At 37.1% G+C, this 69,734-nt stretch overlaps 1 protein-coding gene across 1 annotated transcript; it reads right to left on the bottom strand.

Moving 5' to 3' along the window:
- Nucleotides 1-28,142: 28,142 nt before the first annotated feature.
- On the bottom strand, nucleotides 28,143-48,952 carry LOC139722461 (uncharacterized). The gene is made up of 5 exons (XM_071633752.1): nucleotides 48,658-48,952; nucleotides 48,378-48,421; nucleotides 47,463-47,528; nucleotides 46,408-46,468; nucleotides 28,143-29,844 (listed from the first exon to the last, which is right to left on the bottom strand). The coding sequence occupies exons 1-5, from the start codon at nucleotides 48,736-48,738 to the stop codon at nucleotides 28,759-28,761; spliced, it is 1,338 nt and encodes a 445-aa protein (XP_071489853.1). The 5' UTR covers nucleotides 48,739-48,952; the 3' UTR covers nucleotides 28,143-28,758.
- Between the last annotated feature and the right edge of the window lie 20,782 nt (nucleotides 48,953-69,734).

The following is a 69,734-nucleotide window of genomic DNA, read 5'->3' as shown; positions in this document are numbered from 1 at the left end:
TAAGTACACTGGATCAATGGAAAATTGTGAGGTGATGGTATAATCAGCTCTCACGTTTAAATATTCAATTATTACTGTTCGAGAAATGTTTGGCAAAGATTAGAAACTCAACAATTTCATAACTTCCATAATTTTCATTTAATTTTGATCAAATTTTCACTGTATGCTTTTAAACATTTACTCGTTTCGACTGACTTTACAGACTAACCTTTAACTTGGCTGGGATTCCCCGCTAAGTCAATGTAAACATGGAGTGAGTTCACACCATCACTTTTTACGACTACTATTATACAGTCAGTGTTTCCCACGTTGAACGGAAGAGATGAATGTGATGTACAAAAAACAAATATATATAATATATTTATATACATATATATACATATATATAATTATATATATATATATATATATATATATATATATATGATATACTCGTCTGTATACCCTGAAGTATACCCACTTCCCTACGACGTTTGCAAAAACAACAAATACTCCTTCACCTGTAAGTAGCACCACTTGTAGTAATATATTTGTTGTTAGTTTGATCCACAATATGACACTCTTCTTATGATCTAATGCATATCAAGCCGGGCGCCATGTGGCAATATGTTCGTTGTCGCTTATGCCCCAGCTATTACATGTACTATTACTATTAGTTCTACTCTTACTCTTTCTATTACTATTACTATGACTATTACTATTACTATTACTACTAGTACCAGTACAATTATTATTACTACGAGTATACTATTACTATTACTACTATGATACTACTATTATGTACTATTGCCACAGTCAATGTTCATATTGTTCGTACCGTTGAATTTCTATCGTTATACTAGTACTGTCGTTACTACAACGTAGGCCTATTATACAAGTGAACTAGAAGAGGTGGTGGCATTGCTATTCTGGTTTATTTACCAGTATAATCTGATTTCGTATTACAGCATGTTGCGCAGATTTTGGAACACCGTGGCCTATACTGAAAAAAAAAAAACTTATATGAAACACATCTGTCACTATAGGGCCTACTAATGTTTTTGTACTGTACTGCCGTCAGAAGGTCCGCATTCAACGACTTAACGTACATTTTATGTATTCATTTTGTTATGCTGTATATTTTTCCTTTTTTCTGTGATTCTGTAATTCACTTAATTTTTATTCTTTGATGTAAATGCCGTTTATTTGTTACCAATAAATACTACAAACTTATTAAAAAAGAATACATAGTAATTATGTTTGGAGTGAATTTCTCTATACATGTTCCTTCGAAGGTGTGGGTCTATTACGGATGTGACCGCATGGGGAGGGTGGTGGCCGGAGGAAGGGGGGGGGGGGGGGAGGGAGGAGGAAGCTTGGAGATCGGAGGGAAGATGTAGGGAGGTTCTGTGTGTGGTTGAGAGACCTGTTAAATCTAGGAATAGGTCCGCTTCCTGTAAGGTACCTGCTCCTCTTACTAGTATTTCAACTCTGGATAATACTTAACGTCTATTACTGGGTCAGCCTGAAATATTGCGCACAATGCAATCGTAAATTCTACAGGGGTGCATCCACAGAAAAATCGGCAACATGCCAGGAAAGTGTTTGGTCAGGAGAACAACTCTCGAGGGCAGGACAGACGTAACGAGCGCCTCAAAAGTAGATATATTTTCATCAAGAGGAATCAGCGTTCTCTCCGTTTAGGGGGACCATACGACCAGTGGGTTTCTCTCGAATACCCTCCATTTGATCTGCGTCCTTTCCAGCTACAACAGACTACACTCACCATTGGCGTGCAGTATCATCGCGGTGTCAGAGGTTCACGCAACCCCTGCCGCCAAAAAAACTGGCTCCACCAAATCACGTGCAGACGAGCTGGTATTTGAAAAAAGTAGGTCACTCTCGAAGGGGTGAACGTCTGGCGGAGCACACATAGCTCGCTGTCTGTGTCTGCTGTTGGACGTTGAGATGTTTTGAGTATATGATTATTGCATACTTATATGTCACGACTCATTCTCGAAAGCTCGGCCGAAAATGGGAAGCGGATGGGGTGGACGCCAGCTCTGCCACAAGGGTAAGATACCAACAGTGTAAGACAAACTCTTGGGACTATAAATCATTTTTACTTTCCCGTTTTAGTCTTAGTATGTACATTTATTTGTCTGAGCAGGGAGGTGGGTCTGAGTGGTACGGTAATCATTACTGGCGCAGAAGATGGCTCAAGTTTGATAGGAAAAAAAAGAAGAAAGAAAGTAATTCGAATCATTATTGATCCAGGACACAACACTTTGAGGCTGTTATCGTCCACAATGGTGTGGCAAAATTCGTAAGGGCACACATGTTTGCGTCGCTGTTGCGATATTATAAAACAATATCACCACATTGCAGCAAATTATCATTACCCACTGGGAGTAGACGATCCATTTACATTATTTAGTGTTTGAAATTCATGCCAAGGAAAAGAGCAGTTACGCCCGACAGATGTGACTTTTCTAGGTGAAATAAACGAATCCGGTAAACTTTAAAGTAATCTTTGAAGGTGAATTAAACCCTCATGATGTGCCGACTCCAACCTTTTGTTCAAAATCATGAACTATCGCTTCAATCTTCGTGATTTCAAAGTTTGGAAGGCTTCAAAGTGATTACATATAACTTCTTCTTTATGTGTGATTCATTCTATACCCCTCCTCCGATTTCATTTGAGAGAGAGAAAAAGGTACAAGCAAAGAGTGAGAGAATTACGAAATGTTTCTTCCCTATTATGTTTGTAATATCTTATTCCTATGATAAAGCATTGCCAGCAAGGCATACATTTTGGGATTCAGGGGTCAACATTTTCACTGCCCACTATCAATTTTTTTTTTTTTAAATTGGCGATATTCTAATGTATCAATCAATAACAATTCTTCTCAAAAATGCACCAGGCACAGATTTGACAATGGCTTAGTCCCTACAAACTTAAGCATTCTTGTGATATACAAAGTACTGTGACAAACAAATCTCATTTGAATGAATGTTATGGTGTCATCAATGTTCGTTTCACACGTGGACGTTGCTTCACACTGACATTATTTAGAAATGCATGCTAACATGAAGAAATACTATGTTGTCATAAAACTGCGTACTGAAGGCATCATCAAGTGAAATGTATGTTTTGTCGAAAAATGAAAATCGCTTTTATTTGAATTGAATTGAATCATCAGGGACCATTCGAGAAACGTCTTAAGTGTTGATTATTGCCAGTGTAAACTATTGTACACACGCAACACACGCAACAGCGTTTACATTTTGACCACCCTCATACTATAGGGTAACAAAAGCAGAGCTATGCTTGTTCGCCTCTTCATCATCAAATTCACTGAATTTAGCTAGAGTTTTCTTATCATTAGTAAAAGAAGGCAGTTCTAGTGACTAAGTAAATCGGACACTTACTTTTTATACAGCAATATGTACTCCTATACGGCTGCAAAAAAAAAAGTCGATAAAAGAATCAAAACAAGACTATCAGGTGAATAATTATGTTTACGTACAGATAGTTCTCAGTTGGTGTGAATAAACACCGCTCCATAACTGATCGATATCTTGTGATGTTATGGAAGAGAGAAAAGTGGCTAAAACTGAGATACGACGACAAAGACGTGGATTAAATTTTGAGTGTTATTTCTTTTGAGCAGACGGAGGAATATAATGGTCTCGTAACAAAAATTTTGACCAGGGCGATTTCAAAAGCATAACAACGGCAGGATGTAATGTACGGGGAAAATGCTTCGCCGTTCATTCGGCGTTGATATTTCAGCGGCCTGCCGCCCACCCAACGCAGAGCTTCAGGAAAGTGGTGCATTTTCAAGCGATATCAGCTTCTTTCAAACGAAAGCATGAACTACAATATCTTATTAATTCATCCTAATTCTGCGAGACCGAATTCGAGGGATCAGTTTTGATTAATTTGAAGAGGGAAAATGAAACATTCAATCAGTGATCTTACAAAGTATCAAGCATGTGTTTATCATTAAAAAAGAAACAGCTTCTACTTAAAAAAAAGGTGAGTCCAATTTCGTCAACAACATTATTTTTGAGATATCATTTTCTTTCCTGCATGAATATAAACATAGAGCATCGTGTAGGCTATGTACGAATGTAACAACACTGGCGAAAATTTAGGTCAATTCAATCATGTTAATGATTTTTCTTCAAATTATATAAAGATTCAAGAGGAACGATAGAACCTTATTATGAATGGCTTACAATGAATTATTCAAGATGAAGGACTAAATATGATAAATCGACATTTGTTGTGATAACTGCTGGCGCTATTGTCGGTGTTGTTGCCAGCTATGAGTTACCATGCGTAATCATAATACAAACATGTAGCAGTAGAACAACAAACTGCTTCATTCGATATCTTCGCAAAGGTACTCCACTTTGATATATCAGTATACGCACCATTTGTAACGTTGAAGTCATAATATGTATATGGTACAAACATGACTGTTGAATTGTAAGCATGGTAAGCGTATAGCAGTATTTTCTTACCTTCCAAAAAGTGCAGCTTTGTCCAAATTCGTCACATATTCACCTTGGTTATCGCTCACCAATGAAATCGTGAGAAATATGAGGCTACTGCGTTCGTTAACATCAAAAAGAGGTTGAAGTAGCTAGCTGTAGGAAAGTCGATTTTCTGAAATAGCTCTCACGACTTCGACTGCAGCTCGCGTCGAGTATGCGTCGTGACATGCCGGGGGTTTCGGCGACGTTTGGTAGCGCGTGGTAGCCAACTGTTGACGGACTGTGGCCGAAGCTGCAATAAGCACTCGCCGCTATCTGCTTTCTACAACCGACGGCGAGCAGACCGCACTGTTGCGAGGGGAATTTTGTTATTCACGGATTGTGCGAAAGGGTTGAAGTGTTGATGATCACACAGATGTATATCGTTGGCAACTATAATGTTCGTTTACAAGTTCACGCTTAAACGTATATGTAATGAACGTGAGCTATTTTAAATTCGTCTCTAACATTATATTTCTACCATTACATGGACGTTCTATATGGACGGTTATGGACGTTATAGTACATTTTGGTCAAAATCACACAATGATACAGTAGCCCAAATGTGAATTTTCCTCTTGCAAGATACATTGCTGAATGTAAGTTGATTTCTCATAATTGAATATGAATGAATGAATTAAAACAACTAAATAAGATAAAACAGAGATGAGGAAATACATCAAAGAGGTAACGGACATAATCATTGCACACATGCACTTGCACACGCACACTAGTAGCAAGACTTAGCATGATAATACATTTAATCTCAGGCTTTCATATCATCGTTTCCAGTATGTGTTTCCTTCGTCCAGTTAGTGTTTTGTATCGGGAGAGGAACGGTCGTCAGAAGTCCAAAATCACACCTAGCGATATTTTGGTTTGCTGGACGTTTTACCAGTGTTCTCTGTTCTTAAACATAATCTGGTTGTGCTTGAATTACCCCGTCAGGGCCTCAGTTCACGTAAGACTGTCAGTTGTATCCGCCATTTTGTATAGTCCGTGCCACAAGCATGGCGACATCGAGCACACACTATTTCAACGAGCCATAGTATGACTTTATTTAAAAACTGATCCAATATTACACCTAATTCTGCGTCCAAAGATCATTATATTATAGCCCTGAAGTCTCTGACGCTGGTTTATTCCCAGACTGGAGCAAGTATCTGTAGAAGTAAGACACTTATCTTCCCACTTCTTGTTTCGAACATTTTTCATTTCATTTCATTCATTTCGTTTCCAAAAACACTGAGACCTTATCATAGCACAGATAGTTACATAAAATTAGTATACAATATTCTAAAACAGGAGAATACTGTGAACTGATATACAATAGATGCTTTTATGATTGTACCGAATTAAAATTGATTGATAGCTTTGTATGTATTCTATTTTGAAGTTAGTAACTGTCAAAGTTTCTATCTAAATTTACAAACAATGACTCACATGATAACATGTTCCAAAGCATATATAGATTCCTTTAAAGCAGCTATACTTTGTGATGTATGAAAACAAGAGAAAATTAAAAACGCATCAAAACGCAATGAAACTTGCCAGTAATCAAAAACTGACTAGACATATTTTTTATTAAGCTGTGCTTCAAGATAATGTATATTTTAGTTTTTTTCTTCTTTCAGTTTGTAGTGAATTGGTCACGTTTTATCTAATTACACTATTGTTACTTCATTTCTCCATGTTCCCTTCATCATAAGCCAAATTCGGTATTGAGAGATTTTTGCCTGTTTGTTTGTTCGCTTTTTAGGCAAAGTAAAAATTTTGCACCTTTGGTGACAACATCCTCGCTCATGGTAGATTTGAGTGACTATTTGTTGCGAATTTGAATACAATGTTTGTATGCATATAAAGTGCCGTATGCCTAAATAGGAAATCCAAAATGTACTTACCAACAATAGCTGTGATATTTGTAAGTGATGAGATAAATGTAGATCCTCATAGTACTTTCATACATCGACGCTGACTGCCACGACAGTGTAATGGGTAGTTTAGTATGAATGGGTAGAACATCAAGGAACAGTATGAAGCCAGACCAGAGAGGGCAATGAAAAAATTTGCAGTCTTATGTCGCAAGCAGCATTGCGAGCTCCAGGGTTGCACAGAACACACGGGATCACCAGCGTTCAAATTTTAGAGCGGATCACCAACGAGAAACATGCCAGTGGTCCTGGCGGGATTTGCGCTGTCAGTCTGTACGACGGTAATCGCTCTATAGCGGCAGCACAACCTGCCGACGTTTCGTTATCGCTGTGTTGCCTGCCTGATCAGACCGACAAATGTATCATTCCTTATATGATGGCAGTCGACTGAATGCCTCCAAATGTGTTTAAAAATTCATTGATAGATAAAGCCTCAGTGCTTCTTCTTTTCTTTTACGAGTTCTTTCATCTTATGACGGAATCACGTCTATGGTTTGCGACTTTAGTAAAATGCCAAGCCTAATATTTTCAGTTGCTCGAAATGCTCAAGTCAGTTAGAAGCACGAAGAAAAGAGAGAAATACATTACCAGCGTCTTACCTTTTTGTAAAATGCTATAGGTATGCTTTTGTTAGAGCCAGATGGGCGTTGCTGACATTGAAGAGCACGGGAAGCATAGAGACATTCGTCACCGCGTACGGACAATAAAATGTTCATTCGTTCGACGTCCGTGGCCCGCTATCCCGTCGGTATGATAAATGAGTAAATATTTTCCGTGCACTGTCGTGCGGCGACTTCACACGAAAACGGTCACGGTAGTGCAGGTGCCTTGATTACTCGGCCACACAGCCGTTTTCGACCCAACAGTCGTTGACTCTGTCAGGAGAAAATAAGGCTGGTGTATTTATATATTTCTTCTGGTGGCTAATTGCACGTTTTGCAGGACTATACACTTTCAGCATTCCAGCACATTTATCTGGTTCAGTGAGCGAGGCAGGCGTTGTGCTTGTAGGACTCTCGGAGATTCGCCTTTCATTTCGCGCCAATGACAATGAACGCCTCTTCATTTACACTGGCGTGAAGACGAAAAGGTTGTGACCTCGTAATGACCTTGCTATGTCGTGTCCCAATTTTTCTTTGCGAAAACGATGCCTTCGTGCTTTGTTTTGTTTTTTGGCGTTGCTGTTAATAATTTTGTTGGTCACGTCATTCCTCTGCATTAGGGCATGTATGAAACATTGGAGAAGTTATGACCTTCACGATTATATAGACTACTTGAATGATGTGCGTAGCACGGTATTCACCGTATTACGAGGGCTTGGACGTTGTGTAATCGGTAATGCGCTGCCGGTGATACCGGAGCTGAGGTTGCCCATATCCGACATCCACTCATCATCGTCTATGTATAACCAGTGTCTCTTCAACAATTTCTGTTTGTTTGTTTGTTTGCTGTGACATCGAAACAGATAATGTGAAAAAAAGAAGTTGAATGAACGATGAAAATGCCTAGAGATGTTGTTGTTTGAAAACATCAGACCTGATTACCTAGCACTCCTATATCTTTGACCATTCAGTGCGTGCTCTTTAAAATAATTTAAAATCACAGAGGCCAAAATCTTCCAAAGAAAATAAGATTATAATCATTAAGAGTAATAGACAAAAATCAAGATTCTGTCATCCCTAGTTTCGCAGCAAGGGTGTTGGGAGGGGGCTGGGAGGGGGCTGGGTGGGGCTGGGAGGGGGCTGGGATGGGGTTAGGATGGGGCTGGGAAGGAGTTACCCCTTAGCCCTCAGGATCCTCCCTCCAGACAATGTGAAAAACAAAAGTTGCAGGGTGACATACATGGAAGGCTCTTCTTCCAAAGGTGCACTAACATTTCATTTCCTTTCATTTCATATCATTTCATTTCATTTCATTTCATTTCATTTCATTTCATTTCATTTCATTTCATTTCATTTCATTTCATTTCATTTCATTTCATTTCATTTTATGTCCTTTCCAACAAAAGTACAAAGTACAATAATTATGATGTTTTATATCATTTTCAGCAGCTGTTGGGCCAGTCTTCAATTGGCAAAACTTCGACTGCACGCAACTACAACTTTCTCTGCCATCAATCCCCTCTCTCTATCCTTTTTTTTAATCTCTCTCTCTCTCTCTCTCTCTCTCTCTCTGTATATCAGATAATCATTGTTATATTCATGTGTGATGTATCATCGGTGCATATGCTATAAAGCAGTGCCATAATATATGTTCCATCTGTATCTCTTTTTTCGCATATAGGTATCCTCAAGTTTTTTTCTTTTCTTTTCACTATACTGAAATGAATATTTCATGACAGAAGTCAATGTTTTGATTCCTTACCTGTGCGATATCTTTTGTTATTCCAAATCAATATCTATGCTGATTAATTTTGTATTCAGTATCCTATTCACCCCAGATATATGCGTTGATATGAGCTTACTGAACAATATGATGTCTGAGTTCGTTCATCTTCTTCTTTTCTTTTCCCGTGAATAGTCCCCTTGTCAGCATTGTCATGGTTTCAACTGTGGACCCTAGTATTGTTCAAGGTGAGGATTCAGCCTTTAAATTTTTTTGCCAGGTACTTAGAAACCACTCTATGAAATGTTACAGAGCATGCAATTCTAAAAGGTATTCAAAGTTTATTAGATGAAAATTGGTTTTGGAATGGCTGAGACATCCAAAAACACAGTAAAAGAAAACGATCCTCACAAAAGATGGGTCCCACCTTTTATCAGGATTGTTTTGTTTTGGATATCTCAGCTATTTCAAAACCAATTTTCACCAAACAGCCAAATAGACTTTGAATTCCTCTTTTTATCATGCTGTTTCAAATTTCATGAAATTTTTCTCATTATCTCGAAAAAATTATCATCAAAATTATCATCAAATTTGTTGGAAGCCTGAATTCCCACCCCAACCGAAACTGCACCATCCCTTTAACTTTCTGCCATTCAACATTAGCACATAGCGTCATACTAATTGAACCCTATGGAAGACTTGAATCTGCTGAAAACCCAGAAACCACATTTTGAAGATTCAGAGATGCGTCTTTTTTGTCATAAGTGTCTCTTTTCATCCTAATGGTAGTGTTCAATAAAAAGATCTCGTCCATTTGAGTGCGTTGTTGGTCATATGTTATTCTCTGTTTCGGTTGTTGGAAAAAATTTAAGTGACTCTTTAAATGGCATTTCTCAATGATTGAGCCTTCTGTTTCGGTCTCAAATTTGCAATTTTTTACCTTAATCTTTTTTTTTTAAATTAGGTCACAGTGAATGCATTTAGTTCAGAGTTCCCAATTTAATGATGACGAGATGATTATTCCTACAAAAAAAATCCTCTATGAATACTTTTGTGGACAGCTCTTCATAATAGCAACATTTGATATTTGGAAAATACGGTGTATGTTGCCTTGTAAAGTAACTTTGAAAGAGAGAGAAAGAGAGAGAGAGAGAGAGAGAGAGAAAGAAAGAGGAAGATTTATTCGACACACATATGGTAATTCAGTTAAGAAATTTAGAAAAAAATGAATATTTGACTATTCTGCTGGTGGTGAGTAAATACAAGGACTAAGAATTTCGAAATAATTATCATTATACGCATTGTGAATTATGGAATGCGAAAATGGGACCAAGGAGCTTCAAGAAGCTCATTAATAAGACCAACAGTTTCCACCAGCTCTCAGCATTATGTCCTCATTTTGTCTAAAATGTTTTAAAATCTGGTTTCCTTCTATTTTTTCTTTCTTCTTCTTATTCCCACAGGTACAAGTATTTGTCATGACTGATTGATGGCTGTGGTTTTTATTTCAAGAATTTTTTTTTTCATCGGATGCACCTTTAACAAATCATATAAGAATAATAGTAGTAGTAGTAGTAGTAGTAGTTATAGTAGTAGTAGTAGTAGGAGTAGTAGTAGTAATAGTAGTAGGAGTAGTAGTAGTAATAACAATAGTAGTAGTAGTAGTAGTAATAACAATAGTAGTAGTAGTAGTAGTAATAACAATAGTAGTAGTAGTAGTAGTAGTAGTAATAATAATGATACCAATACTAATAATGATATTTAATGATAATGATAATAACAATTTTTTTCTTTTCAATCTTCTTCTATTACGGTGTACATGTATGTATTTTCAGTCTTTTTGCTTGATGTAAAGCGCCTTGAGCATTTAATCAGAGTGGAGAATGGCGCTGTAGAAATTGTATGTATGTATGTATTATTATTATTATTAACAATAATGTCTTCTTTATCCAGGACAGCCTCTACAGTGTTGCCACTGCTCTACCAGAGGGCCCTGCCATTATTCTTTCCCTATCGTCATATAGATTGGATATACTGCTGACCGGATTCGAACCGAGCACCGGAATGGTACCACATATCCAAAGAGTCCGGATAAAGAAAAAAAAAATAGCGCGGATGGATGCGTTCCTCTCCAGATTCACTCGATGCTTATGAATAAGAAAGCAGCTCCGAGCAGCCACCCACACACAAAAAACAAACAAAAACAAAACAAAAACAAAACCAAACAATAAAAAGAAGGGGGGTCAGGGGCTGGGATGGATTTGAAAGAAATTAAGTGCGGGAAAAGTAACCTCGCCCACATTCACATACACACACACAAGCACACCCCATATAGACACACACACATACACACACACACACACACACACACACACACACACACACACGCACACACACACACACACACACACACACACACACACACACACACACATACACATACACACACCCAAAACAAAAACTACAGCTACAAAGAACAAAATTAATCTGTAGGCGCAGTGGGGTATGAATTGGCGTATATAGCTCCCCAACGTTTCAGGGCAAGTGACGATTTCATTTCAAGGAGTTCTAGCTAGAAGGTCTGAAGGTATCATGGCTACATCATGCAGCGTAGATGTTGGCACTCGGACGTTATCACACCAATCGCTATGTATACTTTACTGTGTTTGGGTGGTGGTCAGACCTTGCAGATTGCATATCATCATGCCAATAGAACATTCTGGTTCTTGTTTTCATTTCCACGTACGTCACAATCAGGTATCGAACATTACCCTCTCTGAAGTGATGTATTACAAGCTCCGACCATATTGGGTACAACACAATGCAGCTCAATGCTCCGATCATGGAAGTTTGCTCCATACTATGCTCCGAACATGCTCCTTTACTTTGGGGTATCATGCCGTTGATTGAAGCAGGATGTGAAAGTACGAACCTGGAGCATTTCGTGGAACTCGCGGAAAGACTCTGACACGCAACGTCTCTCCGTCGCCAGTTGCGTGTATTTTTCATGTCTTTGTGCATATGATGTTTTTGATTCGGTTGCTTTCATAAAGTTTCGCGTCATTGTCTTCAAAGTTTTGTAAAGATGTTATAATGCTTAGCCTCTCATGCTCAATGTTGTAACCATTTTTTTCCCCCGGAGGACGCGCTGATTGACATGGCTTGGAAGCAAACGTGGAGTCCATAACCAGTGTGTTCACATAGTCTGCATAGTCAACTGCGCGGGAATTCACCGAATGACAGAAACTTCTGTCGTATAAAGGTATAAGTATACATTATTTCACTGCAATTGCGCGTGTAAAAAGTTTAGTTGTAAATACCACCAGCAGCAGAGCAACAGCAGCAGCAGTATTATTAGCGCATGGCAGCATTACAAACTATAGTAGTGCTTTTTATGTGGTGCAAGTGGCTATAGTAATATTTGTTCTACTTACTTCCTGGCATGCCTGGATAGGTAGCGTTATATGATCAGCAGGAGGTATGGTATTGTAATGTCACTTTTAGAAATAAAAGTAGCAGCAATAGCGGAACGGTATACTACAGTAGCATCCTTAGTGTGCGTGGTAGTAGTAGGACTAAAAACTAAATGTGTATTAAGTTGCAAAAATGACTGCAGAGGAGCCTTTTGCAGTTAAAAAAGTGGAATCAGTTGTAGCAGCAATAGTTGGTAGCAGTAGGGTAGCAATATTGTTGATACAGTAGTACTAGTAGTATGTGTAGTCCATTTATATTGCAAACAGCAGTAGCCAGTGCCCCCCCCCCCCCCCCCCCCGGCCAGTAGAAGTACCAGCGGCAAGAACAGTAACAGAAACAAAAGTGGTAATAGAAACGGCGGCGAATAATTTGCATTTGGCGAAATTGTGTAAATTGAAGCAGCGAGAAATCACGTGAAATTATTGATTGTACTTAACTGCCTATCATAATTATCGTTATTACCATCATCATCATCATCACCAAACTACTGGGGACAAAGTGAGAGAAACAGAAGGGGGAAGGGGTGGGGTAGGAACGATTTTTAAGAAAGGTTTTCAAATTGCATTAAACTGTGTAAATATATATAGCTTAATAAAGTTATTTCGTTGTCATAGCTTCTCTCCTTGTTATGACAAGGAACACACTCCCAGGCACGAGTGAGTATACAAACATCTCACTTGTATCACTACTCGGTTGCGAAAATTCCAGCAAACACGAACCCAGATATCGACGCCGTCAAGCGAACTCCATGACTGTTGTACTCGACGCCTGACAAAGAAAACATTAAAAAGGGATTTCCCCTCTTTTCCACCCGCCCGGAGTTCGGCGACCAATAGAAAGACGCGATACTGTTGTAGTATCAAAGCTGGCTCCTCATTGGCTAAGTCGCCTGTGGGTAACAGGTCATATTCAGGTGAACATCTACGATTTCGTGCGCTTTCGTGTTATGACCATCACGACCATTGTCGCTTGTGAATTGTCGGAATGTCCTCGCATCACGAAACCTGATTATTTAGGGCTCGATAAAGATGTGTCATTATCATTATTTGCTGTGCCTTAGGTTAAAAAAATGGTTTAGTGCTAAGAATTTGTCATAGTTAATTCATTTGCAAATTCTACAGCTGCCTATAACTCAGATTTTCAAACTCCACCGGATTTTTCGGTTTGAGTACTGCTGACTTCCTGCAAAAGCATTCATTGTTTTTGTACTGGGAATACAGCACAGATTTAACTGGCAACTGTTACTGTAGCTCATTCATCAAATTTAAGACTATAAATCGGAAGCAGTATGGCCTATTATTTCATCTGTTCCATGACACTTTATCGCAGTGATTTATTTCCACTTCACATCAGTCTCTCCATACCAGTTAGTTCTCCAAAATGATCCCGTATTCATAATAATGAATATGAAAACGGTGCACTGAAATCAAACCTGTCAAATCATGTCTTATTAGGTGACTAAACTGCTCCATAGTATTGCTGTCTTCGCACTAATGCTTTCATTTGATATTTTATTCCATTTAGATTATAATGAATAATTATAATCCACTGAACAATTGTGTCCACTGGCCAAGTTTGGCGAAATATGTTTGTGAAATACATGTAATGTGTTTGTGACTACGCAGGTGAATTTTCCATTTATTATGTCTGTTAATAGTGTTATATGATGTCTGTCTCTCAACTGTACACCGTATTGTAGCTGTATACACCCCTCGAAGTGGCCACCCTGGGTCACGTGCTGGTGTGTTCGCGTGTTCCTAAGGGTAATCAACTCTACAGAGGTAAGACAGGTACATTCCTTGACCACATTCAAAAGATCATCGAAAACTATGTTCATTTCCCTAACGGCGGGAGTCAACAATTTACATGATACAACACGTGTTATCATTGCAGGCGAAAATATTTCATGAAGTGGTTTTCTTCGTACAATGTAGTTATATCTATATCTGGTGAATGGAGCTTTTGATGGTCTTGCGGCTGTTCTTTTTCCCCTGTATAGAACATTTACAGATATCTGTTTTTGTCTTGTTTTGTGTGTGTTTGTGTGCGTGTGTATGTGCGTGCGCGTGTGTGTACTTCTTGCATACAAGAAACAATTAGGGAAAGTGGTAGTACTTAATTCGGTATTTCGTATATACTGACCACATCTATGTTGTGACGGCAAACTTTAATATTCCTTGTTATCTAGATAAAAATATGACATGTCTGCCTAAACAAGATTGTTGACTGATCTCGCAAGTGCTTATACGTGAACGTAGTACCATATGACACAAACTCGGACAGTGTTACCAGCTTATTTTGTTTGGTCATCAAGAAAAATGAGTAACTTTTCGTCGTCCTTCTTTTTTTTTAATAAAGGCTGAATCAACTTTGTCTCCAGCCAAAGGTTATATGATTTTGCGTAATTCATGGTGATTTGTGGATTAGTGAAACAATATTACACATATCACTATTGATTTTTCTTTCTAACATTACTTAATCTCGAGTTGCCATGCTTCAGCACACAAGAAGACCATTTCTTTAACATACCGGTAATATTCTGCACTTTTTTTTTTAATCACAAGAATCATTCCTTACACTTCCTTTACTCCCCGACCCCTTTTTATCTTAAAAATAAAACCCAAGATGAGAGTTGTGACAAGAACCAATATTCAATTAACCTGATTTAATTTGATTAATTTTGTTTTATTTCTGAATTTCTTTTTTATACAAAAATGAAATATAAAGTCAATTGAACAAACTAATTGAGCACAGTGTAATTTGAATCTGACAGTTAAAACAGAGAAATGAGTAATTCAAATATCCAACATTTTTTCTAACACGATGCAAAATAAAAACAAGCAGGCATTATTTTGGGCAAAAGACAAATTGAGCAACTCTGGATATAACAGAAATACAGGCGACCATCATCATAAGCAAACACAATATACGAGGATAATGGCCTCAGAAATGATTGTCTAAACCATACGACATACTAAGAAGAATACATATTCAAGTCACCACTCACAGAGTGGCGATAAAGAGAGAGAGAGAGAGAGAGAGAGAGAGAGAGAGGGAAGAAAGAGGAGGTAAAAAAGAAGAAAAAATGCAACATCAACCACAATAAAAAAGTGGCATTTGTACACTTTGTGACTGTTGGTTGGTTATATTTTGCACGTGTTAATTGCAGTATAGCTCTACTGGTCCCGGCGACGTAAATAACACGTTACTCACGTATAGAGCTGTCCTCATGTTGGTGCCACGTGCTCGATTCAAGAAGTGAGATTTCGAGTGTTTGAAATTCTTGGGTTGTAGGTATTTGTACATTCCATTAGTTAATTACGTGTAGTTGTTTGAAGGGGAAAAAAGGAGATTGAAAACAAACAAATCAGCCATTGGACTCTGGACTGAGATTAGACCGGTCAATGTTCTTTCATTGCAAATGGCATGTGTCCGAGCGTCAGACTCTTTAGCCAGTATATACAATCAAAACAACTAAAAGGGATAGTATAGTTTTGGTAGAGATGGGGATTCAGGTTCTAACTTTTTACGAGATAATTGGAAACCACTTGTCTGAAATTTGAAAGAGTATACAATTCTAAAAGGAATTCAAAGTTTATTTGATGAGAATCGGTGTTAAAGAGATGGGACCCAACTGTTAGTAGGACGTCTTTGTTTCTGGATATCTCAGCCATTTCAGAACTGATTTAGTCCAATAAACTTTGAATTCCTCTTAGAATTGTATGCTCTTTAATATTTCATGTAAAAAGTTTCTATAATGTTATTATCTCGTAAAAAGTTTAAACCTGATTATCCATCTCAACCGGAAACTACCATCCCTTTAACATTTAGGCCTATCTAGAGTAGGAAGAAGCACATGTGAGGAGATGCTTCTGATGAGATCAAGAATGGCATCAGAACGAACGGATTTAAGGTCCTTCTACCTCTCAACAAAGGTGCTGGGGTATTAACTATGTGTTAGTACAAGGGGCCATGGAAATAGGAAGGTGTGGGTAGAACTGCACTGTTGGCTCCGTATTTAAATAAATCATAAAATGATACATAAAACAAAACAAGAATATCAATAACATGAGATTCTTCCAGTGGGGAAGCAATGACCCTTGAACAAAGAGTAATACCCCCTCAAGCACGCACACACACACACACACACACACACACACACACAAGTTCTTTTATTTTGAGACTCTGTCGGTTGCTGATTTGAAAGTGATTAACCAGTAACTTCCCAGACGACTCTCACACTGTAAAAGAAAAAAAATGAATCATAATTGTAATAAAATGATAAAAATAATGAATAAATAAATATCTCCTGATTGCAGAATTTTTATACTGCAATTTAAAACCTGTCATACATCTCATGAATTTTCCTACAAATCCAAAGACGATCGGGCATCGTCAAATGCGTGATTGTGATTGGTATCAAGGCTGTGTATTGAGATTCAAATAATTCTATTAATTATCATCATCATTTGTTATTATTATTTTTTACTATTGAGAAAACTTATCGCTACGAAAAAACACCATATACATGTATATTTATATGTACATATATACATCCTACACTACATTATGCCTTCTCAAACAGTGCCTTTAACTGTTCGCATTGCTATGTAGAATCGTCAATTCAAGGCTTACTGAAGGGCAAGGGAGTAACGTATGCTTATCAGTGTGTTCTTACACAGTGACGATGTCGCCGAAAGGCGGAATGTTTTGAACGAGCGCCCTCACTAGTTAACAAAACTTCATAATTAACGCGCCAAACAGCGCCAGTCAACGAATTCACCACTTTCTGCTAGATATTACAATGGGCCTACTACACATGCCCGTACATACATCGCTCGCTAATTAATTAAAACACCTGTTTCTGTCAAATGTGTCACAACATTGAACGTGGCAATTTCCTGCTTAGATCTCACCACAACTGCCGGCAGTCAGCTTGGATAAAAACAAGACGGCGCTTTGGGAAATCTAGAAACTACATGCGCGGGAGGTAACTCTCTCAAAAATGCAAATGCAGTTGTAGTGTGAATTGGTAAATCATCGCTCAGCCCATTTCATTTGCGAAATGCAGGTAATTTACGAGGGAAAGCATATATTTTGGCAGGTTGATTGTGATTTGTAATCTATTTTTTCCCGTCTTTCGCACAATGTTTCAAAGAAAACATGGACAGTAACGGTATCGATGACATAATGCGTGTCCACAAGTGTCCACTTCCGTAAATTACTCTTTTTGTGAGACAAAATTTGACATATTTTGAGGTTTGCTGCTCCCCATCATTGGTGTTTATTCAAAGACATTTCTGTCTGAAAAAGGCACATCAGCGAAACAAGACTGAAATGAGGGAAACGATTCTTTTGTTATAGTGACGATACACTAATCACACGATCGTTATTGTTCAGACACCTGAATGTACTCATTAAGATGCACACAATCAGGCGGCGGTGGTGATGATGGGATCAAAGAAAGACCTCCGTTCATAATCCATACGTGTAGTAGGTCCATGGTTATTAGTGCATGTAGTCAATCTTCGACGCAAGTTACACTCTAGTCCATCATGTTTCGCGTAACATATTTTTCTTTACAAAGAATAATTATTGATGATATTGATGTAAAAATAAATAAAAAGACAAAGCTACTGTCAAGATTGATCCAGGATGTTCAACAAACGAACAAACGAAGTTGAGGAACGGCAAACACTGCTTCAGTTCCATTACCACTATATTTAGCATGTTGTCATCTATTCTCCATGTTCTCCATCGTCATGATCGAATGTAAACTGTAAACACTGTCTTCTCCTTGTGACGAGGATGAAACTGATGACTTTATCGACATTTAATCATTTTATGATCAGAACAAGCTATCCATGTCCCAATTCTCCAGAAGTTTCTGTAGGAAATACCACGAGGCGTAATAAGTTCTGAAAAAAAAAAACAGAAGAAGAAAAGATCAGAGCTTTACAAACATGACAAACGTTGATGTGGGGCACGCACTGTTCACCCATGTAGATCCCGATGTCGAGGAAACAGACGTATCCCCTCACTTCGGTTCAGGTGCTGGTAGGGGATCCGGTTTCCTTTGTCTCTTGGGTGCAATGTACACTGTTATGATGATAAATTACTTTTAAAGGCATAATTTACCATTTGCAGATGAAACAAAAACCCAGCATTAGTGCTTCAAAATACAGTTGAACCTCTCGTATCCGGACAAGTCGGGACCGGGGCTCATCGGGATAAGGGATTTGGCCGGATGCGGGAGACTCAATGCTTTATACATGTACATTGATTATACATACACATGTACTGATGTAGCCCATTGTAGGACCACATGTAGTAATGTGTATACTGCAACCCTTTCATTGTTACATTTGGGGATGTTTGGGGATGTTAAAATGTCTGAAGGTAAGCAATTTGGAAGGAAATTTGATGTAATGTATGGTAATCATGTTGGAAGTAATATGTAATTCATGTGTGTTTGTGTAGGAGTTCTCAAGGAGTTGGGAATCCCCCTTTCCTTACGTAATTATTAAAAAAAAATCACGGCGAGATTGTGTCCGTATAATAGAGAGATCCGGATAAAGGGAGGCCGGATAAGAGAGGTTCAACTGTAGTTCTAAAATGTGAGTTAGGGATACAAACAACCAATGTAAAATTTTAAATTAGTATAATCGATGTTAAGTATTGTTAACTAAACAAAACATGAACAATAGTTATAGTAAACAATTTTTCCAGACTAAACCGTCTACAGTTATGGTTTAATGAGAAAAATAGTGATATCTCCTGATATATTAGGCTTTATTGCAAAAATTTCATATGGTAGGATGTTTTGTGATACAACTGACCTACACATAGGCATCAAATGTGATATCTTGAACATTTTTAAAAGTCACTGCTCCCACACGTAAACAGGACCTTTAATGAGTTATGTTTGTATGAAGTATAATATAGAAATGTGCTATACACACACACACACACATACACACACACACATATATATATATTGGATTGGATTGGATTTATTTATTCAATACTCCATAAAAACCATACAACAAACAGAGAAAATACACTACATATAAACGTCAACATAAGAAATCATCAACATAAGAAATTATATATATATATATATATATATATGTGTGTATATATATATATATATATATATATGTGTGTGTGTGTGTGTGTGTGTTCTCCATTTTATTTGTTCACTTCACCTAATGACATTTGAATATGTCACATTCCTTCTCTATTGTATCTAAACTCTCTTTATCGAACTCATTTAAATAGTAATTGTACCTCTCTTGGATATTCATGTTATGTACATCACAATCAATATTCAGTACATGTAAATCATGTGGAACAACCCTGTGGGGTTTGAAAGGGCCAGTTTACCTTTGGGAGCAGTGATTTTAAAAAAAAATCAAGATATCACATTTGATGCATATGTGTAGGTCTGTTGTATCACAAAACATCCTACCATATAACATTTTCTCAATAAAGCCTAAGATATAAGGAGACATCAGTATTTTTCTTAATAAACCATAACTGTAGATGGTTTAGTCTGGAAACATTTTATCATAACTATTGTTCACATTTTGTGTATTCAACAATACTTATAAACATCGATAATACGGATTCAAATTTTTACAGTGGTTGTTTCTATCCCTAACTCACATGTTAGAACTATTTTAAAGCACTAATGCTGGGTTTTTGTTTCATCTGCAAATGGTAAATTATGCCTTTAAGCAGAGACACCAGGGCAGGTGAGTTCCAGGCAATCACCGAGTATAATACACATCGCCTCCTACTTACCCACTGTCGTGTAAATTTAAAGAAGAGCCCATGCTGGGTCACCCTGTACGATGAATGACATTATAAGTATGATGTTCATTGTCTTTTTCCCCTTTACAGAATCATACCCCCTCCCATCCCATATATCAGTGGCGGATCCAGAGGGGGGCGCAACCGGCGCACGCCCCCCTTTATTTTTCGTTGAAAACAAAAGAAATAAAAAGAACAAAATATGAAATGAAACCCGGAAGTGGCACCAGAAATATTAGTTGCGCCCCCCCCCCTCCCTTTTACAGAATTCCTGGATCCGCCCCTGTACATGGTTCCATGTATGATGTTCTTCTCAGGGAGTTTTGTAGCTACGCCAAGACTACACGTGTCGTGACCATTAGATTGCTCAACTTCCCTTTTAGCCTGAATATCAATTCGGTGTAATAAAGTGAATAATCGCCATACATTACTCTTAAGATGCGGCTTAAGACTTGAGTTTGATACTTGACTCGTCTGAACAAACATTGATTTAACCCTTTTTGAGCCGAAGAGTCAACTGTGTACAAATTTCGCACACAAACCTATTAACAGGTAATCAATGCAGCACGCAGAGATTTATCCGCCATGTTTGATGAGCACTCAATGTGACGAATGATAATGGAAGTGCTTGACTTCAATATGTCTATTGTCGAAAACTAGAGAACCATACACATATTGCCGGTAATTGTTCTCGATTTGAAAGGTAATTACTACATAATGAGACATGACTGCACTCGTTGAATGTTAATGGGCTGATTTCAGAAAAGAAAGGATGGCATAAAATCCAGACATTCCAATTAAGGAACAAAATGTATCAGCTGGTTTAACTGGAATCGACTACTGCAATTATGTGTGTGTGTGTGTGTGTGTGTGTGTGTGTGTGTGTGTGTGTGTGTGAGTGTGTGTGTGGGGGTAGGTGCGCGCGCGCTTTTGTGTGAGAGATATTCAAGTGCTTTTCCACGCCATGTTAGACAACAGAATAGTAAGTGTTTCATTAAATTTAAAAAAGGGGTGAAAGTAATGTTATCTAAAAGTGTCGCATGTTTTCGCTGAAAAGTGATATAAGTCACATCAACAATCAGAGCAAATTAGTGGACGTGATGATAAAAATCATCAGCTCACGGGTATATTCCTTTGATTTTGGCACTGAAAAAAAAAATCCTTCAATAAAAATTTATACAATAATACTCCAAATACTGCAATCCTCGTCCCTAAAATTCACCATTACTCGGTTATTGCATTAACACTACAGTAGTGAAATTTGATTAGACAAGTATATACGTCGAAGTAATATTGTCAAGTATAAAGAGAGTGATAAGTCAAGATATTGGATTGGTTAATGAGAGACAATACCATGTAATGGACAAAAAGTGGTTTTTACTAATGTAACTATTTCACGAAGCACTTGAAAAACTTTTTAATTTACTACGCTACCTGACCTAGTAGGTCCGATTTTCACGAATCTCTAACATTCTGTTTGTTTGAAATTAATTCATTTATAAGTTTTTCCTGTATAGCGTAATGTTTCATTGCACTTCATGACCTGCTGTGCTTGAAAGGGAATAATCATTATTATCTGCAAAATGCTGAACGGAATGAAAGTAGAGTAAATAAAATAATACTTTTGAATTTTCAAAGGATTGCCCGTTTGCTCATTGTTTTCATTGAAATAATTATTCATAATATACATAGGTATATATATCCATATATATGTATATATATATATATATGCAAAAATGTTGTATATGTACATATATATATATATATATATATATAATAGAACATAACTCAAGAAATGTATCATGGTGTCAATCCCAACAGTTTATTTGAAGAACACATTGACAGCATGCTACATTTCTTGAGCTGTCTTCTGTTTTGTAAATTATTGTACCAACACGTGGACTTATATATATATATATATATATATATATATATATATATATATATATATATATATCGCGAGAGAGAGAGAGAGAAAGAGAGAGAGAAAAAAAAAAGCCCGAGAGCCGACGGTCTGTGTGAAAAAGAGATATTCTCTCAAACATTCTACATGTATTCATCTTCATACACCAAGAGTTAACTAAATGCACATGTCAACTCTCATACCATTAAACGCAATCCATGCGTTCACGCAAAATGTGTGTATATACTCATAATTATACATTATGTATATGTTTGTGCATGCATACATCATAGATTCACCGGTTTACTAACATATTCCAATTTCCTGACGTCTTATAGCAACGAGCTACTCTTTTAACCTGGTCCTTAAAAACACTTATTCAATATTAACAGCGTATACTTGGGATCCAGTTTGCATACATTGTAATTAACTGGGGTGAAGGATGTCCATTATATGGCAGGAATTCAGCAGAAAACCCCTCGGTGTCAGTGCTGTGTACAGTGTAATTCAACATCTGATCTCTCGGAAGTACACGAAGCTCGAACTGCCTTGCCCAGCTACAGTCACGATTTCTCGAGTAGATGGCGCTATAACTATAACCACCATATCTGACCATAGACCCTACAATAGGGTTCATGGTCTGACGTAGCTAGATTCGGTACTTCTACCTGGCAAGCTTCACTACAAGAGACCATAACATTTCTACACAAAACAAAAATTCTCGTTTTTCTTTCTTTCTTTCTTTCTTTCTTTTTTTTCTTTCTTTATGTCTAAGCAAAGACAGGAGCCTCAACAGTGTTTTAAGGAGTGCCTAATAATATCTATTGTATTCCTGTCATTTATGATTATCTTGATCAATATTGGCTTCTTTAATTACCCCCAAGGTAACAAAATTAAGTAAGGCATTTTCTTTTTCATTTTTTCTCTCTTGAGGAAAGACATCTGGTATTGAAAATAACTGCTAAGAAGCACTACAGACTTGTTTATTTTGAGATTCGCTTTCAAGCAGTGATAAAATGCATTATACTACAATTTCCAGCGAATACTACAGACTATACTATAACCCCATTACACGAGTGTCTCGTTTTGATTTATGTAAATATAGTATAAGGGAATATTATGATAGAGAGAAATTTATCGCAAGAAATAATCATAAGTTGCAAGCGTTTCAGAAAAAATAGACACCTTTTTTCTTGATGTATATTGTATTGAATTCAAAAAAAAAAGCATGATGTTATTTGAAATATGTTGTAATATGTGTATAGATGAAAGAGAATAATAAATATCCCAGTGAGGGAAAAAAAAATATTAAAAAAAAAATTCCGAAAAAAAAAAAACAATTACACGAGTGTCTCTCAAATGATTAAATAGGTGCAATGGCCACGAACAATGTTCACATACAGGTACTTCACAGAGTCACTCCAGTTTTATTCACCTATAACACAATCGCTTGGGAACTGGAATTCACACTGCCGGTGTGTAATGTGATTTTCGACTTGACGCTTGTGTATTGTATTGTATTGTATGTATTATATTGTATTGTATTGTATTGTATTGTATTGTATTGTATTGTATTGTATTGTATTGTATTGTATTGTATTGTATTGTATTGTATTGTATTGTATTGTATTGTATTGTGTTTATTCAGACAAATTAAAACAACGTACATGTCTTGTGTCTATATAGGGTGCCAAAAAAAGGGGGGGGGGTACGAATACCCATGCATGTCTGCAATACATTACACACCAATTTAAACAAATTAAAAACTTAGAATCATTGAACTAAGAGATGTGAGTTATCCATGCATGCTCAAAATACACAGGTACATTACATTATGTGCCTTTTGATGATCGGGGTTCTTTCTCTAATCTGAAGATTCACTTTCAACGCCAGCATAATGTCTGGGGTATATTGTGAAATAAAACTTCACCTGATGACAACACAAAACTCAACCCCGTCCAGAATTTAATACAAAGAGTAAATCTGAGCTGTATCTTGTGAATGTGTTTGGAACTGGGTCCTCCTGGAAAGAAGATTTTATCACCTTTTTAATTAAGCTGATATGGTATGATCTTAAGAATATAGTTCATTATAAATCAATATGTCAAATTTGTGTCCAGACTTGTCACAGTTGAGTTATTCTCGTTTTTATTTCAACAACATTTGCGCAATTTCAATTTGCGCACCCCGGTGTCTTTATACCATTATCTACAGCAGCTCATCTTTAATAAGTATGGGGATGGCAAAAAGTAACCACCACCATAATATAATCATCATTTTCCTTAGATAGAGGCTGGCCAATTTGCATTAAGACATGAATTCATTCATTGTTTTCCTATCTGTGAGGCAGATCCAGTTTGGCACATATTTATATGATACAGCTCCCCCTCCCTCTGTTTCTCCCATATCACGTATGTAATATATAATTATGTATATCAGTAGGTTCACCTTGGACACGCTAATCCAAGCATGATATTAGTCGTTCGTGTTCTACAGTGTATTGGCGTGGTTGTATACCTTTATCTTATTTAGTACATCGTACATTTACGTACTTCGTATCTCATAATAAATGTATAGTCCATGTGCGGCGTTTCCCGGTATAGAATAGCGCCACCTTGAGCGCTCTGACAGTCACCTACGCCGACAGCCCGAATGATTCTCAGAGACCACGTGCAGAAAAAGCTCTACCAAGTCTACAGCGTGTTGCATTTGTCTTTCTTCCATACGACGCCCACGCTGTTACGAAACACACAGACACACTCATATCAAATACATACACATTTAGACACACAGACACACAAACACACACAAAACCAAAACCAAAACAAATCAGCAGTAGCAACAACAAACAGCTTAAACAAAATAAACGCAGAAACACGGGATACGAAGTCAAACATCAGGGTTTGGTAGTACATCAATGACGAGAATATAATCTTTATTGTAAGGCGTATTTGCAAGCAAACAATGCTCTAATTTCCACGAGGCGGGTGGTCAATATACATCAATCCATCCATACAAAAATAGAAGGTTTAACAATAATTGTAAAGTACTCAATATGACGGTCAAAATGAAATTACCGTGACCATTCACAATCATTGAATACGAACATTTCCATTTAAGCCATCGAACCTTGTGTGTGGAAGAAAACACCAAAGCTGAAAACGAACGTGCTCAGGCCCAATGTAGGGAAAATTAAGCAGTAAAAGTCAAAAACCTTGACGCAGTTTTCAGCAATCATCAATAATGAAGTTGACAAAACAAAACAAATAAATCATAGGTCTCTGATGACACATTTACTGAGAAATGCATCACGATTATCTTGAAATCGGGTATTCTGTGTTATTTACTATTTTATCTATTCATTTCTTTCCTTCTTTATTCATTATTTTATTTAACAATGATAATAATAATTATTTTTTCTTTTGCGTAGAACGAACATCCTCAAAAAACATGACCCAAATGTGAAAGAAATGTGAAAAAAAACTTTCATACGAAAGCTGAATATGCATCAACATGTGATTTGGATACAGCTGTTTCGAGGCAATCAACATCTGTCAAAAAAAAAAAAAAAAAAAAACACCTCTAATTTGATTACGGTTTGTGAGATAAAGACAAGAAAAAGAGACACAATACCGATTATTAACATTACTGAAGAAATAAAAATTGGGTATCCATAAATGGTTTCTCGTGACCAATTTGCCTCGAAGGGTGCTCTACATCAATGACAATTTGCAAAAAGTCCATGTGACGATAAGAGGACTAGTCCTAAATTTTAAAGGACAGGTTTTGATTTCCCGTTCTTGTGATCTTGTCCATACACTGGAAATGCTAGAAGAAATAATTACCGAAATCATGCACAATGTATGGAGGCTATTACGACGAGCGTCTAAATCGTATGAATATATTTATACGTCATACATATTATTTGTATGTGTGTATACGTATAAATTTATGACAGATCATTTCACTAAATTTCGCATTCTGCGATACTCTTATCATGATTCCCGACGGAAATCGACCATCACACTGATCAAAGCGTGGAATGAGTAGATCCTTTTTAAAACCAATAGACATCCCAGAAAGAAATTGGTAAACGGCTGATCCAAAGGGGGTGCCCCTCAACATGCTGACGTAAGAGGAACAGAAATATCATCAATGAACTCCGCCCTTTAATAATAACAGGGTGAATGAACGCAAAATCTCAAATTCTAATTGTTCAGTCACAAGATTAGTGCACGACAATCATCTCCTTTGACTTCACCCAATCACAAGTGACATACTCTAGTACACAATATTGTACTACATTGTATACGACGTTAGGCAATTTGGAGACCCGGTAGTGTCGGGATACCATACAGTGGGAAGGCTGGCCCGATTCGGATATATTCGAGAATCCCCGTAACGAATTGTGTACAGCTTTATCGCTGATCTCTATGAGAGTACACACACAGCCGAAGAATCTCGACTAGAACCGAACGTCGCCGATGAGCGTACGCTTCGATGCACAAATTCGCTGACGGACGTGCAATATTGTATGCTATAGCTAGCAGACCTGCCCAAGCACTAATCGTGGTGGGCAGCGAATGGAGATCGATTCCATCGGGACACCCTTCTCTTCCCCCACGCTAACGGGTCTTTAAGTCACCTTTCTGTGACTTTCTTGTATTAATTTCCGGGCGCGTTTCCTCTTTATTTTCTATTTTGATCTCATTTACACAGTCGACAGCGATTTACAATCACTTTGCGCCATGTTCAGTACCATGTACCTTCTACATAATTCAAACAATTGATAATTAATCTTACTTAAACAATCAGTAACCCTTAACCTGAATTTTAGAAATGTGATTATCAAGGAACTATGATGAAAGCACTAATACATAATTATTCATATTTAGCTCCTAAAAATATAAAATTGCCAAAATTCCACAAACAAACAGATTACACAAAAAACGATTTCCCGAGATTACTGATGGGTGATTCTGCTCCTTTAACACGCTAGGTTATCCCATGCCAATTCAATCGCACGTCCAAACTCAGACATAAGGTTCACCACATGATAACATTTCACTTTCCATTTTTAAGTACTTCACAAAATAACACAAATTATACTCTTGTTCCCCGTCACATGCCATTAAACGCAAACTGACTTGAAAGTGCGCCGTATGGAGTGAATCCTTTCATCTCGACGCAAAACAAATTTTGGCGAATCGTACTGACAGATCATCTGACGATGACTTGGATTTCTTAACCCATTGGATAGGAAAAATAAAATCATAAACATATCCAAAAACTGCGGATAGATTTATGATCACACATCAAACCTATGCAGATCGCTGTATGTTGCACGTAATCGCTGGCAATACGTCCTGCTACATTCTGTTTCATAATAATCTTTCCATTTTTACGCTTCTAGGAAAGTGATGTAAGAGACGTGATAAACTATTCAGTTGTATGAAACTACATTCAGTGGCAACAGTTGTACCATTACGACCGCCATCAATCATAAAAATTGTTTATCATATTTTACTGTGTGCCTCATCTCTTCTAACAGGGAGGCAGCGCACAACTACAATTCCGCGACAAAGATAAATAAGTAGGGAATGTGTTCGTTAGCTACGTTCTTGATTACATTGTTGAGTTGGAAGGTGTCCCTCTATTATTCACGACAGTCCTTATTTCCAGGGGCTCGACCACATCTGAGATTGTCTTGGATAAAAAAAAAAAGCTCATCCCTGGGCATAATATCACGTGCTGGTTTTACATTGAAATGGATCCGTGTCTTGCTTACACAGCAGATCAACAGTACTTCGGACCACAATAAGATAGCACGGTATATCCGCGATGACAAATAATGATAATTACAATAAATTCACGGTGACATAATGAACTTAAATCAAATTGGTGCAGTCATCATTGAATACGCACCATTACGTGGACTCCCTACAAAATTAAACAATACTCCTCAAAATCCATAATTATAATGTACTATATGACTTGGAAAATCTTTGTGACTTACGTTAGTGAAAATCGCTAATTAGTGATTAATTCTTACAGCAATATTGTTGCATTACATTGAAACACTAAGTGGTATATGGACAGCTGCATGGATACGTTCACAATTTCCTTTGTCACTCACAATATATTTTGGAGCTTACAAAACGAAATTGTCACAACATAATGATTTTCCAGATTAGCTATAAAAGCTCCCAATATCCACGAAAAACATTTAACACAGTGGTAGGGATTTGGAAATCAACAGGGCATGCCAGGTACCAGTGCTCGATTTATCGATAAAAGCGGTTTGTAACATAGTATTGTTTATCTTGATATCTAATTGATCGAACTAAACGCATGTAAGGACGCCAGCCAAATTACATACGATTATTGAACTTTTCACATGCGGTGCTGTGGCCCAAGAGGAATCGCAAAATGAAAGCTGAACAGTTTTCCTATCAATGATTTATCTTTCTTTGAAAGCCAGCTATCCTAAATAAGAAAATGCACGTGTATCTGTCGAGTCTTTAGCAATATTCCACCGCGCTCCCGCTTGAAACAAGAAGCGAACTTTCCGCAGGGAGCTTTCATCTCTCACGTGCTGAAAAAATCTTGACGTATTCGTACGTCTGTATCCCTGTAAAATGTTGGGACTCCAGAATGTTGCCACAATCACAGAGAAGTGGAAAAGTAATGTAAAATACAGCAGTAATATCTCTTGCATCCTACAGGGAGTGAAGGCGTGGAACAAGTTAATTGCATTCCCTGTGTGTCATGCAACTAGAATAGCGGCTACTCAGTAGACGATTGCTCTACCAGCTCGACCTTGGGAGTCTGCTCCTCCCCATCTTCATGTGCATTGACGGCAGGCGACCTTTCACCCACGCTCGCTTTGTCCTTCCCGTTCACCGTCACTTCCTGAGCTGACGTCGACGACGAAGAGGACGATGTCGATGAGGGAACCTGTGACGACCTTGCTTGGTCATCAGGCTCGGAGTTCATGGAGGCGCTCGTGACGGGGGTCGACGTCCCGTGCACTTCCTGCTTCAACTCTCTGAAGAATCCGCGACTGGTGCAGCACTCCCTCACGGTGAAAGTAACGTCTTGACTTGTAACGTCCGTAATGAGAACCTCTCCAGCTGGTAGCAAGGATTGGCGCGGCTTCCAAAGGCTGGCCGACGGTGGGAGCGGCGGAGGGCTTGGCTTGGCCGCCGTCTCGCTCAAATTCACTCCCTGATCCTGCTTCTTAACATCTCTGGGCTTTCTGCCCGGACCAGCCGACTTGGCCTCCTTCGTTTTCCCTTTCGCCGCCTTTGCCATCGCCGTTGCGCTCGTCGATGGTGCCACTGCCGGTTGCTCCGACTCGCTTTCAAAATCCGTTGCACTGACATTCACAGACACTTCATCATCAACGGTCATCCCATCTGCGTCTTCGTGTTCATCCTCAGCTACCGCTTCGAACATCACCCTGTCCTTGGGCTCGCGCTCCTCATCGTCATTCTCTACGAGTTCGTCTTTAAAGAAGATTGTGGAGTTCGAGTTGACGTCCAGGGGACTCTGGCCCACCATAGGCAAGGACGATACCCCTTCGGGCATACTCTCTGCTCTGTTGAGCCTAATTAGGCCTCGACCACGACCTCGGCCACGACCTCGTCCCCTTCCACGACCTCTGACCCTGCCAAGGTCACTGCCACGACCACGGCCGAATATGCTGCCACGGCCACGACCCAGGGTGCTGCTCTGACCACGTCCGATGCTGCTTCCCCGACCCCTTGCACGCTCGGATCCTCGACCCCGACCACGTCCTCGCCCACGGATCAATGGCGGCTGCCCCACTGGCTTGGAGAAGTTAAGTATCTCGATGACATCTGTAGTGGACTGATAAGATAAAGAAAAAAGAAAACGGCAAATCATTAGATCTGTCTTTGATTTTATCACCCTTGACCTCGAGACGATTTTCATAATTTCACATCATGTAGTACATAACTCGACAGCTCCGTGTAAAGATTTGTGGACGTCATTGTGGTCTTTGAGCAGAGAAACAAATACTCTGAAAAACAAATAACACTGAACAATGATGATGACAAATGAGGCTCACATCACAGGAGAAAAGTAGCAATGTAATTCCATTCAAAAATACGTAGAATTTATGAATGTTTTTTCCCTTTTGTTTTGCTTCTCTCAGCCCCCACCCATGCATTCCTGTGGTGAGGCTAAATTATTTCATCACCCCTGTTCATCATAATTTTGTTATGAATTTTGAAAAACAAAATCTTTTTCCTCATCCCCAAATCACTGTAAATTCTGAAACTCTGAACCCAGTACAACCAAATTATAGTTATTTAAATGTTTGAAATCATCCGGAGGTCTATTCTAAGCCTCAAACCTAAATCATTTCGAATCCTTTCCTGCTTTGACGAATCATCTCGAGTATTTCTTCGCTTCGCTGCAGAGACAGTAAACATACGGAAATTTCACTTCACTTTGACTCAAGGACATATTCCTGAAATTAAACCATTGACTTTATAACCTGTACAAGTATGATGAAATTCTGAAGGTACCGTTTTCAGTCATGCGATAATAAGGAAACAAGAATGTCATCGTTAAGCGGGTACTCTTACTAAACTAAATATCCTGCGAACACCATCTGGATTGTTTGTCCCATAATGAAAAGTAAAATACCTATGGACAGCACGCTTAGTGTCGCCAAGACTGTGGCATCGCTGCAATTATGTGATAGTAACAATGATTAATCAAAATTCATCAATATTGTCAGTACGTTGTATCCTTGGAAAAACAGCATGATACAACCTCTCATACTGTGTGTGATTGCTGTGGGAAGTTAAAGCTGTTAGCACAAACAAACTGGCAGTTGCAATCGCTGTTAGCATGAACGTAAGACAGGATGATTACGTGAAAATTACCAATCATTTTTTTTTTTAAATGGGAAAATTATCAGATTATTATGGATGGCGAGGGAATTTGAGAATTAGCGTAATCACACATGCCCCTCTAAGTAACTGGACAATGTGAAGTTGAAATGAGAAGATGTGAATCGCGTTTGATTCCTTTTTTATTTCTTTCGGGAGATCAAGATGACAACCTTGGTGGGTCGAATTGAACGGTATGCGACATTCATGCATGGTCCCCATGCATAGCGTATCCTGGGCGGCACATTGTCTACGCAAGATTAATGGTTTACACGTATAATCCAGCTCCATCTTCAGCTTCATTTATGTGGCACCTGATTATGCAAGCTTGTTTTTTACGATGGACTTGCCACATGAATACTTATCAGACTTTTCTTGATGTGTTGTATATCAGAAGAGTACATTCACGGCTTAAATCATTAATTTTTTCCCTGTGTATGGGGTGTATTATGTGCTATGGCGACCAGATGACGTAAATGAAAATAAAATGCACAATTTAGAAGACTGAATGCTTTGCTATGCAGACCTATGATTATTGTTATTTCTGTTTTGAAAATCATGTGCGGATGTCAAGGGGAAATGAAGCTAGTACTGCTTAAGAGTAGACATCGCTAATAGACTCTTTTTTTTTAAATAGAATTCTTTATTCGCTTCGACATTAATGCCATTCAAATACATCCACAGCATATTATGCTGTAGCACATGAATAAAGACCCGAATGGTTAAAGCTAACGAAAGTCTAAAAGCAGCGAGACTGCGAGACTGGACATCATACTCCTGATAGATCATCGCTCTTCATCTGTCAGTTTACTTAAAGGGATGGTATTGTTTTGGTTGAGACCTGACTTCAGGTTTCTACCTTTTTTCTTTTTCTTTTTTGTGAGATAATGAGAAACCTCTTGTACAATAAAAAACAACAACATGAAATTCCAAGAAGAATTCAACGTTTATTTGATGAAAATCGGTTTTGACATGGCTGAGATACCAAAAACAAAAAGACACTAATTAAAGGTGAGACCCACCTTTAAGATTGCGTTGTCTTGCTTTGTTTTTTCATATCTCAGCCATTTAAAAACCGATTTTCATCAAATAAACTTTAAATTCCTCTCAGAATGGTATGCTCCGTAACATTTCATATGTGATTTCTTATTATCTCGCAAAAAGTTAAAAACTCAATCTTTGTCTCCACCAATACAATACCATCCCTTTAAGCCATTACCTATTACGGGAACCTGGATAGCAAGCCCTATTATACAATACATGATCGGTGGGGTTCGGATTATATAGGCCAGCTCGTAGTTCCGCTTTGAGCATGAGCAAGAAAATGTCACTTGAGATTACAGGCGTGTTCGTGTTTAAATTCATCGAGATATACCAGTAAGCATCTGTGATTAAAAAAAAAAAATACAACGAATCCAGTACCACAATGTTGAACGGCAATCATGCCCCCTCATGGGGACGTGGTGTCGCGTCACTTTTATGAAACTCGACACGCCCTCACTTGCCCCTTCTCGGTCCAACATTCTGAGACAGAATGCACGTAGAAAAAGACAAACAAAATACGCACGTTTCCACACTTTCGATGTCATATCTTCAATCTGCTTCTTTTCTTCCAATAACTTCCTAACTCTCCTGAGAGACTAAGAAAAGACAAGTTTGGTCAGCATACCTAAGCCAGTGTTTCCACGACATAGGCCTACCAAAGCTGAAATAAAAAGGATTTAAAAAAATCTATTTCGCACTTGTTTTTATTTTTTCATGTTAGTGCTTTTGTCATGGTCATGTTCTTTCTATGCTATTGCGTGTTCCAGTGCTTGAATTTCATCGCCCTTGCCTATAGATCACCAAGCTGCTTGCTTTTACATAGAACCCATCCTTTTGAAATTGATGGTAGATCACATTTTTTTGTTTCAATTAATTTTTTGATTTGAAAAAAAAAAGTCTCACATAAATTGTTTATAAATAAACTGAATAAAGAATTTACAATCATATTCAGAGCACACAATGATATTTAGTCCACACTATCATAGGAGCTTAATCAAAATGTAGGCCCACAAACTAGGTTATATTTAGTTGAGAATTTAGATCTACATTCCTTACATTCGATATAACACCCGCTTCAGCAACAAATCACTAAAGTATGCTTTATTATTCTGGCCTAGATGTGAACCTCTTTTCCCCCTTTAGTTTTGTCAATTAACCTCCAAGAACCCTTACGTGAATTTGTTCCATTCAGTATCTTCTTTTGTTCATTATATTTTAATATTGAGTTCGGAAGTCGCCTCGAGATTTTGAGTTTCCATTAACATGCATGAGGCTGTTACTAACAGCTGCTTCTAATGAATCTATCAGCATCACAAGGTATGTTGCAATTCTATTTTTTTTTTATCAGAAACGAAAATGATTTTTTTTTTTTTTAAATGCCAAATGCACGTGCGCGAAAGGGTCGCAAAGTCACCTTCTAAATCACGTGCATTTACAAGCACATCTTGTTTACATTCTGACATTATTACTTTTACGGCAAAGAGAAATAAGGTCTTCCATGTTTCTAGTTTTTGTTCCGGGTCTTAATGCGACGACTGTTCTATTCTTTGCACCTGGTGTCGTTTATCTTTCTATAGCCATGTTCAGACGTATTTCTAGTCGGAGTAAAAATTTATGGCACGGCAATTAAAATTCAAATTAATGCATATCTTACCACGACCCTTGTGTCCACACGACGGTCGTGGGAAGAAACTCCGACCAATTTATGTGCGAGGGTCGGTGTAACTTCCGGAAGTGGTAGCGCCGCGCACGTCGACCATGCGATTGTGTTTTACCAGTGGCATTTGTCTTCTCCATTCTTGTTGATGGAAATTTCTGCATGAGCTCTATACCTAGCTTCTTCGTCGCAATCGACTAGGTTAGAATTGCACTACACGCGCACGTGTGCTCGCAAAATGTCAACATTGCGATTTGACCCAGGAAGTTTTACCTATAGGTCGTAAGGTATGTAAGTTCATAGATACTCCGAGGGCTTGTCCGCACGGGCAATTTACTCCGACCGGCTAGTCGTGGTAGCGAGATACTCCTGAGAAAACTCAGGAGTATCTCGTTCGGAGGAAGAGGTCGTTGTAAGTTCCTCCGATCGGAGGAAGTTACCACGAGCTTGTTCAGACGGGCACTACTCCGACCTTTCCTCCGAAGTTACTCCGACCAAGCTTCCTCCGACCCTTCCTCCGAGGTTACTCCCATCAAAACTGCCTCCGTCTGAACACAGCTTATGTTTTGGTCAGACTACCATGGTGTACTAATGTGTTAAAGGGGCATTCCAGACAATTTTCATAATTTTACATCATGGAGTACATAAATCCATACAGTTCCACGTATAGATTTGTGGAATTTATTGTGGTGCTTGAGCAGAGAAATCAATATTCTAAAAATCTGAAACAAATTACACTGAACAGTGTTGATGACATAGAGCCTCACATATTTCAGAAATGTAGCAGTGGAATACCATTACAATACCATGTGCTTAACAAGTTCACCTGTGTAAAATTTATGCATGCTTCCTTCTTTTGTCCTGCTTCCTTGAGCCCCAAATCATACATTCTTGTAGTGAGGCTGCATGTCATCATCCTTGTTCATTGTGATTTGTTATAAATTTTGAAAACATTCTTATTCTTCATCCCAATCCCAATTCTGAAACTCTGTACCAAGTATAACCAATTTATCGTTGTCCATATGTAAAAGCCTGAAAATCATCCGTAGGTCTCCTTTAAATTTTATAGTAATTATGAAAAGTTCTCCTCTGACGACCAATGTATAACAAACATTTCTTTCCACCTCCACAAACTCAAAAGAATATATCAGTATCATGTTGGACAAACCTCGGGCAAGCTTTGTGGTTGTCACAAATTTGGATTTAGATACGTCAGTTTGCTGCTACGCAAGGCAAAGCAAACCTACCAAAATCCTATACTCTGCAAGGATTATATGCATAATTGAGAAAGAGCTATCTGCGCGATTTACATGCCATGGTCAATAGGCGTTTTCACATCAGCCCGATAAAAATCCAAGCTCGAGATATTTTCCTATTTCCCAAGTCAGAAAATAGCGCGCTATTTCGAAACATCGGGCTGATGTGAAAACGCCTAATATCACTCTCTTGCACACTCGATTCCATTACAATCCATTACAATTTCCCTAACATTTTTCAAATTTCGGGCATTTATACTTCCAGATGATAAAAGACTTGTTATGGCCAATCAAACTCGCATGGGCCTCGTCCACGACATAACGACATCTAATGGCGTAAACTGAATTACAAGTATGGAAATATATGCATTTAGCAGAGACAGGTGAATTGAAGAGCTAGTTGCTAGGTCCTAGGGGATAAATATCCATTTATTTGAATAAATTGAAAAACCAGCATATTGCTCATGCCATCATGACTTTCTCATCCGCGTGCATATACTAACTGTATACGGCACGTAAATGCGCATTAATCTATACACACCGAATAATGAATTTGTTGGGGGGGGGGGGGTAGATGTGTTTGATTATGTTTTTTTTTCTTTTTGTCTTGTTTTATAGTGTTGTTGTTGATTTCTTTTCTTTTGTTCTATTTTATTTAATTTATTTATTTTCTCTTTTTCTTTTTTGGCGCGGGAGGAAGCGAACAGATGATATCTACATGATCAGAATCTGTTTCACATAAAATCTACAATTCAATTCGTGCAATCGCCAACGCAGGAATTTCCTGCCTCGGCCTACTTTAATCCTCCCGCCTCAAAACGAAGAATCAAGCAGAAACACGCGATGAATTCTCTACCGCTGCAGACGACTTTCCAAATGTATTGAAATGTATGGAAATTTCATCCTCGGGCAGTCACTATATGGATTCTATAACGCACACACTGCAAACTTGTGAACACCGTGTCCCTACTAAATATTACGACAGATAGTTGCTAGGACAGGCAAGCCGACGGAAATATTCTGAAGTTGTCATGGGCAACCATTATTGTTATGGAAGATTGACCATACGCACATAATGGAGGGATCTATTACAAGTTGGCTGTTATAGTATAGCATATAGTGCAATAAGTAATATAATAGTGCAATAAATAAGTGCAATAAGTGAATGACTTCCTATATCATTTGGTATCCTTTCGCCTGAAATTACTTCATACAACTTCGATTTCGTACACTACTTCCATAGAAAGAGTGAAAGAGCCTATTAACTTTAATGGTAAATTTGTGTTAAGCTTCGTCAGTATCAGCATTCTTGTCCCGGAATGACACGTCATCATTATTATACCCAAATATTGCCATGCACATATCTATATCATACCCCATACCCAATTGAGGAGGGACATAGCGAGTACAGCATTTCGTTTAGAGATGTTCTCACTGCAGAGGATTCGATCCCCTGAATCCCTGATTGGGTGTCCACATCCCTGTCCACTAAGCCATCATCTCAGTGGCAGCCCTAATTATAGGGAATATCTGAAACTTTCAACCACCTTCGACAACTGCATGATGTGAGTGCGAAACTAATTCAGAGGACACAAACACTATTGAACAAAACGGAATGGTACGAAATGAGCAGATTGTAAAAAGAGAAGCAAGTCTCAAGTCAGACCAATAGTGCAATCATACGCAGGACATTAGTTTAAGAAACATACTTCTCTCTTATTCCTGTTATAAATACATATAATAGAATACAAGGTGAAACAGAAAGGTATTGTACTTCCGAGGAAGTGACAACTGTTTTCATGGTACTCTTCGACTATGATATTCTTCGAGACATTAAACTAAAACCAACTCATCCCCCTTGGACTACTCCTAACAAAGTGGCAATCCAATCGGAGCTAATACCAGCCAAACTAATCCCATTTAAAGGGGCAATCCAGTCCAAATATAAGTTAGTCTGATAAGAAAGAGTAAAATATTACGAGTTCAACAGTATAATTTTGATCGAAATCGGATGAAAAATAAGTTATGACATTTTGAAGTTTCGCAATTTTTCAAGAAACAGTTCTTGAACGGTCAATATGAATATGCAAATGGCAAAGTGAGCATGTTATCCCCTCACAACTTACCATGATAAATATGTAGTTTGTCCATTAAATTTTGAAATTTCCAGTTTTTTATTCAAACGCAATTATGCCCGAGGCTCAAATCCTCGCATATCTAACTGATCACGATTCTCAAGTTATTCAACCAGGAATAACACCATGTTTCAGACTTCAATGACAGAAACATTGAATTTTCGTCATTTTTTTGAACATGATCAATGGGAAATTGTGAGGTTTTGACATGGTTAGCTCACTCATTGGCATATTCATATCCACTGTACAAGAACTGTTTTGCAGAAATTAGCAAAACTTTAAAATGTCATAACTTCCTTATTTTTCATCCGATTTCAGTCATATTTTTACCGTTGAACTTTTTTTTTTTATCAGATTAACTTATATTTGGACTGGATTTCCTCTTTAATGGCCACTCGTGATTTTAATACCGTTGGTACGTGTTGATGTTTGTTCGTTGTTTCAAACACTTGAAAAAAGAATGTACAGGGGGAAAAAACAGGAAATTACGATTCGACGTTATTTTCTGCTTCTCGCAAACTTTCATCTACGCTCTCGCCCTGAAGTTCATAAAGATATCCAACGACCACGGAAAAAAAAGATACAGATCTCCAGAAAGGAGCAATAACTCGGCAACATGCAAGATATTAATTGGATCTTTGTGGGCTTTGTATTGCTTGGACTCTGAGATGATCAACATTTGGATGGATCAGCAGAATTATGGTTCGTGAGGAAAGGTGCTGAAAGGTGGTGAAAATGTAAAGTTTCCCTGTTCTCACCGAGACGAAAACAGTTACACGTGTACCACAGTGGGTGCAATGCTATCCTACAAAGGTAATAACCAAAGCACACACGTGGGCGGAGTCTACTGGTTACCATGGAATCTCAGCACCTTTCCTCACGAACCATAATTCTGTTTCGGCTTTACACTGCACACCTGTCAATGTACAAATGCAATTATGCATCTAATGACATGACATGACTCGGTCGCAACGATATTATTTACAGACTTTGTATAATATTGTGTTTCAATTTCAGAAATAGTCAAAAGCATGCCAACGAGCTGTTATATGGTGAAAAAGGAGCAACTACATAATTATTAAGCATTATATGATGTTACTATCGAGAGATCTATGAACAAATAATCACGCCAAAAGGCCGTTCATTGAATGGTTTATTCTACATTAATGTCTATGGGAATTGTTGAGTACGGTGATTCCGGTCACGACAAAGTTTCACTTTTTTGCTTATATATTATCTTGCTCTTAGTTTTCTTTCTTTTGATATTGTAAAGCTCAACATTTGCACGATATTCCTGGTTTTATACTCCTGTGTAAAGACCAAGGCAGCTCAAATTTCTCAAACTGCGAAGAAGCATGTTACCGTAGGCCTATAAATTGGCGTATAATTATTACTCTGAGTGTTGTATGTAGGTTATACACGCTATATGGTATGAAGTTCGGCGCTGAGATCAGGGTACAAGACAGGGTATAAGACATATACTGCGGCAACAACAACAACAACAACCCAACAACAACAACAACAGCAGCAGCAGCAGCCAAACTCGAACCAGGAAGAATTACAAGATGATGCCGTTGGGCCACAGGAAACATGATAAACTTAACATCACAACAATAACACCCTCTGAGAAATAAAAGACAAGAAACACAAGACACAGTATAAGGGACTAATGCACTCTTTCATACACTACCTACTTCACAGTCAAGTCATACATGCAAGAGCATGACGCATGGATGCTCAGTCATCACGCTGTTATTGTACTACTATACTTGTAATGGTACTGCTAGTGCTATTTACTATATACTAGTACTGTATGCTGGTAATCGAGTACAACTTTTTAATTCTCATGCCAGGATTGTGTATGATTATACACGATCCTGAGTCGTTGTATGAGGAAGTTTACAATAGACCAGGATGCAAAAGAGAAAAAAAATAACAATGATGATTTGAAAACAGCATATCATGGAAAGTGGTAGAGAAGAATTTTCACAGCATGGTTGTTGTATGAAATACATGTAGTTTCTTCTCTTTACAAACTCATGACAGCATAATCAAAACGATAATGACAGCATGATTGTCATCTGTGACGCGACGTCAGCTAACCATTATCAGGGTTTCAATATTAGGCGTCTTAGTCACCTGAGATAATATTATTGGTGTGTTTCTTTTTTTAACAATGACTAACAATTTATTTCAAATACTCCACTATACACAAAATACAATGAACTACATTCATTCTCCGACTCCCAAGAAATATGTCGCTTTCAAACCCATTGAAATAGTTTACTATAGTATCGCTGCGCAGAGTACAAATTGCCACTTAAGCTCATACGCAGACTGGAAAAATATGAAAACTATGAAAAATTTAAAACCATGAAATCATTCTCACGCTCCGGAGGAAGAAGTCATCTTTAAACTCACTAAATATTCTATTAAATTAATATCACTGCGCTTTCTTTCTTTCTTTCTTTTTTTTAGTCCTTATAAATGGTGCTATCGCCATCACATCTACCTGACAGCAAGTCTGGTATTTGGCGATGTTAGGAAAAAAAAAGTTTGTTAACGCTTCAATTAACGCAAATAATGAAATGGATGCTTCTCGAAGTGTTAAAGGTCCTGTTTACCTTTGGGTACAGTGATTTTAAAAAATTCAAGATATATTTAATGCATAATGTGTAGGTCTACTATACCACAAAACATCTTATCATACACCATTTTCGCGAAAAAGCCTAAAATATAATATGGAGATATCTGTATTTTTCTCAATAAACCGTAACCGTAGAGGGTTTAGTCTGGAAACATTTTTATTATAATTAATGTTCACATTTTGTATTTTTACAAGCACTAATGCTGGGTTTTTGTTTCATCTGTAAATGGTAAATTATGCCTTCAATATCGACCAACCATTCTGGTCATGCACCTAAGTCCATAATACAATGGAAGTTCATTCTTACATAGTTTGAACATGATTGATGAATTCCATGAATTGGCACATCAGGCAAGCTTTTTACAGCATTATGTCACATTGAAAAACGAGTGAAGTGCCCATACCAACTGACAAAAAAAAAAGAAAGCTCATTTATACAAAATGTGCACATGGCCTATACAACTCCAAACTGGCTTACACATAATGGATTTCTCCTTTACCTTACACGCAGATTTGATATGAAAATCGTATAATAATCATGGAGGTTCTGACTTTTGATGATCTCGTTGCCGACGTCAATAATAGCTTGCGTAAGTTGCCTGATATGGGAAATGTGTCACCCTTATAGTGATTAGGCATTATTATGTGTGTGTTTCTTGCAAAGTCTATTTCATCTGATTTGGGTATTCCCTCAGTGAAATGATGGCATAAAATCGATTCAGAAATCAAGATTAATATGAGATCAAACGTGATGATGTTAGACCTAATATTCATAGCACATACAATTTCATTTCGAACAAAATATAACTGCAGCTTAGGATCATACATTGGCGAAGGAGTAGTTTTCACGAACTGTTTGGAAGTATATTCTGTGAAAAAGAACAAACGAGTTGTTGATGCAGTTTTTATTATAGACATATATCCTCTGCCGTTGAATGACTGGATTTGGGAAATGATTATAAAAGTAATACGAATTATGTGGATGAAACGAAACCTATAAATGTAATACAGAGATAGATAGAGAGAGATGGATTGATAGATAGAAAAGAGGAGGGGGGGGGGGCGTAAACACATCCAAACACGTCACAAAACATACAAATTTACCATTCAGGGAACTTTCTCTTAATGTCAGCAGCCCGCCATGCATGACCGTGTGTGCGCTAATTGACATTGGTATAGCAAAGCCTGTCTCTATCTATACTCAACAGCCACGCGCGCTACAATAACAGCGCCCGTTTTAATAGCATGTTAATTGTGAATTATACACAAGAACATGACACGTAGTCTCGAAAGTAACACAAATACAATGACATTCCTCAGACCGGCTATGTTGGAGTGCCATAATACGAATCAAAAGATACGATATATTGTGTCGCACAATACTTATTTTTAATCTCTCTCTCTCTATCTTTCTTTCTTTCTTTTTTTATTTGTTGCCACTCTACAGACTTTGCGAAATAATATAACACTTGGTCTTCCATGTAAGCAGGTGGAGATCGATCACCTTGAGTCACCTTGAGTCACCTTAAGGGTAGAGATAAGACTTAGCTGGTAACACACAATCATTATTCTTAAAACATGTACCTAATTTACATTTCATTATTGCAGTAAAGAGACAAATCATAATATACAACTTCTTCCATCAAGGAAACGTAATCTCGGTGCCATGAAACATAACTCGTGTATTAAATTTCAGATGATGGATCTACATGCCACAGTGAGGTGATTGATAAAGACCGCTATACCAAACCATCGCAGAAGGCCGTAGTCTGGTAGTACTACCAAGACAGTCACAGCTCTCAAAATAGGTATAGCATATTTTTAGCCCGAAATAGTCATTGATCGTATTCCTTGTTAATATATACAAACTTTATTTCAAACGGACCTTCTCTCACACGGTAATTCCTCCGGCGAATATCGCCAGTCAACTTGTCCGCCGCCACAAAAGAATCATGATGTACTTTCGCTCGATGAAAGAAAGATCACCAACTATATATATATATATATATATATATATATATATATATATATACATTGTATATACATGTATATATAATTGCAATATCACAATCATGAAAGTCCACAATAATTTTCAAGTTGAATGTATTGCGAGTGATAGGGGATCAGAAGGTCACTTGTTCATGAAACGGAATACGTCATTAACTGTATCTCTGACGTCTTACGAGATCATCTTATATCCAACCCTCCATCATATACTAAAGTACCATGCAGCATGACGACTGTGAATACGAGTGAATGGTTACAAACGTTAAAGGGACATTCCAGACGATTTTTATAATTTCACATCATGCAGTACATTTTAAATCAAAGGCTACATGTATAGATATGTGGAATTTATTGTTGTTCTTGAGTAGAAAAACAATACTATGAAAAACCTTAAACAAATTACACTGAACAAGGATGATGACATAGGGGTTCACATATTTCAGAAATGTAGCAGTGTAATTCCATTATTCAATTCAATTCAATAGTGTATTTGTTTCCATCATCAAAAAGAAAAGAAAAAGTTGACATAATCCAAAGTGATACAATTTTTTCATTTTTTCTTACACTCGTCTGATAAAGGTTTTTTTTTTTCAAATACATGTACAATATAATGTATATGCACGAATGATGTCATAAAAAAAAAGAAACAATGCACTTTACCATGGCAACAAAAATAGTAAATAATCACAATGATGGAAAACAGTGTTCCACTAAATACCGTTACAATACCGCTTACTTGCGAGTTCACCTGTGTATGATTTATGCATGCCTTCTTCTTTTGTTCTGCTTCCTTGAGTTCCAACTCGTGCATTCTTATGGTGACTCTGCCATGTCATCATCCTTGTTCATTGCAATTTGTTCTAAATGTTGAAAATATTTTTATCCTTCATCCCAATTGTCACAAATTATGAAACTCTGTCCTCAGTATAACTAATTTATAGTTGTTCAAATGTAAAAATCTGAAAGTCATCTGGACGTCAACTTTAATTTTGGTTAAAGCAGGAAGGTGGAAGGTACTGTTTTATACCATTGGGAGCAGTGACTTTGAAAAACGTTCTAGTTTTTACAATCATTCTGATGCATATAAAGTGAAGGTCAGTTGTATCACAAGACATCCTGTGTACCATATAAAAATTTCGCAATAATCTAAAGTCTAAAATATTAGGATCTGATATATGCCATTTTTCTCAATAAACCATAACTGTAGACGGTTTTACTGAAACAATATTATATCTTTTGTTCACATTTTGTATATCATTTAACAATATAAACGTAACACTGATTATCCTTATCAAAATTTCATTAGTTTTTCTATCCCCAACTCACATTTTAGAACTATTTTGAATCACTAAAGCTGGGTTTTTGTTTCATCTGCAAATGACAAATAATGCCTTTAATATTACATTGATCAACGGTTAGATATCCATAAAGTGTTACTAAGTAAAAAAATACAACAGGTAGGCATACAGAGATTTATTATTGAGACTATTTCCGCTTTGTAAATACACTAGTCCCTGCTTCTCGCCTGAATCTCAGTATCAGCAAGCTTGGACATACATTGTAATATGCAAGTTTGCTGGCCATCAAATTGTGTCATCATTCTGTATGCTGACTGCACACGGCAATCTGAAATCAGCTTATATGAGAGTATTATTCCTTATCATTTCAATTTATTGTAAAACAGGTAATAGTAATGACAGTGATGATGGTGACGATGATAATAGCAACCGTCACTTCTAGGGACTTGCTTGGTCCTTTCCACGACAACACTTATCCAAGACAGGTATCTTCCTGGTGTACCGCACACCAACGGAGCCAAAAAAATTCAGAACACCCGGACGTACTTCAAATAATTTTGAAAAGAATTTCAGTTTAACTATTATCTGCATCTCTATGAACAATTGCATATTATACAAATTAGTATTAAAGCTTGTCTATTATACACAGATTGCATGTAAAGTGACCTTCAACATGATATTGCCAAGCCCCACTAATTCTCCTCTAAATGCCTCCTCCCCCCCCCCAAAAAAAAGAGAAAACAAATCAATAAAACAAACATGAAAAATTACATCGCTTTATATACTTTGCCTGTGATGACTCCACAATGCATTAAGTTCGATTTTGCGCATGCTCAGATTTATACTCTGGCACGCATGCAGTCCGAGACTCGATCGATTCTGTACCATCTCACACGGTGGAAATTACCCTGCAATTCTGTTTGTGTATTTTTTATTTTCTAAACCCTATAGGGCCGGGGGTTGAATCACCCCCACCCCCTCGACATTTTCTGCGACCATTCTGCCGCGCGATTTTTTTTTTTGACCGCGCCGCTCGCTGACTTTTTACTTTCAAGTCTCCCACATTTTTTTTTTCAAGTACATTGTTAGGAATGCTACATTGAATAATGTCACCAAAAATTAGGATGCCATTAGCTTTATTTTCTGAATGAGAGCAAAATTTATGATTTCAATCATATTAATTAATATAAAAAATGAAAAATTCAATTTTTTTCTTTTATAGTTTGGTAGATTACGCGATGTAATTTATGTGCCACTTTTCAGGGCGATTGCGCGATCGACGACCGAGATCTCCCCCGGCCACAGAACAAGCCAAAAAGCCCGGCCTGCTATAGGGGTAATGCAAGATTGTGGAAAGTGTATGTGCAATACGAGCGAAAATGAGGCAACAATAATTGGGCCCTTTTTCGGAAAGTGTTTTACATGAATACAGAGAGAGAGAGAAAAAAAAAAAACAGCTCAGCAAATCAAGGTTTTGAAATGAATAGAACAAGGAATATTATATATATATATATATATATATATATATATATATATATTTAAAGTTAGCAAGCCCAAGAGAGATACTTTGAAAATAAAGAAATGGTCGCCACTGGAAATAAAGGAAACCATCGCTTAGAACTAATCGGTAAACATATCTGAAATAAAAAGTGTTCATTATCCCCTCTGTAGGTTGATTATTGTAAATTGGTGCTCTGATGATAATTTTTCATTTACGTATCGAATAATAATAACTGAAAAGCTGAGCGAAGAAAATGGATTTCCAAAGGGATTCGAATAATTCTACACATTACACATAATGATACAAGATGATGTATATTTATAAATGTATGCATGTATGAGTACGTGTGTGTCTTGTGTGTGCCTGTGTCATTAAACCGAGAGACGAGAACATAAACGAAAACACATCAGTTATAAAGTACAATACGACTGCCATGGGTGTGTATACAATGCATGCCCGCGCTGAACGTGTGCAACTTCGCCTTATCATAATACGCAAGTTGTTGGGAAGGTATCGAACCTTCCTTAGGCACATTTCTCCATTCAAGTTCTTTTCTCTGAGAAATAAAAGTCTACACCTTCTGAACACCTACCCTTAAGCTCACAGCAGACAAATACTTGATTTCATATGCTAATATTTTGTGAAGTCACTGCATTTTGATATAAGAACATTTTAAAATTAAGCGAGTGTGAACGACTTAATATACAACGGTCAACTGAAGTTATTTTTCGGTGTAATTCGCAGGGAATCTGGTTGAATTCAAGGGCTCGGTTATATTCTCCACAATCAGACAAACATCAGCAAAAAAAAAAAAGTCACATTAATTGAGTGCAGTCGCAAGATGAAAGCAATATGGAAATGTATACAATACTTTATTCTCATTCTCATTATATTTTCCTATTATTTTCCCATTATTTGAAACCCTTTATGATAATAACAAATGAAAATGTCATATCTTCTGAAAATATCAATTTTCATAATATTTACAATATCTTTATGATAATAGTGCTCATGTCAGAATATAGGCTAATACTGTTAAGGACCTAAGGTATCACAATTGGAACATGAGTCTCTTCGAGAAATATAAATCATAATAATCAACATACGCGAATATTATGTTTACTCATACTGCTTAAAACGTAAATAGTCGCTCATTTTTAAGTTTAAAAAAAAGTTACAATTGAATGTGTAGTAAAGACTTGGCTTGCATAATAATATTGCCCTTGAGGTGAGGATATTTCGTATTCAAGTTAAGGACCATGTCATAAAGCATTTTGTTGGCTAAGAGCATATGATCGTTTTTTTACACGTTTTTACACGTTTTTTCTATACACAAAAGTATCAATTTTGATACACAAAGGTCACTTGTATTAAACATGGGATGACGAAAACTGAAACCTCTGAAAAAGAACGAAACCCTCGTCAACCACAAACACTAGATGAAATAATAAAGGATGGTCTCTTGTCATTACCAGTACGACAAGCCTTCGAGTAAAAATTTTCTTATTGGTATGATTATACGCGATATACCGTTATCCCATTAAAATAATAATAAAAAAATCACCGTGCAGTATGCATGAGAACACAGCCCACCAATATAATCTAATCAAAACAAGTTCACTCTAGAATATAGTATATTTGTAAAGTCTGTGGGATACTTAGACGTGTAGCTGCCTTGTGTGTGTGTTTTTTTAATTTTTAATATTATATATCATCAAATTAATCAGTCATCATATACCTAGAATAAGTTCAGAAATATGCAAGTCCATCTCATCCAATCGCAAGGAATTTAGGTCTACAGTGAATCTGTTAATATTGGTTATATCTATGGGATTTGGAGGAGCGTAAATGCGTATACCCTAATTTAGCATTTTCATTTGGCATCAAAATTTTGTTATGCTGACTGCATAAGGTAATGATCACATAAAATGGGAACACTTCTACGCATAAGTGGAAAGAATCTCACCTTCCTACGACCCCTTCGTCCACGTCTTGAAATAAGATGTGTTGGACCTTCCTTGGCAAGTCTGTATAAGAACATAATTACACGTCTTCATAATTTATGCAAGTCAATAAGATTATAATAATTATAAATACTTCAAGCTTATCAGCGCGCAACACAGGAAGTTGTATCGTTCCATAATACACGTGCGTTTTACAAGATGATACAGCGAAATACTATGAACAAACAAAATTATAGACATTATGATATATCCATAGGGTAATAACATACATTTACATTAATGTACAACCAAAAACTTGGAAACGTATTTCCACTCCGCGCCCTTCGAATAGTGAAGACCAAAAAAAAAAAAAAAATCCACAATTAGTCATAAACCGCAATATGCACTTAAAACAGACCGATTTTTTTTTTCTTGAAAAAGTAGCCATATACACAAAAACTGATTAACATTTTAATGTGTCTGTTCTGGTTTTCGAATTTTCTGCCACTTGCACATTATCAGGTAAACATTAGATATAATCACCAATGGATATATTACTCATTTTGCTAGCATCCATGTACACTCAACAATCGCCAGAGGTATTTCGTATTGACATAGTATGACATTATTCATAAATATCTGGGTCCCGTTTTATCAAAAGATATAATCGATTAGGAATTCCTTACTACACAGGCTGCCACAGACTTATCATAGAAATCAACTAGGGCCTATATAATCAATTATTACCCTTCATAAAAAAGGGCCCAGGTGGATTTGTTTTTCGGTTTGCTTTTGGATATGGTATTGTTATATCAGAACTGACTGCAACTGTTTTGATGTATAAGCGCACCATACATGCATCGATAGCCCGTATAATGGTGAAGTATTTGAAATATAATCATTAATACTTATTAAAATCTCATGTCGATTTTGTTTATGTCCTCCTATAACTCTTGATTTATGGCTCCCCTCAACCCTAATAAATAATTATTGTATAGGTCCCTATTAATAACAACCACAGTAGTAGAAGTATTAATATGGTAATAATGAAATGTACAAAATTGGTTTTACGCCATACCTCGCTTCAAAAAGCTCGACCAGGCGCGAATCTAGAATGTTGTCTTCCGGTTCCCACGTGTTATGTCTTTAAAAAAAAAGACGGAAAGAAAAAGGGATTTTAAAAAAATGTGAATGTCAACTTTGCCAGTTGTAAGAAGATTAAAAGTGATGCAAATAAAAAGTTAAATCTACTCTCTAAAAAAATCGAGTGAAAATATTCACTCTTAAAGGAGTGAATACAAAAAAGAGTGAATTTAGAGTGAAATTAGAGTGAATTTTGAGTGAAAATGTTCATTTTCACTCGTTTTAGAGTGACCTCAGGGATCACTCCAAAATCTTCGAGTGATCATTGAGGTCACTCCAAAATGAGTGAAAAAGAACAAGAGAGTAAAATAAAAAAAATGGAAGTTTTATATAATTATGGCAGAGGTTGTCATGAGAAAATGATTGGGCACATGGAATCGCATACATAAATCATTACCATTAAAAGTCATTTATACAAATCGTTTTAATATATCTGCAAAAAGAAAAGAGTCTAAGATGTAAATGACGTTTTCTTGAACCTATGAATGTCAACGAAAAGGGAAAAAGAAAAAAGAAAAGAAATTTAGTAGGCCTAAAAGATTCGTAAGTAATGGAAGATCTAAATGCCACGTCATTCAATCTTCTCTTCAAATTCGCACAAGTACATGTATTATAATAGTTACTGTGACAACTTCCTCTTCGATCGGATGACGTTTCATAATTTCTTTTTTTTCCGAATTCAATGAAACTAGACACAATTTCATATTCATAAACGAAAATATAAATATAATTATAATCATAATTATAATCATTAGGCCTACTATCATATAATGCAATGAAAGTTTTGGTACAGATATAAAAAAGGTAAAGATGCAAAAGTTATAAAGACGCTACTCTGAAAGAAACTTACTTATCCGACCAATCCTTCCATTTGACCAGATACTCCACCCTTCCCTGCAGAGAAAGAGAGGGAGAGAGAGGAAGAGAGAATGGAACGAGATTAGAAAAGGGGGTTAATTGCGTAACACCTTCCCACGGGGGAGAGGGATGTTGCACGGAATGAATTAACGTGTGAACGGGATGGAAGTATACATGGATGAACGGTATGTTGAATCAGGATCCCACGTGTTGAAGTTGTGTGGTAGGAGTAAGAATAGGCGATGAGTTTCACTGCCCCTGTTTCTTTTTACCTTCCTCATTCTCTTCTGTTTCAACTCTTCAGCTGCGTAAACCTGCTGGTCGTCCTGGTCTATCTGCTCCTCCTCGTCCATTGCTCCGATATCTAAGACCGCCAGATCCTCCCCTTCCAAAACTAATTCGTGCTCGTTGGCTAGGGGCAAACCCAACGTTAATCCCTGGTTGAACTACGGCCAGACAACCACACCGCAAGCTGTCTGTGGGCTCGGTAATCTTTTTGCGAGCTCCTGCTCGTTGTCGCTACGAATGAGTTCTATATAATTACAATAGTGTCACACGTTGAAGCCTTTTGGCTCTGGGTTTTCATATACGGAACTCATAGAACACACACACAAACCAATGCGGAGTTCTCTGGTTTGAACGGGGACCCCGTGCTTTCTTTTCTGTATTATTGCTGGCTCGTGTTCGCCGGCTGCTCTGCTGCTGCGCACTTGAATACACATAACACACACCACACGGCTTTTGCTTTCATCACTGCATACAGCACGCTGTGTGTGTGCCTGTACGCCGCTCATGAGCATATCCCATAATAAACACACAGTGACGTCACGTCCTAAAGGGCATTTACAAAGCTGCGAGCTCGAGTTGGCTGGTTGGCCTGCGTTGTGTGTTATCGGCAACCATGATTATAAAGAATGCAGCAGAACTGAGGCAAATCTATAATAGTTAAATATTCGTCACATGTGTTATGCATGCATGTCATGTTAACGATTTCTTACGCGGTGAATGAAGACAATTTAACTTAGCCCGGGGGTTGGTGGGCATCAGAGTACATACATGTATTCGTTTCAGGTTTTGGCTGACGAGCTGAATGAGAAATTGTATTTCATGTACGATGGTGTTCAGGGAAACGTACTTATGTCACACTTATGACAACCACTATGTAGGCCTACCTTACTGTCATACAAACGAAAACCATGCTAATGAATATGAACGTTGATGAAGGAAGACATATTCGATACGACATGATGTGATGCACTAATTGTGTTATTTATAAGGACTGTTACTCCGTGCCTAAGGTATAGGCCTATCAACGCAGATCCACAACTGTCGATTTATCATTTCATATTTAAAGAGTTTCTAATCAGCAAATAGTTAATGGGATTTTAGAATGTTAGTCCCATCGTATATGAATCATCCATTTACTATTAATTATATATACCGTTCACATTTTGTCCGTGAACTCATGGTTTCTTCCTTGCTGTAACCAGACTCCGAAGCAGGGTCATGTCTGAAATTTATTTAGGCCTATTGATTGCCACGGTATTTGTCTATTTCAAATCCTTCGTCAGGGAAGTCATTTACGAAATAAACATGGTCTTCCATGCATGGGGCCCTGAAGTTTGAGAGTTTCCTGTGTGGATTCACAATAACTTCTTTTTTCTCTAACTAATCAAGGTATTATGTAGGCCTATGCATGTGCAGTCCCTGTATATATTATATTTTTGTTTATTGCATTCATAATGTATCATACACACATGTTCATGCAAATGTATGAACCTTGTGTATCCATATTCTCATGTAAATCATGTTTTGTCGTTAATACACTCAAACTCAAACTCATAATATAGGCTTACTTGTATACATGCATGTATATGCAGGGATTCAATAGTTTGATCATGATTCCTCGAAGAGAGCACACAATAATTAAAATATTGTTCTATAAGGTTTCAAATCACATTTCCAAGATAACGGTATCTTTTAAAAAAATGTTACTTGCCCCATCGCTCATAATCATTGCATAGTCAAGTTGAATGTGTAGGGTTCCTATCATATAGGGCTCTGCAAACAGCTTTCTTATTACAATTCTTATTACGACGATACAAAGACCGAGATTTGAATACACAGTATATAGTTTTCTATAAAACAAGAAAACACTAGTAGATACAATTATTGTTACCATATCGATAACGGTAGCATCCCAACCAATATCAATTCTAGCAGTCTGGTTGTGATGCTATCTGCAGAATAGTGCAAATACAACCATGATATCAGTAAGAAACAAAACTAAAAGAAACGAAATAAACGAAATGAATAAGACAGCGAAGCTGAAATAAAATTTGCAATGTTCTCATAAAGATAATTGGGAAGAAAAAGAAGGCGGAAATATTCGAAGCCATCAGAGTTGTATCAAATAATAACAGCAATAGATTACTCTCTTCTGTTAAGAATAAATATTGTTACTGGTGGAAATTTATGGAAAAGGAAGACAAACAACAAAACAATCGTTTTTCACTTTACATGACGAATTTCATGTGATTATACAATAAGACACTGATCATTTATTAAAAAAAAACTTTAATGTGCTATTCTGTATGAGATTATGATTGTCTGGTATTTGATGCTGTAATTTTGTTTTTATTCAAGTACATTGAGTAAAGTAAATCATTGTAGTTATGTTTAATACTGTGAGATTATGTGTATAATGTGGTATGATTTATGATGGTATATAAAGGTGTTTAGAAACTCTGTTTAAGTGTGGTAAAAACGTAAATTATCATTATCGTTATCATGTGCTGCATGATGATAACGTATAGTTTTAGGTTTGATTTAAAGATATATTTGACAATGATTTGTTTTGTAAATATAATGTTAAAAACCATTTCATTATATGATTATTATTATCATCATTCAATTTGCACTGGATGCCACAGAAATCTAAATCGGAGATTATACACTGTAACTGTTATATATCCGGACTGATTTCATTACGATATCTTTTTTTTTTTCTTGTGGTATATTGTATTATAAAGTATTAATGAGAAATTGTCTAAATTGAGGGCTTGAGCTATAAAATAGGAAAATGTATGAACAACTGTAAAAAAAAAAAATGTGCTGATTAGATACTAAAATGAGAATTCTAAGAGAATTATCATTGTTACAGACGAAGCCAAGAAGTAGTCTTTGCCATTTAGAAACGTTAAATGAAGGGGAAAATAACTTCTTTTCTCACTCCATTGGTTTGGAATTTGGTTTCTTTTGATATGGCAATATATTTGAAGAACGTTAGGATATCACTCTGAGACCAGCTGGTATGTGTATAATGCATGTTTGAGTTCCTTGCGTACAGCATAATTATTTGTAAAATTATATCCAGAAATTCTGGAGTCATTATAAACTAAAAAAGTATTTTCCTCGTTCTCTTCTTTGCAATCTTCATCGCACTTCAAATTCTTCATCATTAACATTATACGGACTTTTGACCTGAGACAACCTAGGAAAACTTTTGATTGATAGAACTAATTTATTGAAAAAAGAGCTACTCCGTATTATTTGTTACACCGAATCTTATTCACACACCAATCCTTTGTTTCATGATCATAAAATTATCAATTCATGATGTGTCTGATTTTTCATTTAGGACAGGTCATTCATAAATTCAATTATAATGATCTTCCAATAATATTATCTGAAATAATTTAACAAAAATAGATTTGTTAACAATTACACAACAAGGCAGTCAAACTCATAGTATTAACCTTTGAAATAGAACGTTCTCTGCTAACAAAATATATACATATACAGGATCTCTACTCTGAAATTCATTGGATTGATACATTTTTAAAAGAAATATCTACCTTGATTACCTTTAAGAGACATGTCAAGAATATATCAGGGATTACTACAAAATTACTATGTTTGAAATTATATCATTTATATTCTTTTCCCTCTCATCTCAACTCGTCTTATCTATTCCCTCTATTCTTATCTTCTCTTCCCAGCTCTTTGGTGAATTCTCATAATGGCGGCCCAGTGCTTCAGTTTCAGTTGTTGCTGTTGATGCTTTTTTATGCCATTCTGGTATATACTCTGTTATTTTAATGTTTTTGATTGTCTCACTATGATGTTACTAGTATTCAATTTGCAGGGGCGTTAATAATGCAAGTTGTGCTTTCGATTTAGGGTCCCCCACTTTGGTTCTTATGATCACTTACTTATTTACTGTATATGTTATCAGAATATACGTTTTTTTATTATTTTTCCGTGTCCAAAGAGAGACAAAATATTTTTTTTTATAGCAATAATCATTTGAACTCAATTCTTCAATTGATATTATCATGACGTGCGTGTTTATCCATTTTTAGTCTAAAATGATTGATATAGATCCAATTTCCTATCAAGACGGTTCGTTAGGTGATCTGCTTAATTTTTGAATGTGAACTTCACCTCTTTCTGTTACTCTCTAAGGGTAACGTCATACGTTGAACTGTTTAAAAGTAGTATCATTCTATGTAGGGGATAATACCATTCCATGTTCTAGTCAATTTAATGAAGTGAGTTATGTCGAAAAAGAAAAGTTTCCAGCCAATTACTAATAACGACAAGTTATCAGTGTTTTTATCAAAATATGAATAAAAACTTTAAGAGTACCTAAAAAGAATATGTACAATGTGTTATATATTTATACACGAACATTATCGTATCTTAAAGTACATACTGTATTCTTTAATATGCTGTGTAGATAAAAGCAAAGCTTAAAGGGAAGATGTAAACTAAATTGCATGTACATGATTTATATGTATGCGCTCACTCTGAAATATAATATCTATAATCCTATACACTTAGTGTGCACATAATTGCTCTGTAAACTTGTGTGTTAATAATCACTGCATATTTTATTCTCTCTTTTCTTACTTGTCTCTCTCTTTCTCTCCCTCTCTCTCCCTCTATTCATATTGTAAGCCTTTGTGTATGTATACATGTAAGTACAGACGGATGGACAGACAGACAGAGAGAGTGGGAGAGAGGGAGGGAAGATCTATCATCGCTGTACTCCTATATTAATTCAATTATTGATGTAAATCATTATTCCGCTTTACTTCTTAATTTCATGAATACGATATCAGCTTGGAATGCGGAAGAAGTAAGAGTAACCTTTATGCATTTAATAGTGTGAGATCAAGATAACTTGATAACAACTTCCATAATAATTCAAACATGCATATTGTGCACATAAATTATTGAGGTAATTTGACATTTATTTTATGTATCTTTTTCTTGCGGCTTACTTCAATGTATCATCTGTATATGACTTTTGATCTGTTCTAGCAAATTAATATTGTTACTTTGTACTTATAGTTTTGCATTAGTTGGATACAGAAAATAAATGAAATTAAAACGAAATCAAAATGTTTTCGGGGTCTGAACTCCATAGTATCAAAAGATAATAATATGGAAGAAGAAAAAGAAAGAGGAAAACATCAAGTAAATATTGGCAAACTTGTGCATGGAGGAGGGGGGGGGGGTAACGTCATCAGCATCTATGTTTCCGTATTTATGTGACCCGAGATCCCTATTTCACTTTGGAAGCATTAGCACATCCAACAATTCAATTTCACAGAATTTTAGATTTATTTTCTTCCTACTTTGATGAAATTACCAATGCTTCATTATTTTGTGCATTTGTGTGATTTTACTAATTTGAATAAAGTTAACTTAAACATTCAATACAGTTCCACTTTTGAATATACCGCATTATATCATTATTTTTATTACTCCCTTTACAAGGAGGAAGTAACTTTCTAATCATGGTTTAATGCTGTATATACCTTGTTCTGGTCGACTCTGTCCTGTCAATCGTAGTTTAAGTTTCACTTTCAGTCTTAATTACTTTTCAGGTTTAGTTTGATTTTCCTTCTGAACTTTCCACGAAAATCAAACATAATCAACGGTACATAACAATATGCAGCCTAACAACCTCGATGATCATTAAATTACTTGAACAAATGTAATTGAATAAAACAGTCAGCAATACACTTATTTCCCGTTTAGGAGAGAAAAGGGGGAAAATGTATGAACCTGCTTGAGCGCGATACACTGCTTGATACTGTAATGGCAGCCATACTTGTCAATGACCATGCCTATCAGTAATGATTACTGAGTACAGTGTATGACTGAGGACTGCGTGATGACATGGGCGAGACGCGTCAGTCTGCGAGTTCAATATGGTGATCGACATTCCATAGATTTCAGGCATACACAATCATAGTACATAATACAATATACATATCCGTCATAGTCAAAGATAGTGTCCAGATCACAAAGTGTGTAAAAACATTGATAAATCTTATCGCTTTTATCTTTACTGTCGTATTGTCAAGTTTGTTCTGTTGCTGTTTCCACTTTGCCCTCTACATAACAAAAGCACGGAGTTGATAGGCTTTACCTCCTTGATAAAGGCATCGAAAGACAACTTAAAACGTGAGACACAACATATAGGAATCAGAATGGTAAGTCCTGTTATGTACGTTTTGTTTCCACGATACCATGCCATCCACGAGTTCACAACGAAATGTTAGAGCTACAAAAAATAAACAAAAGAAAGAAAACAAAAACGAAATATGATCCTGTGAAGTCAAGATTTTGACACGATCTCAAGTGTTCCCCTCACGACGTTAGTAAAAAGTTGATGTTAATCACAGCGACCATCTAATACCTGTTGTGACCCAGGCCCCTGCATGCATAGTCTCAGTTTACGTCCAAGATATAAGAGTATGATCGCAAAATGGGCCAGGTACCATTTTTAAATATTTCAAAGTGAGGCCGCCATCAGACAGAGCCGAATCTAACTTGTTCAGTGATACCTCATGTTAAACATAAACAGAGAATATTCTTGAAATTGATATTAAGAATATCCTATACTTCTTTATCCTTGTTTTTTCAGCAGCTTTTATCGCCAGTATCTCAAATCAACAAGAATGAATCTAACTAAATCTTCCTATCATCTACTCACAGTAATACTTAAGTTCTACCAACATAACTGATAAGGCTTGATTATGACACGAAAATAGCAGTCTATATATCTATGTTATGTATAAAATCTCCCCTCTAATAATTATGTATTTCTGGTGTATAAACTCTTTAATCCGTTGCCTTCGAGAAATGGCTGATCCCTATAGTATACAAAGAGATAATTAAGCTACGCCTGGTTACCGTGAGCCACTTGTGTAAAGCCGCCCTTGACAATAACTTCAACTCCCAACGGCTCATTTAAAATTGATGAGACAAGTTCACTCGACGTGTCTGTTTCCATGGCAACAATCATAGCACGAAGGCGTGAACAGCGAAAGCACGGTGTACATGCAGATATTAAAACAAACAATAAAGAAAGGTGAATCTGTCAGGCGACATAGTTCTCACACACAGCTGTGTTGTATACAGGCGCATTCAAACTAATGCATACGCGGTCTTGTACATAATTATAGATCGTAGATTATACATGTACATTATAACCTGCTTTGAAATTGTGAAATTTCCGCGTAACAGAGTGGTGACATAACATATTGTTCGCCCAAAACATCATCGGCATGACTTACGATTCTTAAGGTGTGATCACACATCGCCGGTTTAGATGGCGGTTCATGGCGGTTCTCAAACCGCCGTGAACCGTGTCCCAATGATGGCGGAAAGCACTTTGACTACGTTCTCAACACGTTTTGAACACGGAGCAAACGCGGATTGACGCGGTAGTAACACGTATCGTCCCGGAAGGTGGAGGAGTCCATACCAAGCCCATGTAGTTGGATGCAATCAGAGCCCTTTCACTTGTCTTCAATGGGTTTCAACAAGGAGCGTTTTGCTTTGTTAGGTAAACACAATTTTAAAGAAATTATGAAACGTTGTAATCCCCTGTGTTTTACAGATTGATATAAGTGATGCAACAAGCGATTATCTTCAAGTTTCAACGTGACTTTTCTCTTTCTCTTTGAATTTTTAAAATATCCGTATTAACTGTCATCAAAAAGACATGCATATCAAAGCAGAATCTAAAATAGTTTTCAAAGTTTCCTATTCATTTGTAGCTTTATTTATCAAGTGATGTACAAGTACTTGCTTGTTTCAACATCTCTCTTTTTTTAATTCTTTCTTAATTAAGTTTTCACATAATTATTTCGCGTGTTGAATTTAAGATCTTGTTGCTTGTTTATCGATGGTTTCACAAAATTGCTCCTTCTTATCTTTCACAGCTTCTTGTGAAGTATGAGCCTAGGAGAGTTCCGAAATCGTAAGGGGAATCTGTATGTGATACCCTCAATCCATTACGACAAACTACTATGGCAAACGTGGTTTATGCCGTCCCAGAACTGTGGAACAGCATCCCAAGTGATAAAACATGCAAGTTCCATCAATAAGTCCAAAATGTTTTTAAATACTTAACTGTTAAAATAGTAACATAGTGATTGTAGATGATGATTTATGCAGCATGTTACTGTTTCTGAAATTACCTTTTCTTGTTTATCTTTTTGTTCCCCCTCTAAAGCGCATAGAGACCTTGCCAAAGGTATTATGCGCTATATAAGAACGGTAATGATGATAATATGATAATAATATCTTTAACAACAGTCAATAAAAAAACATATTATGTACATTATACATTATCAAAGAAACATATATAGTATCATGTGCATAGTTTCCTCTTTACTTACAGGTTCATGTAACATAACAATGATGTTTTTTTTTTTCAAGTTTCAACATTGCTTTTCCCTCTACTCTCTTAAGTTTCAACAATTATCTGTATCAACATGCAGTCTTACAAAAATGGCATACATAATCACGAAAGCAGAACCCAACATATTTACATAAGTCTTCTGTGTGTAACACGTTGCTGGCCATCTTAAAAGCTGTTAAGCTTTGATAAGATTATGAACTTACCTTTTAATGTAAATGATGTACTATTCAACATCGCACCTAACAACTTTTTGAACATTAAACTTTATTTGTTACTGATATGTGTTAAAGAAGTAAGGAAACTGTAGCATTCAGTATATTTGCCCGATCTTGCATTATGGGTTCATCTTTGCTTTTTTTCTCCATTTTTTATTGCTCCGCCACGAAGTGTCGCCGGAGCCATTATTCTCTTTTAAGTTCATTATTTCTTTTCGCTTGAAAATTATGGCGGTGTTAACAATGTATTATCACGGATCTTGCGGTGCAAACACGGAGGATGCCGTTCTTAACACGATGAACGGCGATGTGAACACGGTCCATTTCAAACCGCCAAGACCGCCACGAAAAATTAAACATGTTTAATTTTTCTGGCGGTTCCCCGCGGTTCTCGGGGTTCATGGCGGATGGGTGACGGATGACCACGGTTTCTGTACGGTGTAAACACTGTCTTTGGCGGAGCACGGCGATTTGCTGAACCGCCATCTAAACCGGCGATGTGTGATTGCACCTTTACGCTGATTTGGAATTTTAGAGATTGTAACGTTGATAAATAACTCCAGAACTTTGTGTGTGTATTTCTCTGGTCTAAAACATGATATTATGATTGCTATGATTGCTGCATAGCAAAAAGAAAAGACACTGTGATATGCACAGGTACATGTGCATTAAGGCTCGACATTAACTCAAATTTCTCTTCGTGCCCCTTTCGTGCCACCAAAAAACGTCAAATTACATTCTTTGGTGGCCTGAAAAAGAATTAAAACTGTGAAATGATATGACCAAACATGAAAATAACGCAATTACTCATTGCAAATTTCGTCATTTACCATGTGTGTAACGTGACTAAAAATTAAGAGAGTAATATATTAGAAAATCGAAATGATTTGATAAAGCATCAAAATGATCATAAACCTTCATAGTTAGTATGTGAACATTGGCAGGTATACTCCGCTAGGTTCGGTGTAATAATGTCAGAGGTAAAATTGTCAGAGGTAGAAATGTCAGAAGTAAAAATGTCAGAGGTAAAAATGTCAGAGGTAAAAATGTCAGAGGTGAATATGTCAGAGGTAAAAATGTCAGAGGTAAAAACGTCAGAAGTAGAAATGTCAGAGGTAAAAATGTCAGAGGTAAAAATGTCAGAGGTAAAAATGTCAGAGTAAAAATGACAGAGGTAAAAATGTCAGAGGTAAAAATGTCAGAGTAAAAATGACAGAGGCAAAAATGTCAGAAGTAAAAATGTCAGAGGTAAAAATGTCAGAAGTAAAAATGTCAGAGGTAAAAATGTCAGTGGTCAAAATGCCAGAGATAAAAATGTCATTGGTAAAAGTTTAGGCGCAGAAATGTAAGAGCCGAGGTAAGGGTGCCAGAGAATGTTTTTTCATGTTTCTGACACCCTTCTCGCAACACGCGCTTCCCGTGCCTTCTCCTGAAAAAGCATTTTTACTTCTGACATTTTTTACCTCTGACATTTTTACTTGCTAATATTTCTTCCTCTGAGATTTTTACCTCTGAGATTTTTACTTCTGACATTTTTACTTCTGACATTTTTGCCTCTGACATTTTTGCCACTGACATTTGTACCTCTGATATTTTTACCTCAGACATTTTTACCTCTGACATTTTTACCTCTGACATTTTTTACCTCTGACATTTTTACTTCTGACATTTTAACTTCTGACATTTCTACCTCTGACATTTTTACCTGGCACCCTCCAGGTTAAGGGCTTCAAAATGCCACGTTGTGATAACTACGTTCATATTTGATATTCAATAGAGACATAAACACAAATTTCAATGACTCCGTATATTCATAAAAGATCTGTATTATAGTAAAATGGTTATACCTACTTCTGTTATCGGATAAATAAGATTTAGAGGAAAGACAGCAAGAAAATGGTTTGTCCGAATTTGGCCGTAAAATATGCTGAGCTCGGCCGTGAAGACTATCTTGTACCGCGGTCGGGGCAGCTAGCTGAAATACACGCAGGTATGTAACACTGAGACTTTTTTTTTCTGGATAACAATAACACATTAAAACAATCGACAGGCTCACAAATTTCAGGTGGCCCGACTTTTATTTTTAGTGGCCCCGACCCCTCGATGGAGACCACAACCAATATCGAGCCTAATTGTATACAATATACCTATGTGATATACATACAGACATATTATTATGACCCGTTGTAAATGTAACATTGACGATATATATCTCTATATATATATATAGATATGACGATAATATTTCCCAGTCGGATAAAACTCTTCGTCCTTTCAAACGAAGGAATGAAAATTAAGCGAATTTGGATGAATATTGTGCTTCATTGATTTTTCACTATAAAGTTCTGTGTAATTTTTAAAGTTCTTTTTAATACCCGAACCCAGATTATGGCACATAATCATATAAAAACATAAATGTTTACATATTATGATAGTAATATATTTATATAGCACATTTTGCATAGACGTACATGTTGAAATGCGCTGTACTATTGGATCATTAATGAAGAAAGTGAGTTTTTAGATTTTCAGGGTTTTTTTTTGACGATGAGAGATTGCTGGTTGAGGAGAGTATGAACGTATATCTATCTATCTATCTATATATATATATATAATATATGTATTATATATACATATTCTACACAATCTTTTCCTTGTTTAATTTGTTCCTTATCTTTAAAAAAAATACCCAAAAGGTATAGACACCTAATTATCAATGGCGTAGGTGTATTCCTTCTTTTATCATTGATATATTCATATGGCAATTATGAATTATGAATTTGTTTTCACGCTCACGCATTACAAGTGATTGACCGTGCTGAAGACATGTACATAAAGTGAGCTTGTCACGGCTCCAAACATAACGAAATAGTATAGGGGATTCCCGCCAGAAGCAATCCCCCGCCAAAGACATCACGATCAACCGTCTGCGCAAATCTGTCATTTCCCGGTAACGAGCAGACTCGTTGGCGAATTCCTGAAAATTTACTCCGCAATGACCAAAAAGGAATCGACATTGGCATGCTAGCTTTCCGAATTTTCGAAAAAGAGTGTCGACAACCATTCTCTGCCACACGAATAGATGTGATTCTCATACAGTGCATTTCTTTCATTGCGTTTGTTGTCTTTATGACCAATAAGTGCATCCCAGCAGTAAAAAGAAGATGACCTCGGCCAAGAAATGTATTCTTAACGTGATCAGGATGAAATGACGCGATACTTCATGCGTTCGGCGAAGATGAGTCCCAGGAGAGGGGATAACAGAGAGAGTGGTTTTTTTTTAATAACTTATATCGTTTACAAACAGATCGACATTCCGAATACACAATCATCCACATCGGCATCATGATCAAAGAGACACAGGGAAATGACGTCTTACTAAAAGCTCATTTCTGTTGAGCTTGTGATTTTCAAAGGATAATGATAATAGTAATATCAATAATAGTAATTATATATATATATATATATATATATATATATATAATCCTCAATATGTTGATGATTGATTGATTCATGTATATTTTGATCAGTGACTTTTGAAGAGGACGGTCTAATTTCGGATAAACCTGCAGCGTTCTTTCGAAATGGGATATAAGTTTAAGCAATATTCTGAATTACATTTTGATTCTCAATTTTCATCAATCTGAAAATGAGAAAGTAAATCATCAGAACAGATAAGTGAATGGCTATGAATATGTTATGACATCACAAGGGGAAAAAAAGCCAAGGATTCATGTTCAATTAAGACGGGTTTCTTCTTTCTTTCTTTTTTAATAAGAGACATTACAAAGTAAAAGAAGAGCGAAAACTTATTTAGATTAATGTAAATTAGAAGAGACGATTAGTATCGAAGTTTAATTTCTCACGTTTGTACAAAATGTGTTGGAATCAGCCAAACATACATGCATAAGATTAGGCGACGATGCCATCATCATACAGTTGTTGATTTTAACATCTTTTTTTTTTCTTTGGTAACTGTTGCGCCTCGTTAAGCAATAACCATTTGTTTTACAAAACTTCATTTCTAGATCAATGCAACGCCTGAGATGATTAAATGCCAGGCAGTAATTTCTCCTGTCTATTTATGTTTATGTTTTGCTTTTGTTTTATATTTGTTTTTACACATCGATTATAGCTATCATTTTGATTTACATAAATATATGTGGCAGAGACCCAGAATCATTGCCATATGTAATCATAAGAAAATCAAATTAAAAAAATGATAATCATTATATAAATGATATGATTATATTAATGATTTATCATGGCTTCTATTTAACACAGATTAATTCGGTGCTTATTCTTGGATTTTTTTCTTTAATACCTATCTCAGAATATAATACTTTATGTACTTTCCCATAATAAAAAAATCGCTTGATCTAAAGATCAACAACGCTCTGTGTTCAAGGTTACGTACACGTAGGAAATCCGACAATCAAATAGATAGAGCAATAACTATAAGCTTCATTATATTCGGACACAAACGCTTCTTGCTTTTACTCAAACATTGGTCAAAATTACATACCTTTACATCACGGGCTAACAAGTTTTTCAATGATGTGTTCACCAGTCATCAAAATAATTCATTTCACTTTTGGAATTAGTATAAAACAAATAGATATCAGTATTCTTGAAAATGGACATGTGATAACATAGCAAAGAGAAAGTTTTGGAGCATTCGTTTGACTATAGCTATAATCGACCACATGCATGATTTCTATGGTACTTTTCATGAGCAAACTGTAGGAAGACAAGAGTCGATGATATATTGTCATCGCCTAATTAAACTTACATCCATGCTTGCAAAATAATGAGATCACTATTTCGTGTGGGATCGTTGAATTGCATAACTTTTTTTAAAAAAAAATTTCATGTCCGAATGGGAATGAAATTCTGCCATTCTTCACAACTGTTTGTGAAATATACTCCGGTGTGCAACATTTATTGGGCATGGGCAGACATTAATTTGAACAGATCATAATGATTGACTTGTAATCACACTACACATTTCCTAAATTTCTAAGACATGGATTTGTGGGGGAGAGAGAGAAGAGACACAGGCAGTGTGACAAGCGTTTCGAATAGTAACAGCTGAATTCATTTTGATGTGTCCATTATCAGTGGCGTAACTACGGGGGGGGGGGGGGGGGCACGGGGGGCACGTGCCCCCCCCCCCCTCCTCAATCCGCTGGGTTAAAAAAAAAAAAAACTTACTAAAATGGTAGTTCAAGGGTTATTCAACAGCTTTTGACATCGACATGAAAGGGTGATCAAGAAATAAGATATTTTTCTAAGATTTTTTTAAACAATAATCAAAGAGGTATATAGTGTGAAACATTGTTCAAAAAGCCCGGAGCCGACAAAAGATTGTGATTCAGCGTGATTCCTGGTTGGCATTCTGAATATAAGCAGGATGTGCGCAGTGTACTCAGAACATCCGAACGGCACAGAGAGTCGCTGCAATGTTGCGCAATGTGATGTAGAATGTACCTTACGCTTCGTTATATCAAAGCAATCATTGATTTTGCATTGTTGCTTTACATATTAATATACTAGTCTACATTAAAATGCCTTGCATTGCCAATGATAAGACTTGCTATTTCCTAACTTTTCCATGTATATAAAACACACACACACACACACACACACACACACAAACACAAACAATTAGGGGATGCTCTTAAGTGCAGATTGTGAACATCCTTCCCCCGCTTGTCTTTTCGACGCCCCCTCGCTGGTCATACCTCCCCCAATCATGAACATGACCGACACCCTTGACTGCCAGCAGCGGATCTGAGGGAGGGGCGCCCGGTGCGCCCCCCTTAATTTCCAAAGCGAAAAAAAAAATATATATATAGCTACAAACGGCAGTTTTAGGACTTTAAAATGTCAAAATGTTCAAGCTTGCTCGGATTTAATTGTTATGCAATTCTCCTGATGTTGTTGCCAGTAATTGCCGGCAATGTTGCTCAATGACTGCACTGTGGAATGTATCACATTCCGTTATTTATTGCAGTCTCCATTAAGTTTGCAGGCTGACGCGCGCACACACACACATACACGTGCACGCACGCACAAGCATTCACACCCTCAAAATTACTTTTCCACGAGGTGCCCCCCCCCCCCCCCCAATGTCTTGACCCACGGTTCGCCACTGTCCATTATACGAAAAAGGTGTAAAGAATACAGTGGAAACTCGATATAACGAGATGGTCGGGACCGAGTCATTTTCCTCGTTATAGCCGATATCTCGTTATATCAGTAGGCATAAAAGAAGGCATAAAATAAAGACATTAATTTGCACATGTGGGACTACCCATCATATTTCAATCAATACTGATAACTTGATATTGTGTGTGAGGGAATTACTCACCTTTATGGGTAAGAAGATGTTTTTCGCCAAGGAAATCCGGCAATCCAATATCAAGAATGTGTTTCCCATTAATTGTAGATGTTTGAATTTGTAAATTTATATAGCTTGCGATTGTATCAAGATCGTCTGTGGATTGGTATGTGGTTATCGTATGGGTGTGTGTTGTATGGAAAGCTTGAATTAGAATATGGTCTGTACAATGCTGTGTGTGTATGTGACACATTCTGTATGTACATTATGACTGCGTGTGTGTGTGAAGACGGGGAATTCCCAAAGTCGAAGGCCAATCACGGCATCAGATTGCCTCACACCTGCTAAACGTCATGATGATGTCATGTATACACATGGCCGTCCCACCACATTTTCTGCATACAGTGTGCGTGCACACAAACACTTCACAAGTACAACATGCAGTGCTAGCTGGAGTGCACTGAAGAAAATGATTATGTGTGTACAAGACAGTTTTTGGCGCATCAAGCTTTACAATCTCGGAAGATGATAGCACAGGCGAAGTAAAGCTTTACCGAAGGCATTTTGCTTTACCTCACTATAGCAGGTTTGATTTACTATGTTTTTCTTTGTTTGGAAGTCACAAAATTTATCTCGTTATAGCAGTTATTTCGTTATAGCCGATCTCGCTATAAGAGTAGCATTTTACATAGACTTGTGTGGAAGGAAATTTGCGACCGAGAAAATTTCCTCGTTATAACCGATATCTCGTTATAGCAGTGTTCGTTATACCGAGTTTCTCCTGTACTGCTGAAAGTACGACAGTTTAATATACAAGCATAAATCGTCCACGGTCTCGAATGAATTGCATTGAATTACATGTACTCCCAATGCATAATTCGCTCAAGTACAGCTTCATTCATCTCGGTCTCGACCGCTGTGAAACAAGGCTGAACGAAGCAGCTGAACGTAACTATTTATATTTCTCCTTACATGCATGTGGGCCATATTATGTTATGTTGAATGACAGATTACACATTATTTGTCATAGTAATATACAATGGAATACTAGTAGATGCCAGTCTTTACATTGATCATATGTTTTCATGGAAGAACTCAATGTTCACATCGATCGAATGATCGTGCACCTGAACAAAAGCAATGTTTTGCATTGTTGGAAATGAAATAAAAGAAATGAATGAATGAAAAGCAATGGAATACGATTATCACAGACAGCGACAGACAGACAGACAGACAGACACACACACACACACACACACACACACACACACACACTCCCACAATTTTCATAATGTGTATAGGTCCCCTATTCAAAAGTTATCTTGACATTGCAGTGCAGGTGACATAGGGCCTCTACCTAAGTTCGGGTTGTATTCAGGGCAAGGAAAGACTTTCACTTCATTTTATTTCATTTCATTTCATTTCATTTATTTTATTTTTCTATTCTTAACCGTTTCTGTGCCAATGAGTGAAATGTGTACAAACTTCACACACAAACTATGGACATGAAATGAAAGTTGCACGCAGGGAGTTAAATCGCTGCTCTTTTGAAATGTGGATCAGGATGATCGAATCGAAAGCACATTTGGAAAATTAAATTTCATTGAGATTCCTGCACGCAAATTCCACTGCACTTACCATATCCGCATAATGTGCAATGATCCAAACGTCAAGCAGGATAAATTGTAATCTTGCCGCGGTTCCCTGTCTTCATGCAGACATGTTTCAGAAATGTTTGGGAAAAAAATCTTTGGAAACAAGCTTAGTGTTTTACCCCTGGCACACAATCATGCTTAAATACATTTATTTAGATTTACAAAGAGTAGACTCATGTAAACATTAGATATGAATCATAATAATTACGTGCCTGTGTGTGCCTGTGTTGACCACTGGTCCACTACAAAAAACCTTAAAGGGATGGTAGAGTTTTGGTTGAGATGGGGGATCAGGTTTTAACTTTTTTGCGAGATAATAGAAACCATGCATATGAAATATTGAAGAACATACGGTTCTAAGCGGAATTAGAAGTTTTAAGTTTATTGAGGACAATCGTTGTTAAGAGGCAGAGAAATCGAAAAAAAAAAACAAAAAACAAAGCAACAACAACAATAAAAGAAAGTGGCCCTAATGAAAAATGGAAACTACCTATCATTAGGACAACTTTGTTTTTGGATATCTCACTAAGCCATTTTAAACCGATTTTCATCAAAATTAACAAACTTATAATTCGGTTTTTAAAATACTGAAAATGGCTTAGTGAGATATCTAAAAACAAAGTTGTCTTAAAAATAAGTAATTTCCACCCTCTATATAGAATCACTTTGTTTTACTTTGTTTTTGGATAATATCTCAGCCATTTTAAATCCGATTTTCATCAAATTAACTTTTATTTCCTCTTAGAATTGCATGATCTGTAATAAATATTTCATATACACGATTTCCATTTTCTCGCAAAAAAGTTAAAACCTGAATCCCTTTAAGATGAACTATTTTATTCAATACTGAAAGAAGGCGTGACAACGTTGCTGCATTGAGTCAGGATTCATTTCATTTTTCTTTTCTGCTGCGATATAATTTTTTTCTTTATGACTTTGCAACATATCAAAGAAAGAAACTACGAGACAAAGGTTTTAAGTCTCCAGTAGGAAACTCTAATGCACTGAACAATCCAAAGAAAGAAAGAATCCATGTTTGTCTCCTTATCCATACATTGTTCTTTGCACATGAACCATCACAAGAGGTTAAATGATGCTGAACGTGGCAAACAATGAAACAATTGTGTATTTGCCGAAGCAACTCTGGAAAGAATGAGCTACAAGTATAGCGTATATACGCGGAGCTAGTTTCCAAAAACACATGTGCTGTGCAGTAGAAGGGTTTGTTGTTATGAATGAATAAATCTACAGGGGAATAAAAGCTCCTTTGAAAAATGTCTAGACGAAGATTCATCAAAATTTGTTACATTCTTGGAATTCGGGAGTCTGCAGACAACAGCTGTAACAGTCCCTCATTGCTCAATTGCAGGGAGCTTCGTGAAAGACATCGACTGATCAGAAGTATTCCTTCTACATAAATTGCGCAAACGAATCGACGAAACGACTTACCGAAAAGGAGACAAAATCACGCGAGCAAGCACACATAAAGATTTTTCTCTACTCTTGTCAACAATGCTGAAATCCATAAAATGAGAAAAGTAGCTATCAATACAATGTCAGGTTATGAATAATGTAAGTGCACTGAGTCAAAAGAGAAGAGCTCACAAATTTATTATTGGTTGTGTGTTTGTGTTTTTCTGTAAGCTCCAAAACCATTGCTGTTCTGAAGACCTATTCATAGCTACTTTGAAAAGCAACAATTTGATATCGTGAAGTTTTGGATGAAATGAAAAATGTCGTAAGATTGTAACAATTATATGTGTATATATATATATATATATATATATATATATATATATATATATATAGATATATATATAGGAGCTACACTGGTTCTGTACACGATCTGGATCCCTTCTCGCAATCTCTCACTATCTCTCTCTCTCTCTCTCTCTCTCTCTCTCTCTCTATATATATATATATATATATATATATATATATATATATATATATATATATCCGTTTGGTATATATCCGTCGGGAATATGTAGTTTGTTGAGGATTGAAAAGTGCTCAATGCTGTAAAGCAGAGCATATTAGGCGTACCTGTGTTTTGGTGCCTTGTCTGCTACCGGCGGTTTCACGCTGTCGCGATCCTCAGGCAGACTGACAAAGTGGTGTGTTTCTGTGCTCATGTGGCGCGGTGGATCGGTTTGACGCATGGATGATTTTTCTTCTTTTCCGGTGTCTGCATTTGGATATAAGCTCTGACCTTTTATTGAGTGCGTTTTTGTTTCGGATGATGATGGCCTTCTCATCGAGGCAGAGGTTGCACAGGCCACTCCTTCTTAGAGTTAAGTTTGACTTTTTTTGGATGTCCCATGTCAGTGTGAACTTCACGCGTTTTTCTTTCAGGCTCCAGATGTATTTTGAGAGTTGGGTTTCGTTTTTGTATTTCTCATTCTTGATGGATTTAACATGATTCCTATATCTGTCTTTGAAGGTACCCCCCGCCAGCCCGTAGTAGCACTTTTCCTCGTTGTCATGCTTGACGGTTGCCTTATACACAAGAGCCGTTTCCATGCATCTTCCTCTCAACGGGCATTGATCTTTTTGGCGGCAGTTGCATTTGGGTTTGGGTTCGGTGTCACGTGACTTGGGTTGTTTGATGACTCTTTGGTTGTGGGATTTTATGACTGCATCCATGTTTTTCATGCAGCTGTAGCTCACTTTTACCGTATTCTTATTGAATATTGGGTTCAGCTTGTGCCCTTTGGGAAAGTGTTTGTTGATGAGCTTCAGAAATCTACCCCCCACGTTTGTCTTGGTCGCTGCATTGTAAGGTGGGTTGAACCATGTGATATTCCTGCTCCTGTTTTTCCTTTTTCTTCTCTTTCCCTCTTCACTCGTTTTGGAGTACTTGATGTTTTTCTCGTAGCCGCTTTTTTTCAGGGCTTCGTTGTACAGTGGCGCTGCGTTGTGGAATATGTCTTCGTTTGAAGACAATGTCGATATGCGTTTTTCAACTGCTAAGGGTATTTGTGTTAGTGTAGGGGGCGGGTGGTTGGAGTCCCTATTGACGTAGAGGGGGGTGTCGTTTGGTTTCCTGTACGGTTGGAAGGTGCCAGTGTCTAGGTTAAGTGTGACATCTAGGTAGTCCACTATACCTTGAGGTTGGTTTGGACGGTGATGCGCAGACCTAGCTCATCAAAGACTTTAATGAGGTCTTTTCGCGCCCTATCGGCTCTACTCCCAGAGGCTCTCCTGAGCACTGCAAGGCCATCGTCCCTGTATAATCCTACGCTGTATGTGTTCAGTTTTTTGTTCAAGAGTGAGAGTGCATGTAATCCAACTAGTTCGCATATCTCGGCTCCATCAAAAGCCCCCATAGAAACATCGAACTGTTTTCGTCCCTTTTGTTTTTCCCATGCTTTGTTGTTGTTGTCAAACAGGAGTGTCCTCCTCGCGTGCATTATGGTTTCTATCTCATCCTCTTCTATGGTGGTGAATTTCTTGGCCCAGTTCAGGCATGTGGACAACAGCTCAATTGAGATGGAGGGGTAGAAGTCCACTATGTCAAATACAATGAAGGTCAGGGACTCTTTGTTCGGGAGTTTGTTGAACCAATTGAGCACGTCGGTTGTGTTGGTCCACTGGTTTGGGTTGATTTTGTCACTTATTTGTTTGTTAATGCGATCGAGCATTATTTTGCTAACGCGGCCTAATTCTGGCTTTGTGGGGTTGATTAGTCTGGCCTGGGGCTTGTTGTTGAAATTGTCCTTGTGGTCTTTCAGTGTAACAAAGGCGGGTTTTTCCATAGTGCCGTCCAACCTGTCACTGATGTGTAACTTTTTTTGCGATTAACTCAGATTCCTTTTCAATGTCTGCTATTACTTCTTCCTGTGCAACCTTATATTTTCCGGTTATATTCTCATTCAGAAGTTTCTCATAACTGTTGGGGTTCATCGCATACACATTCCTGGTTTTATCGGCGTGGACAAGCACTGTTTCCGATTTGTTTATGCGTTTCACGTCGTCGTGGAGTTTTCTTTGGAATTTGTTATTTACCTGCCTGAATTCCAAGTCATCTACAATGGCCAGCAGGTCATTTTCGAAGCCTGTCATCTCTTCTATTTGGGGTGGTGAGCGTTTGGATTGGAATCCAAATTTCTCCCTGGTTTCAAATTGATCATTTTCACTTTCACTTTGACCCGCGCAATCGCTCGCTCCGAGGAAAAAAAGGGCTCATGTGGATTATTCCGGGAAAAACATACCAATCCCACCGAGGACAGATTACATCAAATGCCTAATTGAGAAAATTGAAAGTGTCATAAAAAGGATGAGATGGAGAGCCCTTTTTTTGAAATTGAAAAGGAATCTGAGTTAATCGCAAAAAAGTTACACATCAGTGACAGGTTGGACGGCACTATGGAAAAACCCGCCTTTGTTACACTGAAAGACCACAAGG

Source organism: Diadema antillarum, unplaced genomic scaffold, assembly GCF_040938485.1.
Source record: "Diadema antillarum isolate AM-2024a unplaced genomic scaffold, OU_Dant_1.0 scf00000166, whole genome shotgun sequence".
NCBI classification, from domain to species: domain Eukaryota; kingdom Metazoa; phylum Echinodermata; class Echinoidea; order Diadematoida; family Diadematidae; genus Diadema; species Diadema antillarum.
This window is presented reverse-complemented; position numbering and strand designations above follow the sequence as displayed.

What these genes read in the sequence shown, in the direction of transcription:
- LOC139722461 (XM_071633752.1), bottom strand. Translation starts at nt 48,738, where the DNA reads ATGGACGAGGAGGAGCAGATAGACCAGGACGACCAGCAGGTTTACGCA. An exon ending in GTCGAGCTTTTTGAAGCGAG is followed by an intron (nt 46,469 to 47,462) that starts GTATGGCGTAAA and finishes GTTCTTATACAG; the next exon opens with ACTTGCCAAGGAAGGTCCAA. An exon ending in GACGAAGGGGTCGTAGGAAG is followed by an intron (nt 29,845 to 46,407) that starts GTGAGATTCTTT and finishes TTATCTTATCAG; the next exon opens with TCCACTACAGATGTCATCGA.